Below are 72,089 nucleotides of genomic sequence, written 5' to 3' on the forward strand. Positions count from 1 at the left end.
CCGGCGTTCTCTTTTTGAGGGTGGGAATGGGAAAAGTGCCCGTTTGCAAGAGGCACGTGGCAGCAGTGCCATTAGAGGAGGAGGAGTATCCCCAACTCCTTCATTCTCCTTTCAGCCCACGAGCCCGCTGATGGACCTAGACGAGGTCCTCAGCACAGTGGAGGGGGGGGAGGAGGAGGAGGCGGTGGGCCTCCAGGATGTGGGGGCTGAGGAGGAGCAGCAGCAGGCCGAGGCTCTCTCCCCAGTCTCATCCCACACCCCTGTTTCTGTGGCAACACCAGAGAGCTCAGGCGGGCAATTGGTGGTGTCACCACAGAAACGAAAGACAAGCATCGTGTGGGACCACTTTGAGTTGGGAGCGGATCCCCGCTTTGCTGTCTGTCGCCACTGCAAACTCAGCCTAAGCAGGGGTTCATCGACAGGGCATTATGGAACCAGCAGCATGAAGATGCATCTTCATAGGCAGCACCAGGCGATCTTGCTGGGGAAAGAGGCGGGCAAGGCGACTGGTTCCAGGGGAAAGCCGAAGGCTGCTGCTGGCACTGCCACTCTAAGCTCTCCATCTCCCATCCCCACAAGGGTTAGGCAGGCAACCCTGCAGGACATGGGGTGGGGGAAGTATTGACCCACAAGATGGCGTTTTCCAATGCCCACCCAGGGTGCTACTGTGTTGGGGCATCTGCCGGGACTGACTCCTCCCCAATACTAGATCTATGACATGTCACTCTGCCTGCCCCTCTGCTAGCCTGTCCTCCTCGGTGACCGACTCGCTGGGATGGTTTGCGTTTGCAATGCGTGACTAACTGCAATGCTGGCTTAGAAACCAGCCATCACTTCCTTGTGCCCCCAGAAATGCCCGCAGCCTGCCTGCCTGCCTGCCCGCCTCCCCCGGGGTGCTGCTGTGGTGGGGCATCTGCCAGGACTGACTCCTCGCCTACTCTGCCTGCCTCTCTGCCCGCCTGGTGCCTGGTTTGCTCCCAATCGTCCTCCTCTGTGCCCCTCAAGGCGTAACTGCTGGCTTAGAAAGAAACAACCAGCCATCTTTGCCTCACTTTGCGCCCACTTATGGGTTGGTTTGCTATGCGTTAGTGCTCAAGCCATCCTTGCGGCACTACAATGCATGCTGCCTGCCTGCTTTCCATTGATGGTGCTATATAAATAAATAATAATAATAATAATAATTCTCCCCTTCCCGCCTTGCAGCGATGGTGTATGTGTCTTGCTTTGACTAAGGGGAGAAGTCCTTCCTGCGCTCACTTAGACTTTATCAAATTCAATAATCCCTTTTTCAAATGTGCCAGAAGATTTAGGGTTATCTCGTGGCATGTTGGGATTGCCTTGGAACTGGCCCCATTGAGCTGTCTGCAATTGCAACTTTAAATCCCTGACATACTGGAGTGTTCAAATTTCAAAAGTTCCCCTAACATCAGGGGATGATGGGATTGCCTTGAAACTTGGTGTCCATGGGGACACATGGGTAAGCTGTCATGGGACCAAAGGATAGGTTTCTAACGTGCAAATTGACGTAGTTGTAGAATGGGACTTGATTTGGGGTGAGTTAAAAAGTTTAAGCCGCGCCAAAAATCAGGGGATGATGGGATTTGCTTGCAACTTGGCGTGCATGTGGACACATGGATAAGCTCTCCTGGTGCCGAGTTTGAGGTTTCTAACATGCAAATTGACGGAGCTATCCCAAGGGGTGTGAATGGGGTGCCCGATTTTCATAAATTCCCCAAAAATCAGGGGATGATGGGATTGCCTTGAAACTTGGCGTGCATGTGGACACGTGGATAAGCTATCATGGTGCTGAGTTTGAGGTTTCTAACGTGCAAATTGACGTAGTTGTAGAATGGGACAATTTGGGGTGAGTTAAGCCATGCCAAAAATCAGGGGATGATGGGATTTGCTTGCAACTTGGCGTGCATGTGGACACATGGATAAGCTCTCCTGGTGCCGAGTTTGAGGTTTCTAACATGCAAATTGACGGAGCTATCCCAAGGGGTGTGAATGGGGTGCCCGATTTTCATAAATTCCCCAAAAATCAGGGGATGATGGGATTGCCTTGAAACTTGGCGTGCATGTGGACACGTGGATAAGCTATCATGGTGCTGAGTTTGAGGTTTCTAACGTGCAAATTGACGGAGCTATCTAAAGGGGTGTGAATTAGGGTTATGGGAGGTGCGTTAGAGGGTAGAGCCGCGCCAAAAATCAGGGGATGATGGGATTTGCTTGCAACTTGGCGTGCATGTGGACACATGGATAAGCTGCCCTGGTGCCGAGTTTGAGGTTTGTAACATGCAAATTGACGGAGCTATCCCAAGGGGTGTGAATGGGGTGCCCGATTTTCAAAAATTCGCCAAAAATCAGGGGATGATGGGATTGCCTTGAAACTTGGCGTGTGTGTGTATACGCCCATGAGGTGTCATGGTGCCAAACGTGAGGTTTCTAACTTCAACGGAAAAAAAGTTGTTTACTTTTTTAGCTTTCAATGCAAGCCTATGGGGGGGCAAAAACGGAGCTCCGGATCCGATCCGGAGCTCCGAGCGGAGCGGAGCGGAAGTGGGCGGAGCGGGGGCGGGGCGGAGCGACCCGCTCCGAAAAATGGCGGATCTGCAAGTGAAGCGGAGCGGGGGGTCCGTGCACACCCCTATTTTATACCACCAAATAATAGAAGACCTCACCAGGGTTTCTCAAAATAAAGCTTGAACTCCTAAGAACAAAGCACAATACAAAATCTACAAAAGATTAAGCAGGTACAGAATGAAACAAAACAAAACAAAATCAACAGCAATGTAAAGATTTAAAAATCATGAGCACAGCTTTAAAAGTACTGAAGCAAGAAACTGCTTGGGGAACAAAAAGGTGTTCACCCGAGCTGAAAAGACCGCAATGTAGGCACTAAGTGAGCATTTTGGGGAGGGCATTCCACAACTTGGGGGTCACCCCAAGGCCCTCTCATTAATACTGCACACTTTAGTACATGTTTATCACCTGTGGGACCATTAATAGAAAGAGGACTGCAAAAGCATTTCATTCTTACAGATTTTTATACAGTCAGCCTATTTACTAGGGACTGCCCCTGTTTTTTGGTACCTATTCCTGACAAAGCACTATTCCTGTTTTGGGTAAGCTCCATGGACTCTGGCTATGCTGACTGGGCCTGATGGGACTTGTAGTTCAAAACATTTTCAGGGCACCAGGTTGAAGAATACTGAGCTGAATGGTTCGGTAGAAGGTAGCTTCCTATGTACATGTGTTATATTTTGCAGAAATGCTGGAGATGTCTTTAAAAAGGTTCCTAAGTGTGCACACTGATGCATTATCATTCTCCAGTTTTCAAACTGTGATGTGGAAGCCTCCTCTGGATTGCTTTGCATGTGGCTCGTCTTTCTGAACTTTCTATAAACTTCTCAAGGCCTTTCAGAGAGTTTTCTGAGAATATAGGGAAGATCTCGAGTCCCAGTTCAAAAAGCTGTCTGCCATCACCATTTCCCCTTCTGTCCTCATATTTATTTAGTTAGTCAATACACTGATATCTTGCCTTTTCTCCAAGGAGCCTGAGGTAGTGTACATGATCCTCTCCTTTTCCATTCTATACACAAAACAACACTGTGAGCTTAGGCTGAGAATCAGCGACTGGCCCAAAGTTACCCAGTGAGCTTCATGTCGAAGGTGGGACTAGAACCCGGATCTCCTGAGTCCCAGTCCAACATTCTAACCACTACACCAGGCATGAGCAGTATTCAGATCTGTGGGATCTACTTTGAATTTTCCTAAAACACTGAGGTCCACTTTGAATTACAAAATACTGAGCTCAAGAACTTGTTTGAAGGGCCAATGCAAACAGAGTGCACATACCTTCCACACAAATTACCAGTTACCCCAAGCTTTCTCCATTTAAGCAATACAATTTAGAGGGGGTGGTGGTGGAAGGGGAGAACTGTCATTTTGTTGCTGCTATTTTCAAACAATTAGGAACCAGAAGTCATTGCTGATACTGCAAATCATCCAGAGATCCACATTCTGCCCATCCCTGCACTGGCTAAAACAAATCTGATAAAGGAGATGGAAAACCAGTAGAGAGGACGGTGTTCGTATCCCCTAGTTTCTGTAATTCCCAGATTTTCAGCTGTAATGGAGACTCCCAAGCATGCTGAGAGGCAGCCATTACTGCACAGAAGCCTGTAACTACAGCTTTCAGTTCTTTATGACTCAAACAATTGAGTCAAGAACAATCAGCAACTACAGTTCTCAGGGATCCTGGCAGCAGGGGAATGCCTTAAGACTACTGTGAACTTTTCTACACAAGGCTTTTCTTTGTTCACTCATGACTGCTCACTCACAGTAGATTGCAAGGCCTTTACATGAAGTCCTCCTCCTCCAAGACTTCTCCCATGCTTTGCAACCACTGTCACAGGGTGGTTTTTTTTACCTATTGAGGAAAGTCTGGTATGATTTAGAAATGATAGAATGAGACGCTTATGTAATTGTACAATTCTGCTATACCACAGCATCATCTAGTGGTTGTATAATGAAATCTGCTTCCCACCCAGCCAATAGTTTGGGCGGGAAAGCAGCCATTGTGGGAAGGGTGGGGCAGGAAGGAGACAGCTCACAAGGCAAGGAACGTGTGCCTCATGAAGCAGGGCAGGCCGCAGCTATAAAAGGCCTCCTTGCCCAACGCTCAGCCTCTTTTGATTTCGGATCCCATCCTCCCACCTCATTATTAGTATGGGATTAGCCAATCTCTCCCTTTGGGGGGAGGGCTAAGTAGGAATTTTTCCAGTCTGGTTTTTGCCTACTTCATACTGATGCCGTTGTTAAGGAGGGTGTATAATTAGGTTAATTTGTTGGCAGGGAATGTGTGGAAATTTACTGTATCAGTTAGGGATGGTGAGCACTCAGGCACCCATTTGGGTGATAGGCATATCCGAAGGACTTGCTCCTAGGGGGCTAAGCAGCCCATGTGTCAGGATATGGTGTGCCTTTGGAGACCATCCTGTCTTCACCTGCTCGCTGTCCCTTATGGCAGTGGGTGGGGGTGTCGTGGGGTGGTCTCCCCACACTTACTGAGTGTCATATAAGCAGGAAGTCGGAATTACCAACTCCTTACTTTGGAGAGTTGCTCGCCCTTTAACCCAGGCAAATGGCCTGAGATAAGGATTTAGTTCCCACACTTTCAGTTGCAGATCCAAGGAGGGATGGATTCAACATTATTTAAATAAAGAGGCCCTAGTTTACCCAAAGCTTTGGTGTCTGTGTCTTATTCCATGCATCTGCCTTCACCCACAAATGTAGAAAGGCGGAGAAAGAAAACCCCTGGAAAACAGCACATGTAAAGGAGCTGATCTTAATCCCACAAAGAATCAGATGCCTCAGTCACTGCAGCATACTGTGGTTTTTAAACCATGGTCTTCTGTAGGGTTATTGTAGGGTTGTTTCTCTCTCCAACATCCCCTGCTGCCCAGATTCAGAGGACATGATAAACCATGCCAACAGCATACCAGGGATTGAATATTCAAAATGGCCACTGGCACGTGCTGCAATCCACTGTGGCTTAAAGAAACCACAGGTGATCCTGCAAACTGGTCCAACATCAGTGCACTGCTCCCCTTCCCACTCCATCTAACAACCTATCCAGATGTAAAGGCTGTTAAATGAGTTTGAGTACATTGTGAGACTAAACATGCATTAAGGAAATGATTATGGTCATCTTATTAATGCATCCTGCTTCAGAGTAAGACAGGCTATTGCAGGGTAAATGAATGCAAAATACAGTAAAATGGGGTGGGTGGGAGCCTGCATCAATGTGTAATGGGTGATGCTCAAGCAATGATCCTTGCTAGGAGGATAAGGCAGTTGCAAAAGTGTCTCTATTTTTGTCTGTGAAATGTTGAAGAGGATGCATTTTGATGGCACTGTGACTCCAGCAAGCCGTTCAGCTATAGCATCCTGACAAGCGATGATGACAAGAGTGAAATTAATGTTTGCTGTACCTTCTGACAAAAGCAAAAATGCCATCCAGACTTCCAGTACAAGTCAGAAAACTACCTCTATTCAAATGCAATAGTTACTGGCGTTGTTTAAAAGAATTGCTTTACTAGAAATACAGATTCTTATTGTGGTTGGTTGAGTCCTAATTGCATCATTTAGTTGCTCTCTCTCTCTCTCCCTCTCTCCCTCTCTCTCTCTCTCTCCCTCTCTCATTACATTCATACTCCAATGCATTTTGCAATGCAATTTTCTGTTGCTTACGATACAAACGACATGCCAAATTTTAAAATATCATCATACATTTGCATCTAGCTGCAAACACTATAGCAAAAAAATATTGCAGTGTGGAACGTTCCTGCTCAATTTCCCAACCAGCCACTTATGCCCTTCTAGGTTACTTCATTCCATTCCCCTCCCTTTCCATTTTTCATCCCACCCACCCACACTTGGGGAGTTTTCTACAGATTTTTTATATGTCGGCAAACCTCAGGTGTTGTTTTGGCTACAGAAGTATTGGCACACAGAGAATGAGTTCAGTATTTGTATATAGCATAGGATAGGATATAAGTATTTGGAAAGAAACATGGACCAGGAAACATTCCTGCTCTCGTCTTTGCTTTGGAACTACAGTATGGCGCAATCTTTTCCACAAGATTTATCAGAATCTAGAAAAGTTCCACAGTCAACAACCATTTAGCATCTAGCCCCCATCCCCAATTGGGATGTCACGGGCACCCTACTGAGTCTGGGAGTCCGACATACTCCCCCACGTCTGCATCCCCAGGCCCAGTCAGGAGCGGGGGTGGATGGTGATGGGGTGAGTGTCCAATGAATTGGATGTGGGTGAGCTTGCCCTAATCCCCAATTTGGAATATATATTTTCCAAAATTAAACAGTTTTGCTTCAGCATGTATTCCTCATCATCTTGTACCTGACAATCCTGTCAAGGTGTTTCTCCAAAGATTACAATGAGGGGTAACAATGTGAAAGTACTGGCGTGCAACCAGGTGGTATACATCACCTCACTGCCCTTTTATACTTGTTCTATGAATCCGTGGCTTTTAGTTGGACAAAATAAAGTAAAGTTAGCAGCGCTGCTAACTTTCTTAATCCTACAGCATTCCTAAATATTTAATATGTAATAAAATAATCTTTTATTTACTCAGACAACTCTCATTTCTCAAAAAACACCCTCTGGATGTTCTGAGAATTGTGCCAGGGAAAGACCTACTATTTTTTAATAATTGGCCCATTGTGCTTTGTTAAAAAGAGTCTTGTTTCTGTAGTGAAGAGATTCTGGCTCAGCTAAATCCAACATAAGTTGCTTCTGAACCAGCACTTTTTTCTGGAATTGCCATACTTTGTTTATTCATGTTCAACAGAGAACTCCAGATAACATAATTGTCAGTTTGTTGTGTCCCTGTGTTGTTATCCTCCTGTATTTTTTCAGAACTGGTATGTAATGTGAGGTTTTGTAGTGCTCCTGTGCTTTTAATGAAACATTTCCTGTTTACAGATTCACGCCCTGAGCTCAGCTTATTATTTTTCTCTTGAATAGCCTCTTCTAATAGTCACCATGTCATTTCTATTACTGTTTTCCTTTCACTAGTATCCCCCCAAGCCATATAGTGAAATAGTTCTATTTCACAATTTAAGCATTATTGGGGGGGGGGGGGAGCCAATGAGATGAAAGGGTGTGTACATGGGGGGGGGTAGTTGTAACATATGCATGGTCATGTACATGTTTTGTGTTTGAACTGTAGTATTTCATCCAGGTAAGACAGAGTTAATGGAATGTCGGTGTGTGAGTGATAGATGGGAACCGTGTGTAAGTGAGGAGAACTCTAAGGGGGTTAAAAAGGAGGGGCTGGACAGTTGAACAGTCAGATAGATTTTAGGGATTCAGCCAAAAAATATCAAGGGATGGGTTTTGGGGGTTATGGGATTAGAAGGGGTAGGTAAGTTAGGACTAAGTATAAAATGAATAAATAATAAACTCCATATTCCTTCTTGTATATAATAAAAATGCCTTATTATTTATATAAATTCCATGTGTCAACTTGGTTTGCTAATGCTACCAAATAACAAAATCTGTGTCCTGTTACTACACTTATATCAGTTGAAGGAAACCAGTTCACCCATTGGGTGTCTCCTTGACACAAGGTAAAAGGGCTGAAGCTTTGGGATTCAGTGTGGACAACTGGCCAAAGCAGAGGCAGATGTTCTGGGGTTTTCAGTTTCCAGCATGTGGAAACTGGAAGGAGAATAACCCGGAGATAGGAATATCACAAAGTGTATCACTGAATGGTTCTCACTACCAAATAAAATTAAAAATCTCACTGTCCGCACAAACATTATCTCCCAAAGCAGCTCACCTCACATGAACAGGGAAACAGAACAGAGCTTGGCCCAACCATCAGGCTAAAGAGCCAAGAAACATAAAACAAGGACAAAGAAGGGGAACAATAGAGGAGAGAGATCAGTTTGGTGAGTTGTAAACAGACAATTACTGTATATCCATCTTGGTCTTTCCTTGTTGGTGGTCCTGCTTAGATAGAGATGCTTCAGGTGATCCAGCAACCCATGTGCTTCTGCCAGGTGTGCTTTCCTTGCTTCCATAGGTGTGCACACCCAGGGAATTTAAAAGTTTTTTTTAAGGTGAACATATATTGAATACTCACTCATAAAGGAGATATTTTTATTCATTTATTTATTAAACACTGTAGACACTGATGCCCTACTCTGCATTCAGCAAGCCTGACCTTGGGTGGGGGAATGAGGAGACGCTCCTCAAGCTGCGCCATTGGTGGGGCTTTGGGGTTACACTGGTCGGAGGAGGGAATCACGAGGTGATATTAGCCTTCAGGGGGGCCTCCTCTTGGCCTCTTTGAAGTGTGGCTCCTGGCAGACAGACTCCCAGCAGAGCAATTCCTTTTCACTCCTGCTGTTGGAAGCAATGGTGTACTGTCAGGATGACAGCAGCAGAGCAGCCAGAGGGCCATTTGTGAAATGGAGGTCAGTAAATAAAGAGATGACACACAGAACATTGGGTTTAAACAGGGCCACATTTTTATTAAAGATCTGCAAAGGGGGAACCTAAAGGGGCGTCCAGTCTAGCCTGGTTTTCAGACCTTTCTGAATAGGGTGAGCTATTCATGTCCCGTGGGTTGGCGCTGTTCAATTCGCCCTCCCATAGGCTGCCCCTTTTGGGGTAGGGAGACCTTCCGGGGTCACCCCTAACCAAGGCCACAAGGCTCAAGGTGGGTGAGAAAGGTTGGCCTCAGAGGTAACCCTTCTCTCCCAGCCCGGCCACAGGGCTCAATGCTGGGAGCCCTTAGGAATTACCAGTCACCGCAACAGTGCCTGTGAATGCTCACCATTACAAAATCCCTCTGGATGCCCGTTCCTTCCTGCCATGGGGGGAGGGGGTGACAAGCCACTTGATTAGTCGCTCACCCCCCCCCCCTTTTCACTTCTGCTGCTGGGAGCAATGGTGCTCTCTCAGAGGCAGTGATTGTTCAGCATGATGGTGGAGCAGCCAGAGGGCCATTCCTGCTGTGTATGGATCCCTATTCAATAACTCCCTCAATTCAGTGCTTATTGCTTGAGACATTAGGGTGTGCCCGTACACACCCCTTGTGCACGCCTATGCTTGCCTCCGTAGTCTGAGAGCAACTGGCACTTGGAACTGAATATTATTTCTGGCAGGGAAGGGGAAGCAGTGCTCCTTCTCTGGCTGATGGATGGAACTAGCCTGGTCTTCTCCTTGCCATAAATGTTTTTTTGTATGGAAAACGGTGGGTGCAACCTCCCAATTCTTTTCCCCTGACTGAAGCCAGAGTGAGTTTCCCTCCTGCTCTGCAGTCTTGGGGTATAAGATACATATGCTTCTTTTTGCCACTGCTCAAAGACATAATGTTCTTTGAAGAAAGATCGAAGGCCTCTAAGCTTTCTATGAATTAAGACAGTACAATGATACTTTAGCTCATGGGATAGCACAATACTTTCATACACAGTATGGTTCTTCAACTTTACACTGCATTTCCACTGTGCACTGATATTCTGCAATGTTTCAGAGCTCCTGAGGGCCACACACCACAAGAGAATTTATGAGGTAACAGTACACTAATTGGCACTACTTCTTTATTTCTAAATGGAGCCTTTAGGTATATTGGGAGAGCAATTTTATAAAGTTATTTTATTTGTTGTTCAATATCAAATGAATTCTGTAGGGAAGCAGTACTTTGCTTCCTGTATAACAAGGTTTTCTAATAATATCCCTTCATTTTAAGTGCTCTAAGTAAGGATAGAATTGCCTTTTGGGTGAATTTTTACACCTTAAAATTTACACCCCTTTTTAAAAAAAACACCTACCAACAGTAAATCCTTGCATGGTCATAGTGGCAAAACCACTTCTGTCCATGTATTATTGGCATGGTCAAAACCGTTAATGACTACATATTGTTGGCAGAAAAACAACTATTTGAGAAACACTAATATAAATAGTAATAATCATTATTATAGGTAAGAGCAACATAGGGTTGAAAGTTTTGAAGTCAATTGAGATGAATTGACAAAGAAAGAGAAAATAATATGAATGTACTATTGATTTCCACTCAAAATCTGTGAGTTCACATGTGCATCCATACACATTCCAAAACACAGCTTTTCTTTATTTTATTAACACTTTATTTTGAAGCTTTGCCTCTCAGTGTATTCTGGGGAAACTAAAATTTTGCCTAGCTAGCCAACAATCCCCAGTTGTTGTAATAACTGGCCATCACTTTTCATTTCCTGATATTATACTTTGGCTAATCCTTTTAGAAAAGTGTTTGGCTTTAGTGCCAGGATGGGCACATTTAATAACGGCAGGATTTTTACAAAAGGTGTCTGAGAGCTAGGTTAACCTCTTTTCTCTTTACTTCCAAGCTTATCAATATTTGTTTAGCTTTGTTGAAAGACTGTTGAGCCTCCCACTTCATACACTGGATTAGTATTTATATACTGCATTACTTAAAGTACAATCTAGTCATCCCATTGTGAGCACAGAACACAAAGTGCAGAAGATGTACACACCCTAAGTGTACCGCCAGCACTGACAACATAGAGTAGGCCACCCTGAGGGGGTATGCAGCTTTGTGCATACACTCAAAGGCACCCCAACACCGAACAATAGAAAAAGTAATAGAAAAAGGGTGAGTTGATGTAGTAATTTTTCAACAGGGAAAACTTCACATGTAGTGAAGAGCAGCTACTTACACTAAAAGTCCCAAATATACAGAATGGGATTATTTAGGGAAGTGCAGTTGTGAGTGAAGGAGGAAAGAAATGAAGACATGACACAACTGTATGGATTGAAAATTGGGCCACATTTTTTTTAATTTGATCTACAAGGCAGAACCTTGGGTGAATATTCCACTATGCTGGCACTAGCCGGTCAATGTATTGGGTGAAACATTATTTGCCTGCTGGATGTCGATTGTAGAATTGGTACTCCTCAGGATTTCCCCATTTGGGGAAAGGGGGGACATACCCTTCCCCAGTGATGAAACACCAGATGCGTAAGGTGACCCTACAGGCAATTCTTATTCCCCACCTTGGGTTTGCAAAACCCTCAGCTGGAGGCCTCAGGCATCACCTGTCACCACCGATGCCTCAGAATGATCACTATCCCTATCCAGACAAACATAGCCCACCCATACCTAGAGGAATGTGACCAAATGAAGCAAAATAAAACCCAACAAATCAACCTACATTTTTTGAAGTAGGCAAAAAGACACACAGCCAAGCCAATTGGACTGTGTGCCAACAAAATCCCGCTCAGCCCTCAAAAGAGTGACCAGCATTTCTGGATATAAATCCAAAACATTTTACTTGATGAAGAGTAAAAATGCTGCTTGGAACTTGGCCTTCTGAACAGCTGCCACAAGCAGCTGTAATGTGTAGAGCAGATTTCCATAGAGCAGTTTTCAGAAAGATACATTGCCACAGATGAAACACTACAGGGTGACCTTATGGAAAGGAGGACAGGGCTCCTTTATCTTTAACAGTTGTACTGAAAAGGGAATTTCAACAGGTGTCATTTGTATGTGTGCAGCACCTGCTGAAATTCCCTCTACATCACAACAGTTAAAATTGCAGGAGCCCTGCCTTTTTAACCAGATACAAAAGAGGGCAGGGCTCCTGCAGCTTTAACTGTTGTGATCACAAGGGAATTTCACCAGGTCCTGCATGCATACAAATGACACCTGCTGAAATTCCCTTTCTTATACAACTGTTAAAGATACAGGAGCCCTGTCCTCCTTTTCATGTGGTCACCGTAAATTGTTGTCTAGCAACCAGGTAGAACCAATTAAGTTCCCTTTTAAGTTCCCAATTAAGTTCCTTAAAGTAGCTTTGTTTTTACTTGTATAAAAGGCTAGTATATTCTGTAAGTTCTGTTGCAGTAGCAGTAGTAGCAGCAGCAGCAGCAGTAGTAGTAGTAGCGGCGGCGGCGGCGGTTTTGTTCCATTTAGAGGCTTGGTCAGATTTGTTCTGCTGTTTTATATGTCTGACTGCTTAGCCAGGGGGAATATCTGTTTATGACTCAGTGAAGTTTACTATGCCCTTCAGTTTCTGGATTCAGCCTTCTTTATTCAGCCACTCCTGCTAACAGTTTTATGGCCAAAAATAGGTGGAATGTACTGTTCTTTTGCTGTATGTTTCCCCACATGGGTTGCTTGTTTGAAGAGTTTTTTTTCCTTTTATTGTTACTTTTATAAACTACCTCAACTGGTGGATCAGGTGGGATCAAACATTTTAACTAAATAAAATGCCTAAATATATGATTTCCTGATTAAATTGCTATAACAAGCTCTTCCTGGTGCAAAATGCAGGAGACAGTTTGCTCACTGTTACAGGGATGTGTAGAGTTTGTAAAATCCATTCTCTATGAGTTTCAGGGATTGTCAGGTGCATTTCATTCCATTGCCTGCTCATTAACAGAAATGGATTTTTTCCAAATTCCCAGATTTGTGCAAATACACAAATTCGCATTTGCACAAATCGACACTTGCAAAAATGCACAAATCCCCCTTTGCACATTTTCATGTTTTAGACTGTAAGGGAAATGCACATTTTCAGCTGGTGTTTTGTTTTTTTAAAAAAATGTATTTGTGTAAAATTTGTATTTGTGTAAAATTGCAGAAATTTTTTAAAAATGGCTTGGCAAGTCCACAGAATCCATATGACTGAGGAAAAGCTGGTCTGCTGCAGAATCTGCAGGTTGGATTCATAGAAATCCAAACTCATTTGATTCTATTGTGTTTTCCTCGGACATCCATACTCTGGTATATGCTTTAGAACATATTATGTCAACTCTATTGCCATTCCAATTGTTTCCTGACTCAATTCAAGCTGCTGGTACTTACCTATAAAGCCCTGAAGAACATAGGGCCAGGATATCTGAAAAACGGCTCCTTCCCACATGAACCAACCTATAAGCTGAGATCATTTTTAGAGGCCTTATTATACAACTGATGCTCAGTGGGTGAGTTCGTGAAACTTTTTTTTTTCCTATAGCAACACTCCTGTTATGGTACTCCATCCCAAAGGAGAGAAGCCTTAGCCCCATCCGTGATGGCTTCAGGTAGGCAATGAAAATATACCAATTCCCCATAGCTTTAAATGGTTTTTAATACAGGACTGTAGGTTTGAATACTCCTTCTTTTGATTTTAAGGCTTTATTTTCAAAATAATAATAATAATAATAATAATAATAATAATACCAACAACAATATTTTGTTTCAGGTTTTTTTTTTAATTCTTCTTTCATGTAAACCACATTGAGGGCCATTCTTATGGCTGAAAAATGATATGAAATGTCTTTATAAAAACAAACAAACAAACAAATAATATTAATAACCTAGTTTTAACGAAGTTTTGCCAATTATTTTATCAATACGCAATGTTACTTTCTGGATATTCGGAGGCAATGAACACACCAATGCATGAAGAAAAGAAATTTATTTAGCTAAAATGGGCTAATAAATCAAGAAAAAGCAAGGCACTGCAGAATAATGGCAGTCAATAAGAAATTACGATACAAGATTAATACACTTACACCCCTCTAGCTACTGGGTGTCCGTTCTAGCAGTGAACATACTGGGAAAATCAGCCTGGGTACTACACAGCACTTGTGATTAGTCTGTGGAGAGATTCTCCATTTCCAACCTACCTCAGACTTCTATATGCACCGAGTGGGCTCTTTCTTCCCCCTTCCCATACTTCATCTCAAAGGGAAAATGGTCAGTGGCAGCATCTGACTGCTATCACCTCTCTCTCCCTTGGCAAGGAGCCCAGGGAAATAGGCTGGCCTTCAGATCATGCCAGAAGGCCTTATGTACGAGCCTTGAGCACAGCATCAACATTTGTACACCACCCACAGAGTTTTGGCTATGTAAATCATCATCATCATCATCATCATCATCATCATCAGCCTTGGGAACCAGCATGGCTACTCTCAATCAGTTCATCCAATAGGCATTTGGGCACTCTAGACATGAGCAAGAGAACCGTTGCACCACTGACTCCTCAATATAAAATAGCCCTCTGTAATTCCAGTACAAATGATAAGAAATTTTCTACGGTGCTTTCAGGATTGTTCTCCTGCAACCTAAAGATCTTTTGCTTCACGTTAGAGAAGTTGAGATCCTTGGCAAGCAGCCTAGTAGGTGCCTTTGGAATAAATAAATAAAAATTCAGCTTTTGAGGCCCTTTATGGAAAGACAGATGATAGAATATTCCTTTGCCTGAAAAGAACAATTTGAGTCATCTCAATTGCACTGAAATCTTTAACACGTGACAGTGTGTTATAATCAAGACAATGGTGTTTGAATTTTTTTATTCTGAAGTTAAATGATTCTGTGATGGTAAATGTGTCATAACAAAGGCAGTCTTCCAGGAGTGTTGCACCAAAAAGAAAGAAACTTTTTAATTGCATTCTGTTTGCATAAACTGTTACTTTCTACTGCTGGCACAAGTGAAAGAAAATGATCTTTCCACACACCAGCCCTCCCACAAAAATAGAGCATGAATTGACATGGAAACTGATCCATTGCTTTGGGTAAGGTCCAGTTTGGGATGGTGGGGGGGATTTGTTCAGTTTGCATTTTAATGTGAACTCAACTGATTTTGCATTTTCAAACCAATACACTGACACTCGGTTGTCCTTTGCACTTCTCCCAGTTTTGCAATAGAGTTCTCCAATCCAAAAAAATCATACAAAAACACATATATTAGATGAAAGTGCACACAAAAATGTATATATTAGGGTAAATAACATTCTAAAATGCTTTATATCAGGAAAATTCATCATTATTACCACAACTTAGTCTGGGTCCAACCTATTCATGATTGCTGGCTCTATACTTACAGAAGACAAACTGGACTTCAGTTGTTCACAACTTTATTAAGGATTTGCAGTAGGGTTAACTTAACCTCCAAATAGCCCCATCACTGCATTTGGTACAAGCCATACTTTCAAACTATCCAGAGCAACGGAAATGCTTATTCATGTCACCTCACTTCCCCACTTTGGGCAGATTTCACTGATCCAACCATAGTTATGCCTTTGAATATGCCCCTAGTCATAACTGACATGCACCAGAAAGAAGAAAAGAAAAAGAGGAATTCAATACAAAAGGAGGAAGTGACACAAATATGAAAAACAATAGAAGTAGAATATTGAAATCTGAGAAATGTGGCCTATGATTAGAGAGAGAAAAGATAGACGGTGCTTTGAAACATAAGACAGACATATATAACATATTCAGATATTCATCATCAGGATATGTATCCAAGCAGGAGATGGGGAAACTACAATAATGTTATAGTTATTTATCTTTTGGCAGGAGATGTACAATAATTCTTTTTATACAATGTGTTGCACAGCATTTTCCTTCACAGTGTAGTATATTTTAAATGCATATTTCTCCCTTCAGATCAGCTAGTCTGTTCTTCATAAAAAAATATCTCTGAAGATTGCCTTTATTTAATTCCCCAAAGACTAGAGGAACACTTCCTGGAGGAGGGCAGGATGACTTGAGCTCAAAGCCAGAACTCATCCCTTTAAGCACGTATGCTATTGTTATTCCAACACCACTAGTGTCACAGAAATGTCTAGGTATAAAAGGGTGGAGATAGATATACTGCCCAAAGGCATTCATTTTCCAGGGCAAGAATATGTGTGTTGAACCACTTCCACATTCCACTTGTTTGTACCCTAGTATATCAAACCTACCAAAGACATGCATCCGAAGGGATAAGTGAGCAGTGATGTGAGCCTTCCTTAAAATGGTTTCATTGGGGGGTTGACACAATACATTGCTTTCTCTTGAGCATGACCTGGAGAAGTTCCTGCCTTCCTCAGAAGTAAACATGAAAGTTCTAATGTGAATAGGGACATATACCAGGGGGGATAACTGGAGAACAGTAAAAGTATGGAGGAGTGGCATAGGATAGAAGATGGGCGGGGGGGGGCACTGAAGAAGGGTTCCCATCTAGAGCTGAATAACAAGAAAAAGAATTGCCTCCTCCCATATCTGACAACTACCCATAAGCAGTCAGCCTGAAGAAAAACTTTGGAAGAGCAGGTGCCAATTTGAGGTGGGCAAAGCTGTCAGTTTCACTTTCTGCCACATTCCAATTTTTTTAAAAAAATCAAGTGCTTTGTATCCTAAATATGAAGAACTTTGTGAATTTGGGTAAATACTTACATAAAAAATGAATTGAAGCAAAATTGGCACCAGCCACATTCAATAGATACAGCAACTCTCTGCATGGAGACAACCATGAGCTATCTGCCTGCCATATGGGTATTAAAGATAAGAAGCCTGTCAGAAAAAAAGAGGTGGTAAACCCAATTAAGTGCTAACATGGTTGAAAACACAAGGATTCAAACCCAGACTTTTAAGAGCTAAGTGCTCAAAGCCCTGTGTCTGGAAGGATGGATCTGTCCGTTTTGGTTTCTCCCGCTGTTGACTCTTTTAAATCTCAAGGTGTTTTGTTCTGAATATGGAGAATTTTGCAAATATTGATAAGTTCTTATCAAAAGCAATTTAAAATGACACTCTCACCCATTCCTAGTAGTGCTGTGCACAAATGGCCTCTCAGAATTTTCCACCATATTTGTTGGCGGAGAAATGGTGTGAACAATTTCACCAAATTTCCCCAGGGGGAAGAGAAATTCTCCAACAGTTTCCCGCAGGTAGGGCTCGCCACAACTTCTTTCTTTTTTCCTAAGGCTTCTGGATTTGTTGCCCTGGCACTGTCTCTCCATTGCTCTGCAGTCTCCCAAGGTACCTGAACTTTCTGATCTGAAAAAATCATATGAGATGAATTATCTCATAATATCTTTCCCTGGGCTTTGACTGAAGTGGCTACAGGTTCTGGAGAGAATATTCTACCATGAAAGACAGAACGATCACACACACTTCTTGGCCACCTTGTATGTAAAGGAAGCGCAAGAACCCTGAAGCCATCCCTGAGAATTTCTCTGAAATTTTCTTCATTGAATTTCTTTTCAAAAGCAATTTCTTTCTATCAAATTGAATGAGATTTGTAAGAAAACACATGTAGGAGAAAGTTTTGGCACAACCCTAATCTCTGGTGCCAGTTTCCAAGAACCTATCCTTCTTTGATCCCCATATTTTGGGATGACCCCGGGTTCTAGTATTACGGGAGAAAAATGTCTCCCTATCCACATTCTCCACACCATGGATAATTCAGTACACCTCTATCATGTCTCCCCTTACTTCCCTGGAAGTAAGTCCCAGTGAGTGGTATTTACTTCCTAGTAAACATGAATAACATCTACTGTAGGAGACCATACTGTACTTTGCAGCCAGATTTTCTGAATCTATTCCTCTAGTTTACGTCAAGTCAATTCAGTACTTAATTTCCCAAGTAAGTTGGTGCAAAGACCATCCAAGGGCCAGACTGGAGGAGCAGTGATGGATGCATGTCTCCATATAAAGCTGTTCACATATAAAAATAAGGACGGCTTTTCTTACTCTAATGGTAAAAGTAATGTGCTAGAATGAGGAGCTGAACCCCCCTCTCTTTGCTTTATTTACTCCCTTTCTTTTGCTCTGGACACTCATCTACATTCCTGGCTCACTTCTGTTGAGCTGCAAAGGAAGGAAAGTGGTTGTAGCAACTGCCTATGTAGACAAAAGACACAGGAGATGGGAGGGTTCGCTGTCCTATTTTCTGTTAGAATTTAAGTAAAATATTTCCCCCCATCCTCTCCCCTTCTTTATATTGGGCAGAGACATGAACAATGGGTATCATCCTATCTACTTTGCCCCAATTGTTGAAGTGTAAATGTGTGTCTGTGTCTGTGTGTGTAACTGTGTTTGTTGAAGTGTAAGTGTGTGTGTGTGTCTGTGTGTGTAACTGTGTAAGTGTGAATGTGAATGTTTGTGCCTGCATAAGCATATATGCACCTTTGAAGTGAAGGAAAAGGAGAATCTGTAAGTAGTTTGGAGGAGAAGGTTGAGGCATCCAGGCATCTGGTAAAACCCCTTGATTTGGGACTGCACTAGTGTTTTCTTGGATTTGAATAGCTTTCCCAGGTCAATTTAATAATAACTTTTTGTGGGGCATTCTGCAAAGTTTTTTTAAAAATCTTTAGTGGACTCTTATACTGCTTTCATACCGCTTTCATAATGCTATATCCTGCTTTGGTATAGATCTGGCCTTAAAATGGAAATTAAGCTGCAAAATAACATATTTCAGTATATGAGATTTTACTTCTATCAGTGCCAGGTTAAATATCCCTTCAAGTGTATTTAAACCATATCCATCCAGTTAACATCCCCACCCACCATATATATATACAAATACACTCACACCGGATTTCTTTTCTGGCTACTTCCTAAGTTTGGTGATTAATGGCTCTGTGTAACTTACAAGCAATTCATTAACTGCAATTAAATTGGTAAAAGGGGCATTCTGGGTTCAAAATCCTGTACTTTTTGAACCCACTTACACTTACACTTACACTCACACACACGAGATACAGAGGTAAAGGTAAGCAAGTACGGTACTATCACAAGAGGGATCCATACCAAATAAATGTTATTATGGGAAAGTGGCAATTAGGATTCCCTTAATTATCTGTCATTTTGTATTTATCGTGGTAATGTTTGTTTTACAATGCTTTATTAAATCTGGCTTGATGACAAACAGTCTGTTGGCAGTGTCTCCTGCTGTGCAACATATGGTGTTACACCTAATGAATATTAATACTCTGAAGTACAAATGGTCTTTAGGGACCATCTCTGATGGCTGGGAAACTCCTGCAAATTGTTGTTATTGTACAGGAAGGTTAGCTCAGTTGCTTCTCATCAGTCTAGTTAACAACTGCTGGTAATTTTTTGCCTACCAATTTTGATTGTGTGATTCTCTAGTGTAGATTAATCAATCATCCATCAATCAATCAATGGAGAAGGCAGGTCCATTGTCTCACAGTTCAGTACTGGTGTGCAAAACCAGAAATAGGCACTAGTTCAGTGCTACATCCTGTGCTTTGCATGGAGAAGATCCCAGGCAGAATCCAAGCATCCGCAAATTGGGCTGGGAAATCTAAAGAGCCAAAGCACTTCAGTGTAGACCATTCTAGTCAAGATCAGTGTAGGCCATATGGGTTAAGATCACATTTGCCCAACCAAGATCCTATCCCCAAAATGGGTTCAGCACTTTGGATACCTCCTTTAGAGTTCTGCTGATTCTGACTGAAATCCAGAATAGAATCACAGGCTCACTGAAATTGGAGCCACCAGCCTCCACTGGTCAAGACTGACCAATGATCAGACCTGATATAAGAAAGCTTCCTATGTTCCTAAGTATAGAAAACCAGGTACCCCCACCTACATGGGAGATGTAACCTGATTCTACTGTGCCTCACAGCTGATTATGACGCATGACATACTCCCCTCTCCACAGCAAGCATGGGATTTCATGCCATAAAACCCACGTTTTTGCAAACTCATTTTATGATGGATTTCCCCATTGCCATGACTTCAGTGCAATCCGGGAGTCTGTGTGACCCTAGCTAGCTTTGTCATGGGCTGGAGGGAGCAGCTCTGATTGGCTGAAAGGAAAGCTGCATCTTGTTGTCTTCAATTGCACTTTACCAAGTATTGGAGTGGGGAGAGGAATCAGGAGAATTCCTTTGCCTGTTGTTTTAAATCTTGACTCATCTGAACCAGCGTAGCTGTGCCTAAGTTTAATGAGTTTAAAAGTTGATTGCCCCCAAGTGACCCTTGCTTACACTGATATAGGGTGGAAATGCGGAGAGGAGTGGGCTAAGCATATCTACTCAGAAGTAACTCCTGTGCTCACTTCACTGAGCACAGGAGCAGGGGCAAGGAGCAAGCCTCTGCTCATTCGCTGCCTGCACCAACTCAGTTGATGACATTTTGTTCTACTTACAGGACTCCACTCAACAAACCCTGAACTAATACATTTTAAACTGGAGCCACCAGCCTTCCCTGCTCCCATCCAAACATGAAGAAAGCATAGCATGGAAGCATAATTCTGCAAATGTCTTCCTTAGCTCAGAGTAAGTCAAGGAGTTAAAACAAGGAGAGAAAAATTGCTTGCCCTTACAAATATGGTATTGCCTACTAAATTCTGTTTATTAAGTGGTTTCCACTTCTTTATTAGCATCCTATGATAGAGATATACAAATTAGCAAAACTAGAACAGATTGAGACTATCCAATTCCACCTCAACATATGTTCCACCATGTCTCCATATCAGATTGCGAGCTTCATTTCCCCCCCCACACAAAAATTCATCCATATTTTCATATGCATTCTTGACACATGCACTGTTTCCCCCTATTGACTACAGTGTGTTTCTGCCTATGTTTCAAATGTAAGCATTTTTCAAATGTGTACATTTTGTGGTAGTTATGCACATCCCATTGCAAGTTTGGAAATGTATAGACTTCTGACTGCAGATTTTATTCCATTCCACGTTCAGTTTTGGGGAGGTGCAAACTGGGTAAATTCTGGTCAAAAATGAATTTCTCACTCATCCCTGGTTTGGAATTTGGGGGAATTCAAATGGCTGCTGCCAAAAAAGATGGCCACCTCTTTTGCCACTTCCTGGGGGCTGCCATCGCAGTGGACAGCATCTAAATATATACAGAACAACATAGAGAGACGTTTCTTCCAACTAGCCCTTCTCCCTGGTACCTGTACATATAGCACAAACATCTGAAAGGAGGACACTGCTTGCATACAGGCTTCCATGTGATCCGGAAACTTGCACATTCAGGGTTTCAGATTGTGTGGAAGCCTTCATGTGCATAGCTGAATGTGTGAAGGCTGCCTCTTTGCAAATGTTTTCACTGCGTATATGGACACTAGGGGGCAGGATTACTTGCAGCATGCAATGTTGAAGCAGGACTAGTCGGCACCCACCCCTCCCCACCTCCTATCTATCTTTCTATCTATCTATAAATGAGCCACTTCAAAAATAAAGTAGATTTTAAGCTTGGCCTAGAGGGCAAGCTATCTATAACTTATTATCCTTTTCACAGGTCAGGCATTCTTCCCTATGGGCTTTAGTAATTCTTTTCCTATTTGTATATCAAAGAAGTTGCCTTATTTTCCAGGAATTGTTATTACCCAGACAGCCAGTGCTGATTTATTGAATGAATTCAACTAACAAACTGCTGTAAGAGTAGCTTATGCTCCTCCCCCCCCCATTTTTTTTAACTCCAGTGGCAAGTCTAGCATATTTTTTTGCTGTAGGCAAGACCTCGTATAATGTCTGGTTTCTCCTTTCATTCACTCACACATATACAGATATACACACCTGGTTTCCTAAATAGCCATAATCCACAGTAAACATCTGAGGAACTAATTAAATGACAAATTAGAGAGGTTATTCACTCCATAAGAGATAGCAAATAGTGCAATATCTATTTAAATCACAGGACCAGTGGGAAATACAAATGAAAAGGTATAACGCAAGAGAATTTCCCTTTCAGTAAGTATTTGTGGTTCTTCATTTGAAAGTTATTGCCTGCAAGCCACTGTATGTATGGGGTGATTTAATGATCTAAGGAGTACAAGGGAAAAGAAATGAAATTTGTTTGAGTGCAGAAGCTATTGTCTCTCATCATTTGAGGCTATGAATTCTTGGCAAAGCCTTGAGACCTGAGCATGAAAGTTGTACTGCCAAGATTCTTTGTTCCTTAGTACTGTATTGCACCTCTGCCATTTGGCAGATGCTTTCCCCTAATGAGTGCATGTTATGATGAAGCTAGAAGCAAAATTAGCCAGAGCTCCTTTTTCTTCTTCCCCCATTTGTATTGGTATCTAGTATTTACAGAGACACGGCAATGTCCCTGTAGTTAAGGTCGGAGAGTGGAAAAAGCATTCTACCATTATAAAGGGGTAATTGGGGGGTGGTCATTCTAACATTCATAAAATAAAAAATGTTTCACCAAACTTCCTGAAATTAACTTGTACCAGAAAGAAATGTTGGTTTTACATACCCTGAAAATTTCAAGAAGATTGGTGAAATATTGAGGGAAGGAGGGCAGTTTAAAGTACAAAAGAAAAAAAAACCTTCACTGAATCAAAATGGTTCTGATAACTTCCATTGGCGATTTTTTTATCCATGAAATTTGAAGTATTGAACCCCTCACTCAGTAATCCAGTGGTGGTGTCTTCTTCTTCCTTCCTTCTAGTTGGTGGAATAGCTTTTCTTTTTTTAAAAAAAAAATATCTTTCAGTTCATTTTTAATTAATATTTATTCATCCTATTAGAGTGATACAGAGGCCTTCTTCAGCCATAGTGTGACACATGCTCGGTAGCATCGCTCTCCCCCTCCCTCCTGCCTCAGATCGATTAGAATGTTGAAAATAAAATGGCTGCCTAGCACAGACATTTCCTTAATGGAATCATCAATGTTTTCTTAGAAGTAAATTCCATTGAGTCTAATGGTTTTACTCCTGAGTAAATGTGTAGGGGATTGTAGCCTTTTTAAAACTGCCTAGAACCTTGGAAGGGGGAGAGTGAGAGAAGCTACTAAGAATTTTCTCTTCTTTCCAGCACAATAATCCTACAATTAACAACTTGCTTATTTTGTGTGTGTGTCATGCTCCTGCTAGAGGAATCCTCCTCAGAGGAGAAAGAAGAGCCCCCAGAAAGCAGGGAGACACATCAAGTACTGACACCAGACCAAGAAGAGCCTGGGCCTTTAGAGGGGATGGCTGCAGGGCCTTTGGGGGAGATGGCTCCAGGTCCTTCCCTGACAAGAGGAGGGGTCTCTTGAGTAGAGGCTGAGCAACCCCCCTGACCCTCAGGAGTGCCCTCGTCTCAAGTGACAAGCCAACAGGCCTCCTGAAAGAAGGAGTGCTCAGTTGCAAAAATGGTCTCCTTGGGAGAAAGTAATTCCTTGTGTGTAGGGCTCTAGCTAGAGAGCTCTGATGGACAGCAGCTGAGACTGGTGGGGCTCAGCAGCCTTTGTGAATAAAAGCCAGCAGTAAGAGCTTGCTGGTGGCTGGAAATAACATCTCTCCAGCTTCTTTTGGTTCCTGACTTGGCCTTGGTACTAAACTTCTGGGCTACAACTTTGGACCCCTGCTTGATCCTGCTACTGGATTGTGTATGTAATGGGCTGCCTAACTGTGTTTGACCCTTTGCCTGTTTGACTACTTCTGCATTTACCTGAACTTAAAGCCTGTCTGCTGGAACATTGGTCAGGCTATACTTAGCCTGATGGTCAGCTGTATAACCAAGAATGCTACAGCCAGGGCAGGACTCTGTGTGTGTGTGTTCTTTTAGTCTTCATTTTATAATTGCTGTTGCTTGTTAAAGCTTCCTCTTCCACCTGCCTACAATTTTTTTTTAAAAAAAATCCATGTATTTGATTTTTAAAGAATTTTTATTCCTTGAGTCTGACTTCATATTGTGATGCAGCCACTTAGGGAGCCTCAGAGCTGATCAGAAGGGAGGGGTGCAGGAGAAGAGCCCCATTGCTCTGGGAAAGTGGGTGGGAAGGAGGGATATTTTGAGGAAAGTTTTCCCTGCTTTTGCTGACCCAACTCTGGCAATCCAGTCTGACTGAAAATCACAATATGGATATATACTGCTTGGGCTCTTATTAGCTATGATGGGTTTTAAAGTTGATAACTGGGGAGGAAGGTATGTGTTTGTGTGTGTAGGGAGGGGTTTGGGGCTGGGGAGTCTTTTCATGAATGCAAAACATTACCATACTTTAAAAAAAAAACCTTTAAAAGTTGGGAAAGCACTTGTGCCCCAAACACTGCTCTTCTATCTTGCCATGCCTAGGACATGTAGGTTTGTCAAGATATAGGAGGTAGCCACTTGTTTTTTGACTGCCTGGAGTTGGTTGTAGTTGAGTAAGATCCCCTGCTCCAGTGCTGAAAGCAAAGGGAAAGCTAATCTGCCCTCTGCATCAGTTCCATGTGCACTTATCAAAATGAAGCTGGTACATAGTACCCCCACTACTGTTCAGCTACCCCCTTATGACAAGGCAGCCATGGAATCCCTGCTCACGCTGAGAAATTTCTCAAATTTGTCACTCCTTCCCACAATTTCTTCAGCTTCAATTTCTTTTTTGCCTTTCCCCACAACAAATGGTCAAAAATAAATAGACTGAAAAATGTGGCACAGTGCTATTTTGAGTGCCTGACGCAGAGTATGGGGCTGGACAAGCAAGATACTAAAGCCCCTCGCTCTAGCTTCCGCTAAGGGACTCTTTTGTTAACAACTTGAATCATGCATCAAAATCTCATTTCTACGAAGGGTGATATGGCAGTGGTCCCATCACAGCTAGGTACAGTGAACATCAGTGAGCAGATTTGTTGAGCTGGAAAGTGTTAACTGAACTACTTGCTGCATGTTTAGTGAAAGGAAGAACTGCTTGGTTTTCCCCCCGCCATCGAGTGTGCTAATTGAACCACCCTTAAACCAGCACTACAGTGAGAAAGACTCTGTGCAAACCCTGACACTTGAACAGAGTGCACTTCATACCTTTGCTAGTGGCTGTAAAATGAGACCCTCTTGATTATGTAAAAAACCCAAAAACCTTCTGTCCTCCATGTGCATAAGTCTTTAGAATTTGTTCTCTTGCACAATAAATTAGAGTTGTGCATATTATTTCAAAGCTTGATGGGGAAATTCATTTCATGCTAATCCCAGTTCAAGGGGGAGTGATACAAATAGAGATATCTTGAGCTGCTGTCGTTACAGTATGATTCAGCGCCTGGGAAATGATACTGTTACTATTTGGTACAGTTACATAGCTTGTCACCAGCCACCATAACTCCTGATGAGATAGTCTATTAAAAGAATTAGAAAAGAGTGATACAAATTCATACTTGGGCTTATTGACGCAACGGGGATTCACTTGGTAAAAATGTTTTCTGTAATGCCATACTGAAGGGTAGTCTTGCATTGTCCTCATGTTGGCTCCTTCAAAGTGTTGTAAGCGGTCTTGTGCAATTTGCTGGGCTCCAACAAAGCAGAACTGAAGGCTGTGCACTGCCAATGCTAATATCACATCCTAGCACTCACACTAGAATTCACCTGCCTACCTGTAGACCAGAGCTACATAGGATCATGTAGTTGTTTAATAAGTAATGCACCAATAAATTAGATCAATTAAATAGATATAGAATTGTACTGCTGGAAATGGCCATTTAGAGCTTGATACTTTGGGCTGTTTTCCTGAAAGACTTGGACAAAATGAGCAAAAGGGTTTCTGAATTATTTTATATTGGCTAAAGAATGGAATATGATTGCTTTACTGCTGAAGCTAAGGAGATCCAGTAAACTACCCGGATGGGAAATCACATTGAACCCACACAGAAGCTTCTCTGAACTCTTCAGAAGAAGATCTGGGAGGGTATGAATGTACTAATAAATCCATTTTCTCTTTTTAAAGAGCATTAACTTATTTTTATATATCATGTTGCCTATCCCCAGATGAGAACCTATCTTGGGGAGTGGATTTCAGACTTTAAACTGACTTTCTGCTGGGAACTTCTGCATAAACCCCATTGAGGTTAAATGGGATGTGTAAAAGAATACAGCATGGTTGTGTGCCCCAAATAGGTTCTTGTATCATAGCACAGCTACAGATCTGGATTCATACCAACACCATTGTTTTGCTTAAAAATCAGTGATTATCATCTACAGTGGTCCAATAACACCGGAGACCAGATTCCCCCCCAACTCTTAGCAGAGTGCAAGGGGGATGATCTATGTTGGCTGTTGAACTACAAGCAGCTAAAACATAAATTGTTATTACTGTGCTTAGGGGATTGGCCAGCTTGATTATTCTTTCATCTAAATAATTCCAGTGGCTTTAGCGATAACAGTAGAAATATCCTTAAACAAACCAGAACAGTCAAAATTGTATTAGCACTGATGACTTGTTTACAGGTTTCTGCCTATCCACACATAGCTGAAATATAAGTAATTCAATAGACTGAACTAATTCAATATCTATATTAGCCTGGATTCTCTGCAATAACAAATAATGAAACAAGATGTAAAAAACCAAAAAAACTGGTGGAGGGTTAGGCTGCTGCATTAATCATTGCGTCCAGAAGCCATGAAGCACACCACAACTGACGAAAGTGTTATATTATATTGTTGTTTCTAGGACAAAAATACTACCAGATGTATTTATATTAGCAATACTTTAGACTGCCTCAAAATAACAGAATTGAAAATACAACCCTAAATTTGACATAGAACCCATAGTCTGGGTTCGCACCATGGGCAGCCACAGCGTGGCTTAATTTTTGCAAACAAGCACACCCATGGTGGGATGTTCATACCCATGGTGGGTTGTCATGTCATCTGAACCAGGGACAGCAATTTTATCATGGGTTGCCAAGATTGGTTACAAAGCTGCTTGGCAAAAGTGCAAAAAGGTGTATGCTGTTCTGTATGATTTTTCACACACTTGTGAAAGACCGGGGGAGAAATAATATTAAGAGAAAAGACCAATTTAGAAGCACCTAAAATTGGGGTGGGAAAGGCACCAGAAAAGGTATTCAATGATTGATGGACTGAATCATATACACTAGATGCTGGAGAACATGGACAGGAACATGATGTTGCTCCTATGTCCTGCTTGTGGGTTCCTCGTGAACAGCTGGTCGGCCACTCTGTGAACAGAGTGCTGGACTAGATGGACCCTTGGTCTGACCTAGCTTGGCTCTTCTTATGCGCATATGAATATGGTTTCGAACATCACCAAGTGAATGTCAAATGAAGAATTTAGGTAAAAGTGGTAAATGCTGAGGACACATGATGGAGCCACCTTGCTGAAGCTAATCTGGTCTGAATCTGATCAGTGCCTGGATGGGAGACCACCTGGGAATCCCATATATGCCACCTTAATATACCGATTAGATTAGATTATTCTGGTTCTTTCTGCAATGGGGCCATGTTAAAATGGTAGAAGACTGAAATCCCACACCTATGGTTTTATCATTGGTTAGAGTTATTATTCTGTGTGCCACTGTAAACCTTCCTTCTTTAGCATGAAACCGTTTCAAGCGAGAGAAAGTCAAACTCCACAATCTTGGGCTGGATCTACACTACTGCTTTAAAGTGCTTTAAAGCACTTTATAACAGTTTTGAACATGGCATATGGAGTGTATCCTGGGCCCCAACAGTTGTCAAAACTGTTATAAAGCGCTTTATAGCAGTAGTGTAGATCCTGCTATGTTTTGTACACCATTTGAGCTTGAATGCCAGTTCTTATATGAGCCCCTTTCACAAAGGGGCTCAACACTGAATACGTGAGGGAGAAGTGGAGCTGTGGTGGCCCACCACATATTAACAATGGCACACCCTTTAGGCCATTTCTCTGTAGTTCTCCCTCCAATCCAGAAGATGAAATGTTTGGGTTTGGTGCAGTTTATGACTGAAAGGAGCTTTACAGCTAGTAAGTAGCATAGACTGGTTAGCGTGTTTTTATTTTGTCTGAATTGGCTTTCCAACTGTCTGTGGTTTCCCATCCCCTTTCTCTCACTTGTATACCTCAAAGATTTGTGCTGCTAGTTGCATTGGGATCAGTGCTGAATCTAGTCAGCATCGTCAAGTGGTTGTTTGGTTTGAGCTTAAGCTGCTGGAGGAAGCCAATTTGGTCTCTGCTCCTTGAGCCCAGGAGGCCATAAATCTGGAAAGTTCCTTTGACTACCAAGCACAGCCCCATGAGGTGGTGGCACTGTACTATGATGTGGTTCGAAGGAATCACATTGCCCCCTGCTTTCCTTTACAAGGAAATCCCCCAAAATGCACCAAAAATGCCTGGAGTAGTTCGACCCGCTGACACAAAATGTGTCGTACAAACTGCAGAATTCTGTCAAGCCAAAACAGAACTTGATTTCCAGAGATGGAATTGCTAGTAAGGCCTGAATGTCTCTATATTACGAATGGGGAACCTTTGGCCCATCAGCCAGATATAGCTCTGGGGTTGCCCATCTGGCCTGCCAGCCGCCACCCCCTCCCTCAGCAAGAAAAAACTGTTATCTCCTATCAGCAGCTGATCAGAGATAAGAGCTTTTCCCCGCAGGGGAGAGTGAGTGAATCCTGCTTACTTCTGAGGCTTGTTCTGCAAAGGCTTGTCCTATTTACTTGTGAATGGTCAAGCTGCTCATGCTTACCTCTGCAGATGCTTGGTATTTGTTTGTTATTTGAAAATGCTGCAGAATTAGGGTGACCATATGAAAAGGAGGACATGGCTCCTGTAGTTTTAACTGTTGTGATGAAGAGGGAATTTCACCAGGTGCTGCACACATACAAATGACACCTGCTGAAATTCCTTCTTCATCACAACTGTTAAAGATTCAGGAGCCCTATCTTCCTTTTCATACGGTCACTCTAGCTCAATGATTTAATCCTGCTTACTTGTGAGTAGACATGCAGAGCCTTGATATTTGGGATGCTATTTACAAGTGCTGCTGAATGATTCAGTCCTGTTTACTTTTAGGTAGACTGAAGCCTTGAACTGCTTACTTGGGAGTAGGCTTAAAGTCAGTAATAATGACATTTTGCACCACCCACTCTGCGTTTGTCTCTGCCCACAGATGGAATGGAGCCCCCAAGACCTTTCCAAACATTGGAATTCAGCCCTCAAGCTGAAAAGGGGTTCCCTTTCCCTGGGTCCACTCAGCCTTCCATCCTCCCGAGGTCGGTAAAATGAGTACCCAGTTAGCTGGGGGAAAGGGAATAACGGCCAGGGAAGGCAACGGCAAACCACCCCGCTATAAGGCCTGCCAAGAAAACGACAGCGAAAGCTGGTGTCCCTCCAAGAGTCAGTAATGACTCAGTGCTTGCACGAGAGGTTCCTTTCCTTTCCTTCCCTGTTTTATGTAGATAGATGAACAGTAATACAGATGTGCAGTTAATCTGAGTTAAAGGCATTAAATATCTGTACATTTGACTGTCAGCTGAAGCATGGGAAGTCAATGTATTTATGATGGTTTTGTTTTCCCCAGTATTTTTTGGCACATTGTCACTTTTTCCAATATGCTTTTTCAAAACAATTTACAATATTGGCAGTACCCTTCTGCATAAAAATCTTTGTAATTTCACAGTACATTGGTTTCTGCTTTGTTATCTAAATCATAATTAGAAAATAGCAATTATCAGACAAGGTGGGCCATTGTGCACCAAATGCAGATCTGAAGTAATATTCATTTTAAATTCTTAGTGCCCAGTGAAATGTTTACATGCTCAGGTTGCAGCACCCAAGTGTTACCCAAAATTTGGGAATATGAGGTTGTCCGATGTTGAATGGGAATGGATTTAACACCTAGCTCAGATGCCTTTAAAGGTGAATGAGAATGAGGACACATATAGGAAGGCCTTTGCCACAAATACTGTGATTTGTCTGAGATCATATTTAAAGGCAGAATGGGTTTTATCCAATGGTGGCTTTGTGCTAGTGAAATGCACTTGGTTTTCACTGGTACTTTTCTTTGTACTGTAGCCCCCAACACTCTTTAAAAATTGCTCCTGAAGTTTGGAAAGCCCTCCAGAACAGTACTGGGGTCGGCATGGGGTTTGTCATAGAAGGCTGCAGGCGGTAGAAGGATCAGAGAATTTGGTGGCTCAACTTACACAAACAGAAGTGCTTCTGCTAGTGCATACAACCTAATAACCCAGCCTTGGATACAACCTAATAACCCAGCTTTGAACTTTATACACACAGCTCTCTCTCCACTGTTTCATCCTGCTCTGCAATTCTTCTGTAGGAAAAAACTAGATCAGCCTCCCATCCATGCTCCCCAGCGACTGATGCTGGAGAACATGATTTCACTATGAAAGTGTTCATGAACTTAAATCTCTCCAGCTGAAATCAGTAGAGCTTTGAAGTGCTTAAATTTGGGTGGGTTTTGGCCAGAGCTGTCTACTGCTTATGCTAGCTGGATGGCTGGTAAATTAGCATTCTAGTTCCTAATGTGACAGGAAAGACACTTGTCATCTGCCATCTTGTGATGAAAGAATGCACTCCATTATCCAGTTCAGAGAATTTGAAAAGTGCCCAGTACAGAATGGATGGAACCCAGTGGGGACAGTGCATCCTTTTATATGAAAAGCATTTTCTCTCATAGATCTCATAAAATCATAGAATAGCAGAGTTGGAAGGGGCCTACAAGGCCATCAAGTCCAACCCCCTGCTCAATGCAGGAATCCACCCTAAAGCATCCCTGACAAATGGTAGTCCAGCTGCCTCTTGAATGCCTGTAGTGTGGGAGAGCCCACAACCTCCCTAGGTAACTGATTCCATTGTCGTACTGCTCTAACAGTCAGGAAGTTTTTCCTGAAGTCCAGCTGGAATCTGGCTTCCTTTAACTTGAGCCCGTTATTCCGTGTCCTGCACACTGGGAGGATCGAGAAGAGATCCTGGCCCTCCTCTATGTGACAACCTTTTAAGTATTTGAAGAGTGCTATCATGTCTCCCCTCAATCTTCTCTTCTCCAGGCTAAACATGCCCAGTTCTTTCAGTCTCTCTTCATAGGGCTTTGTTTCCAGACCCCTGATCATCCTGGTTGCCCTCCTCTGAATATGCTCCAGCTTGTCTGCGTCCTCCTTGAATTGTGGAGCCCAGAACTGGACACAATACTCTAGATGAGGCCTAACCAGGGCTGAATAGAGAGGAACCAGTACCTCACGTGATTTGGAAGCTATACTTCTATTAATGCAGCCCAAAATAGCATTGGCCTTTCTTGCAGCCATATCACACTGTTGGCTCATATTCAGCTTGCGATCTACAACAATTCCAAGATCCTTCTCATTTGTAGTATTGCTGAGCCAAGTATCCCCCATCTTGTAACTGTGCCTTTGGTTTCTATTTCCTAAATGTAGAACTTGGCATTTATCCCTATTAAATTTCATTCTGTTGTTTTCAGCCCAGCACTCCAGCCTATCAAGATCACTTTGAAGTTTGTTTCTGTCTTCCAGGGTATTAGCTATCCCACCCAATTTTGTGTCATCTGCAAATTTGATAAGCGTTCCCTGCACCTCCTCGTCCAAATCATTAACAAAAATGTTGAAGAGCACTGGGCCCAGGACTGAGCCCTGCGGTACCCCACTTATTGCCTCTCCCCAGTTTGAGAAGGTTCCATTGATAAGTACTCTTTGAGTCCGATTCTGTAGCCAACTGTGAATCCACCTAATAGTTGTTCCATCTAGCCCACTTTTAGCTAGTTTGTTAATCAGAATGTCATGTGGTACTTTGTCAAAAGCTTTGCTGAAGTCAAGATATATGACATCCACAGCATTCCCACGGTCCACAAGGGAGGTTACCTTATCAAAAAATGAGATCAAATTAGTCTGACAGGACTTGTTCTTGACAAATCCATGTTGGCTTCTAGTGATCACCGCACTGATTTCAAGGTGTTTACAGATTGACTTCTTTATAATCTGCTCCAGAATTTTCCCAGGGATAGATGTAAGACTGACTGGTCTGTAGTTCCCGGGTTCCTCCTTTTTGCCCTTTTTGAAGATAGGGACAACGTTAGCCCTCCTCCAGTTGTCCGGCACCTCACCCGTCATCCATGATTTTGCAAAGATAATAGACAAAGGTTCTGAGAGTTCTTCCGCTATCTCTTTCATTACTCTAGGATGCAGTTCATCGGGCCCTGGAGATTTGAACTCATTCAAGGAAATTAGGTGTTCTTTGACCATTTGTTTATCAATCTCAAACTGTAATCCTGCCCCCTCAACATCTGCTTCCCTTTTTCCAGGGGGGTCATAGACCTGCTTTTGGGAGAAGACTGAGGCAAAGTAGGAATTGAGCACTTCAGCCTTTTCTTTGTCATCTGTTATCAATTTGCCATCCTCATTAAGCAGTTGAACCACCATTTCTTTCCTCTGTCTTTTACTACTCACATATCTGAAGAAAGCCTTTTTATTGCTTTTAGCATCCCTCGCTAATCTCAGTTCATTCTGAGCTTTAGCCTTCCTGACACCATTTCGGCACTTCTGCACCACCTGTCTGTATTCTTCTTTTGTAGCCTGGCCTTCCTTCCACTTCCTATATGTATCCCTTTTTGTTTCCAGGTCATCTCTAAGCTTTTTGTGGAGCCACATTGGTTTCCTCTGTTGTCTTCTATCTTTTCTCCTTGTTGGAATTGTTTGTAACTATGCCTTTAAAATTTCCTTTTTAAACACTCCCACCCATCCTGTACTCCTTTTCTCATTAGGCTCACTTGCCACGGGACCTTACTTATCATAGTTCTTAGTTTATTAAAATCAGCTTTCCTAAAATCCAGAGTACGTGTATGGCTACACTCAACTTTTGTCTCCTTCATAATCAAGAATTCAAGTATGACGTGGTCACTTTCTCCCAGAGTTCCTGTAACTGCCACTAATCTCCCTGATTAGGAACACAAAAGCATATGAAAGAAGATGTATCCAGGGGTGCCCAGGCTGTGTCAATGAACAGATGATCATTGTCATCAGCTCTGACAGTCCTGTTGGGAAGGGGACGAGTCTGGTAGGACCTTTGTAAAGCCTTCTCCTGTTCCTCATTTCTGCATTAAGTTCCACAGCCTCTGTCGGAAAACTCGGAGATAATTACCCATCGCACGGACCCAATTTGGCAAGGGCCCAGCAGCGCTGTACTGTACTCAGTTTAATGGTTAATCCAGGCCATGCATTGCCTGTCTTAAACCAAACCACACTGAGTCATGTATTTATGTAAGAGTCTCAGATTCTGTTTCTTTAAAAAGGTAGGTGGTTTTTTTTTAGCCCTCATGGTTAATGTGAAAAGCTCGAAAATAAGCCCCGTGTATGGCTTAACAATGGTTAAAACTGGGACTTCAGCTACCCAACATTTACTATGTTGAACTGTCATAATTTGCAATCTATTCTGCAGGATTTGGGAGTTCATAGACATTTAACTCAAAATGCATTTTGTACTTCTAGCCTCAGGGCAGCCCATTTTTAATTATATGATGAACATATGTTTATCATTACCTTGGAATGGGTCAGCTTTCATAGAAAGATTAACTTGGGTGAACTTAATCTGGAAACTTTCAGGTGCAGAATGTCTGATATTTATATCACAAAGGCTTTTCCAATATGATATAAAACAGTGACAATTTTAACTCCTGTGAACAATGATGAACGTGCCCCCAAAGATTCACATTTAATCTCCATAGATGAAGGAGCCCATATGGCTTGCAGTGAAGAGCAGGGCTTTTTTTTTAAGCATCTCACAAGAGAGGCTGCAAGAAACTGAAATTGCTGAATAACCAGAATAAATGTTTCATTGTAAGACCTGGACGACATTGATTGGAAATGCCCAAATGTCATCCAAATCATTAAGATAAGAAGACATTTGTCTGAATGAGCATGCTGGATACATAGATTTGCACGGACATGGTGTCACATGGGGGGGGGGGATCAGCAGCAAATTTGGATATGCAAAAATATATCAGCTAACAGAATGTGATAATGGTGGGTCCACTAACAAAATGATCTTACTTGTTTCAAAGTAGAAAAGCATTTCAATACATACAACCCTAATGTGAAATGATGCTGGTAAACTTACTTAGGTGCTCTGGAAGGCCATTAGGTCAAAGTGGCAACAATCCTTCTGCTAGCAAAATATGTAAAAGTGATTATTGGCAGATTATTTGTCTGCATCAGGCATGCCCCTTCTATATTTTAAAGAAATGAATCAAGGACACAGTTCCACTGAACATATACAGAGGGCTTTGTCTGCTCAGAAGGGAACCAACTTTGGTTTTGGATAAGAACTTGTCAAAGGCTGTCACGTGCAGTTCGTATTAATAAGTAGGGGTGTGCACGGACCCCCCACTCCGCTTCACTTTAAGATCCGCCATTTTCGGATCGGCCCGCTCCGCCCCCACTCCGCCTGTGCCCACTCCGCTCGGAGCTCCGGATCCGGATCGGAGCTCCGGTCCCCCCCCATAGGGGGGGTTACCGGGCCCTGCCGCCATCGCCGCCCATGCGGCGATGGCGGCAGAGCCCGGTGAGGAGGGGGGCCTTACCTGCCTCCGTCCGTGGTCTGTCACCGTCTTCAATTGAGCCCGTGGTTCCACCAGGAAGTCTGGGCCACAAGTGCGGCCCAGACTTCCTGCTGGAACCACGGGCTCAATTGGAGACGCTGACGGACCACGGACGGAGGCAGGTAAGGCAGATGAGGGCGGGGGGGTTTACCGGGCCCTGCCGCCATCGCCGCCCATGCGGCGACGGCGGCAGAGCCCGGTAAGGGACCAAGGGGGAGGGGGCCTTACCTGCCTCCACCCGCGGTCCGTCGCCGTCCTCAATTGAGCCCACGGTTCCACCAGGAAGTCTGGGCCGCAACGGAGACAGGTAAGGGAGAGGAGGGCGGGGGGCGACAGCGGCAGGGCCCGGTAAACCCCACTTACCTTTCCGGCGGAGCTCCGGATCGAGGCGAAGGATCCGCCTTCACCTCGATCCTCTTCGCCACGCTCTGCCGGCCCCCCGATCCTCTTCGCCTCCGCCTTAAGGGCAGGCGAAGCCCCCCACTCCGCTACTGCTTCTCCGGTCCGATTAGAAGCGGAGCACATCCCTATTAATAAGTACTTTTAGACAAAGAGCTCAGCATAGCTTTCATACATACTTTAGAAGTAGAATCTTTCTGAAATGTCTTCAGGCATGCTAAAGACTGCAAAAATTAATCAAGGCTAATATTGTTTTTAAAAGACTATAAAGATATTTAAGCCTGGGGCAATCTTGCTGTGGATTTGGAACATTTTGAGGTCATTTGCAACACATGACATTATGGTCCATCCACAGTCACCAAGGAGATTTTCTCTGGAAAAGCCACATTTATGCAGAGTGCAAACCATCCCAAAATAAGGTGGATTAAAGTGCAATGTGACTAGTGAATAGTCTGCTTTTTTCAGCTAAGTGTGTTGCTGATGGACCATAGCCAAATTCTGAGAAAAGCAGAGAGAAGCTGAAAGTGATTCTCAATGTGCTGCCATGAAGATTGCTCACCCCATCTCCTGTTCTAGTGACCTGTCTAGATTACCTGAATATTAGAAAATGAAGGGTGTAATTGATGCATGTTTAGACAGAAAAAGTCCTACAACATCTAGCATCCCATCCAGCCATGCAGGCTGGGAAATGTTGAGAGTTGTGGGACTTTTTTCTGTTTAAACATGCATAGGATTGTGTCCTAAAAGTGTCTGGCCATTGACCAGAGTAAAGAACAGATCTTTCTTTGCATCGTCATCCACAATTGTAAATAGTTCACTTTCTTTCCTTGTTTGCTCCAGACTTGGTACCCCTAGCTATAACTGGCTATAATTTATTCATCATTTAAAGGATTTCTAAGCTGTCTTTTTGCAACACCCACCTAGCCACAAAAGAATCAAACAGCAATAAAAACAAGAAAAAAAGTCAAAATCAACCAATCATATAACACCACATAGGCAAAGCACCTGACAAAGTCCTGACCCAGTTATAGGCCAAGGTTAATTCATTAATTAATCTTTAGATGGAACATGCCTTAAGATGCACTACAAGCTGTTCACTGAGATAAAAGAAGCTGTATCTTCACAGCTGCACCAAGATAATCCTTTCATTCTGTGATATATTTCTTTCACTGCTCTGTCCCAGAGCATGTGTCAGTTCTATGGTGTATTCCTGTCCCCCCACATCTTAAAGAGATTCTCACATTACCTATATAGCCTCTAAGGGCCTCATCCCCTGTCTGTAACCTGTGGACTGCCAGGCTGGTCCCATTACACAGCTAGCACATAAAATGCAATGGATTTTCCCATAACAGCTTAGTGTTCAGTAAAGTCCAAAATGCAGTTATCCTCCAACATGTACTACTCTGAAATGCAGCCTCCCCACCCCTGCTCACCTTTCTGATCATGAGAAATGATCAAGAATGCACAAGAGTGCACCTGGTGTTGACAATGACATTCCAGCCAGACCACGAGAAATGCAGCATAAAAGTTCCATTTCAGTTATTATTTTTATTACTTTATTTTTTTTTACTGAAAGGAACTGAAATTATTTTCAAAGGGGGAGCTGTTAGAGGGAACAGCATTTAATCATTGATCTAGTTCTGCTTAGGCTGCAATCCTGCAAGCCTAGACTCATTTCCCTGGAAGCAGACATGTTGACTATTTGGGGCAGATTGTGCATCTGGATGAACATCCTGTGGAAAGTAATACAGTGCAGATGGATAATATCCACATTACAATGGACATCTCCCTACACATTTTGTGCCAACTAATCATGCAATACCATGAAGAACTAACGCTGTAAGAGGGCAAAAATCATGCCACACTGCTGGCAGACAATGACCCTTCCAGCCCAGGCCGGGAGCATATATTGTGGATGGATTATATCTTTTCCCACTCCAGAACTGCATTATATATTTTCCCATCCCAGTTTTTGGCAAGATGATACATAATGTGCAAAAGAGCAGGGCTGTTCACACCACTTCCCCAATGCAGCAATTTCTTCAGCAAAAATAACACCTTAAGAAAATTCAGCATAGTGAATTTTCTGATAGTTGTTTTATGTGGTTAATTAACCCAACACTGAATTATTATTATTATTCTCCTTCCCACTAGCAAACCTGGCTACTTAAGTGCAACTGCAGCCTTTAGCTAGAAAACAATAGACCCTTTTACCGAGGGTATGTGTTTTAGAATGCCTAAACTTTTTATTTTGAAGAAAACTTCTGAAACCCAAACAGAATGTGCTCTTGACCTGGATTGGACCTTTCCTGCTGAAAGTCTCTTAAATAAGGCTGCTTTTAGACCCAGATGTGCTGTTTACTGCAAATGGGTACAGGTCCCTGATCCTGATTGGGAACGCATTTCCGATCAGGGCCCTGGCACCAGTGGAGGCTGGTGGCTCTGATTTTCATGGGGCTATATACCATTCCAGGTTTCAATCAGAATCTGTCAGAATGCCAAAAGAGTTATCCAAGGTGCTAAACCTATTTTAGGGATAGGCTTCAGCACCTCTGAGAGCTTTTTATAATTCTGGCTGGTTCTGACTGAAACCCACCAAAATTGGAGCCACCAGCCTGACATTGGTGGACACTGCTTTTTCTCCAAAACAAAAGTGACAAGCTTAAGCACCCATGGAATGAAAAGTCTGTGTGACATAATGGCTCCATTCAGAAGACACCTTAAACCATGGATTTAACTACAGTGGTTAAGCCAGAAAGCCAGGCTGTGTTCAGAAGACACCTTAAACCATGGCTTTAGCCACAGTGAATAACGCAAAAAGCCTTATTCACCATGGTTAAAGCCATGGTTTAAGGTGTCTTCTGAATTGGGCTAATATGTAGATGGGAGGGAGTTGTGCCACTTCTGTCTCGGGAACTCAGCCGCAGGTCATGTGTTTTTCCCCAGCCAGAGGAAGTAGTGAACCGGCAGGCAAATAAGTGGAGTGGGAACAGGACTGATATAATCACTGCTCAATTCACTGGGATGCTAGAGACAAAGGGTTCTATACATTATTACAACATTGCTGACAGCTATGGATGGGGAAAATTTTTCGTTTGGTCTGCGTTTTTAAGAAAACCAAGCTAATTCACACTTCCCAGACTAATACACAGACCAGGATTCAGTTATTAGGGTTGTGCTCCACTCTGTTTTGGGTCATAGAAGCGGTAGCGGAGTGGCCCAATTCGCCTCTGTTAAAGGCGATCTGCTCACTCGAGGAGCTCCACCTGCCATTTTGGATTTTTTCCCATAGGATTGCATTGGGTGAAGAAACGCCTATAACTTCATTTTTAAAGCTACATCCCTGAAAATTACTGTGCTTAGAGATTGATGATTGGGGGTCATTTGTTTCAATTTTCAGAATTTTTCATTGTGTGGTTTGCTTGCAATTAATTTTTATTGAATGGGTAAAGCGGGAGGGGGGAACCTGCTTTTTTCCAGCGTTGATAGACAGGTTCATCTCCCAATGGTGATAACTGATCAGCCCATGTGAAGCACCCTCCAATCCCAATGTTGGAAGGGGAGAATAAGCAAAACAGGATACTTAGTAATTTTTCTTTCTTGGTCTTTTGTAGGACTTTTGTCACTTTTTGAGTGCATTGGTGACACAGTAGCCCCAGCAAACTCTCTCACACAGAACCTAAAATAATATACAAAGTAAAATAACAGATAGGCAACACAGCACTGCAAGGTACCCACCATAACCTTGGTGAACAACTGAATAGATGTGGTGCAAGTGGATGATGTGCTGTACGGCATGTGGACGTGCCCAGAGCCCACTGCCCTTGAGGGCCATCAGAACCCTCCAAAGGGGAACCAGTGGAAGGAAGCCAATGATTTGCATGAGTTGATGTGTGATGTTGCTTCTCAAAGGCAGGTACCTAAACAGGGCAAGCCGAATGATTGGTGGCACAGTCCACTGTCCCACTGGGCACATCCACTTTCCCCTTATGGGTAATAAAGTCAGACAGTGTTTTTGTTCTAATTCTTCTTGTTGTTTTGATTATTAGTATTTTTATTGTTATTACAGTTATTGGCTGGGCATACCCTGGAATGTGTGAACTGTGACAGACGGGTGGGTGGGTTGGTGGGTGTGGGTGCATCTTGAAAAACCAGCACGTTATAGCACTTTGAAACAAGTGGATGGCATGAAAGAGGAAATTTAAGTTTTTAGAAGTATTGCGACCCAAGCGTGGCAATGCAAGGTCTGACTTTATTCCATGAACAGCTATGTGCTTTATGCTCACCCACTTTAATAATTTTCTATCTTGAAGTTCGCTGTGTTCTTTTTTGACATGGTTACCTGAGAGGAAGATTCTGATTTAGGTTTAACTTTAAAAATTCACCAAAAATCAGGGCATGATCAGATTTCTTCAAAATGGGCATGAATAAGGATCTATGTGAAAGCTCTCATGGTGCCCATTTTGATGTTTCTAAGTTGAAAACTAAACAAGTTATAGGTGTTTGACATTTTCAATGCAAGTCTATGGGGGGGGGGACGACACAGAGCTCCAATCCAGATCCGGAGCCCCGCCACAGAGCGGACTGAACTGGAGGCGGATCACCCCAAAGCAGAGTGGTCCTGATCCAAAAGTTGTGGATTGGGATCCAGAGCGGATCGGGGGGTCCGTGCACAGCCCTGTCAGTTATCCTCCAAATTGTGCAGTTCTCTAGATATTACGATGCATTTCTTGCCTCCCAAATACATACAAAAATTTATGTGTTGAGGAAAATGTATACCAAAAATGTTTATTTGGTAGGGGTGTGCACGGACCCCCTGCTCCGCCCCGTGGGCCGATCCGAAAATTTCGGATTGGCCCGCTCCGCTCCGCCCATACTCCTCCTCTTCACCGCGGAGCTCCGGCTCCGAATCGGAGCTCCGCAGTGGAGGGGAGTGGCACCAGGTAAGGCTGGGAGAGGAGGGCGGGAGATTTACCGGGCCCTGCCGCCTTCGCCAGCAGGGGGGGCCTTACCTGCCTCCGTCTGCGGTCCGTCGGCGTCTTCAATTGAGCCCGCAGTTCAACCAGGAAGTCTGGGCCGCAAGTGGCCCAGACTTCCTGGTTGAACCACAGGCTCAATTGAAGACGCCGACGGACCGCGGACAGAGGCAGGTAAGGGAGAGGAGGGCAGGGTGGGTTACTGGGCCCTGCCGCTGTCACCGCATGGGCGACAGCGACAGTGGCAGGGCCCGGTAAACCCCACTTACCTTTCCGGCGGAGCTCTGGATCAAGGCGAAGGATCCACCTTCACCTCGATCCTCTTCGCCACGCTCCGCCGGCCCCCCAATCCTCTTCGCCTCCGCCTTAAGGGCAGGCGAAGCCCCCCCGCTCCACTTCTAATTCGCCGGTCCGATTAGAAGCGGAGCACATCCCTAATATTTGGGGTGGCCTCCCCGCCCGCAATCCATATAAAATGTCTACTTTAGAGGAAAGTGCTTACAAAAATGCATATTTATGGGGTATACAATTCAAATGGAAATTCATACATTTTACAATCATAGATGACAGGACAGAATGGATAGAACAAAACTGTCACGGACCAAAAATGGACCCATCTACCCATTCCTACACATAGATCTATTTGAATGTCTTCAGCTTGTGACGTGCAAAGCCCGAAATGGCTTGGGACCTCGGTACTTGAGGGAGCACCTCTCCCTATATATGCCTGCCCAAGATATGATATTTGTTGGAGAAGCCCTCCTCTGCGTGCCACCAACATGAGTTACTATAGCGGGACATGGGAGAGGGCTTTCTCTGTTTTGGCACCCCGCTTGTAGAATACCCTCCCCTTGGAAGCCCGACTGGCGCTGACACTGGCTTCATTTCAGCAGCAAGTTAAAACATGGCTTTTTATTTTGATTTTGTTCTGACTTTATACTGTTAGTTTTACCCTACCCTGTGCCTGTTTACCCTACCCTGTGCCTGTTTACCCTACCCTGTGCCTGTTTGCATTCTCTTCCCCTCCTTATTGTTTTATTATGGTTTTATTAGAATGTAAGCCTATGCGGCAGGGTCTTGCTATTTACTGTTTTACTCTGTACAGCACCATGTACATTGATGGTGCTATATAAATAAATAAATAATAATAATAATAATAATAATAATAATAATAATTTATCAAAGCCTTCAAGGGCTAAATTCCCCATGGTTATGCATAGTTTTAATTGTTTTTAATTTTTTTTTTCTTTCAAAAAATTTCTACTGGTTTTAATTTGTTAATGATTTAATACATTTTTATCTGTGTAAATTATTTATGTTTATGTTGTTCTGGTTTTATCTGTACGCTGCAGTGATAATAGGGTGGGATACAAATGTTTTAATAAACAAATAAATATTTTTTTTCCAGGGAGCAGGTGGAGGTAGGCAGAATGAGCAAAATTCGTATTCACTCCAATAATACATAGAGAAATCTGGTCCTAAAGTCCCAAGTGCACCGAAATTGAATGAACAGATGTAAAGCTGACCCTGTTTATGCAGCACTTGAAAAGGGTGGCACTTAAGATGGTAAACGGTGTTGAAAAATCTTGTCTCTGTGCCAGTTCTATCAAACAGGGAAAAGAATGTGGAAGCGGCGATGTGCATTTTAAATTGAGTGTGCTGGGCCTGATCTTATGTACATTTGCAAGCATTAGAGGTTGCAATATGGAGCTGATTGCACTATGACGAAGGAGAAATTAAGCTGTATTATGTGTTTTGATTGGCCTTTCATCAAGCTGGTGCAGCATCGCAACGGCTTCTAAACTGATTTGGTTTGCAGGGTAACGAGACTAAAGCTAGAGAAAGCTGATGCTATCTACCTTTCGTAGCAAACACAGCGTCTTTCTAGGCCTCTGGGACTTTCGGTTGCCTGAGATGGCATTCAGGAAACTTTCAAAGGCACCAACAATCCATGCGCTTCTCAACAGAATCTTCTTTACACATCTCTGAAATCTGGGACGTGCTGCCTTTAACTGTACTGAATGCATTTTCATTCCCAAGACTGAGAAAGTGTCAGCGTTAAGTATTCCTGAGTGAATTCACAAACACTGACACTTCATTATTTTCACTGCAAAATAATTAGCTGTCCTGAACAAATTTCTGTAGACACCTTCTCTATTTATATGACTTCCCAGGTTCCTGTACATGCTGGGGTTGCTTTTTGTTACAAGTTGAGTGTAACAGACACACTATCACTCTCTTCTAAGGACAAGCTTCCTCATAACATGTGTATATTGTTGCTTTCCATGCAAATGTTGCCCTTGTGTTTGCCCTTCAAAGTTAGTGGCCAGGCCACCCCTACCAAAGCATCCCCTTCCTGTCATTAGTGGAAGGACTCAGGGATGGTGGTCTGAATCAGGCAGATACATGTCACCTTTCACTTCTCGCTGCTGCCATCTCTTTTCCCTTCAATGCCTTGTTTTGAGGTGCCCTTCCTCAGAGCGAGGCACTGTGGGTGAGATGGGCACAGACTCAGAGTGAGGCATTTGGGCCTGGTGGGCATTGTCACAACAGGAATGCAGCTAGTACAGCTTTCCAGAGAGCCCACCCAATTCCTCACTCTGAGGGCCCCTCCGAGCAAAGTGTCAGGAAGATGTTCCACAGACAGCAGCACTAGCTGCAGCCCTCCGGAGTGCCAGCTGTGCTGATCCTTTCTTTGAGGACACCTTAGAGTGATGCATCAGGCTGGCCTTCCTGGAGAACTGTGCCAGCCACTTTTTCTGGAACACTAAGGCCACAGCTAGACCTAAGGTTTATCTTGGGATCATCCAGGGTTCGCCCCTGCCTGAGCACTGGATCCTCTGTGAGTCACCTAGATGAACAGGTTTGACCCCTGGACGATCCAGGGATAAACCTTAGGTCTAGCTATGGCCTTACACACCCTAATGCCTTGCTCTGCAGAGTCCTCAGAGCAAGGCATGAGCCTAGGTGGCAGAAGAAGCAGGCAATAACAGTTTGACAGGAGGCCCTCCTACTAGTGGGGGTAACACACAAACGGCTACCCTTCTCAGACTCACCTAAGGTAGGGGGTTTACCATGATGATAATTGCAGAGTTGAAGAACTTCCATAACTCCTCTACTTGTGAATCAGAATTCTAGAAATAAAGGAAAAAGGAGTCAGTATACCCATATATCAAACTCATAAGGCGACATACGTAAGTTATTGTCAAAAAAATATATGAAAGAGTAACTCTTGAGCAAGAAGTGTAGCTTTTGAGCAAACTGAACATGCTGTGTTACTGCACTATGGATTTCTTTCTGATGTTCTCAGAATTATATCTTAGCTTGTTTTCTTCTCCTCCTCCTCCTCCTCCTCTAGCTTTGTTCTTTATACTACCTTGAGTCTGCTTTGGGCAAAGAAAGGTGGGATAGAAAGAGCTAAATAAATAAATAAAGCCTCAAATGTGGACATGGTTGTCCATCTCCTCCGTGAGAAATCCCCCTATGTCCCCACTATCCCTTCTGCTCAACCTGTATATGAGGCTTTTGGGTGGGACTGGATGCAACAGGCAAACCAATTCAAGTTGAACCCAGATAAGTCATAAGTAATGATTAAAGGTGCATGAGAAATTAGCTCCATTGGGTTTTTGTTGACGGATTTACCTAATTTCACCAATGTAAGTTCTTTTATTATTATTATTTATTATGTTTATATACCGCCTCATAGCCCAACCTCTCTGGGCAGTTCACAAAAGTTATTTGGGAGGAAATGTGCACATCCTAAAATGTGCATACAAATTCATACATCTTGACTCTGGGTGGTTTGTTAACCACTCCAGCTACCCACCCTCACCAGTGTCACAAGAAGCATCACCCAGTGAGGACAATTAGGGAAATGGAGCGGCATACAACCAGCATGACCAGGGGTGACTTATTAACCAAACTCATGTTGTGTGAACCTAGTCAATATAATACAATATTTATATTATAGTATATAACATCTCTAAGTGGTTTATATATAAGACTTGATTTGGTTTACCTTGCATCAGCTGGTTACTCAAGTTTGCAGTCTTGTAGTACTCTTAAATACATTGTGGAATGCAGCCAAAGGATGGGTTTTCATCTGTTCCATACAGTGATATCCATCTTATGATGGCATGATAGCCATTCATGCCTTCATAACATTAACACTATGGTAAATTGCCAACACAAAGCAATGCTGAAAGACAATGCAGGCATTTCAGGGAGTGCAGAAAATATTAGTTCAGCTCTTGACAAGAGACTTGCATTTGGATTGGCTTCCTGTTTCTTTCTGTACACTACTGAAGCTGTTCCTCCCATCAGCATAAAGCAGATTCTTGATTGAATGGGTACTACATACCGTGTTTGCTATTAGTAAGGCCTGTTCTCCAATATGTATTTGTTTTCATCAAAAAAGATGGGCAATCCATTGTTCTCAAATAGAAGGGAATGAATTGCAGAGGAAAATGTGAGACACAAAAGAGAGCAAGAAAAGAAATTAACTGATCAGAGTGGAATGAAAAAAAGAAAAGAATGAATAACTCTCTACTAGTTTTAAGATGAGGGTTTTTCACATTGAGTAATGATGAATGTAACTCTAAAGTATTGGAAAAATCATAAATTAAAAATACAGCTAATAAGACATGTACATTTTTTTCCCTTTGGCCTTTCTTCTATGGAGATTAGCTTTTGTAAGACTTAGGGGAATAAGTTGTTCAAACCCCTGACCACTATTTAAAAATATGAAATTTGATCTCATCCTTGGAATATTGCTTTTCACATCCCAGGGTGAGCATAGTTAATGGTCAAGGAAGCTCAACAAAAAAACACACAGTAAACCTGGAGTCTTCTGGGAAACTAGACATTTCTCTCAATGGTGTTATAAAGTTATAATGGAAATCATGATATGAAATGGTTTCAGGGACTAAAACCATTCTACCGGTCTGTCTGCCTAGAATTTCACAGACTGGCCTGTTATAATACCATTGTAAGGTAACAGTTAAAGTTATTTTAAATTTAACTTTGGGATTGGGCATGCCCCATACATACTGTACTAACAATTCTTTTTCTGGCTCTGCAATGAGCAGTGTTTGGGCATATATGCTAATATTAAATGCTTAAAAAGAAGCAAATATTCTTTAGGCAAGTGTTAAAAGGTTCTGTCAGGCCTTGGCTGTGCTGTGAGGCAGGCTGATGTAACTCGCAAGCAATACTTGGTGTGACTCACAAAAGCTCAAAAGGGCCTGGGACAGATGACATGCTTGAGTACAGACCAGTCATGTTATAGAGTGGCCATGTGCCCTCTTTTATAGAGAACAGTCTATTTATTTATTTTTGCATTTATATCCTGCCTTTTTTTTCCTCCAAGAAACCCAAGGTGGCATAAATAATCCTGCTCCTCTCCATTTTATCCTCACAACAACAACCCTGTGAGGTAGGTTGGGCTGTGAGTCTGTGACTGGCCCAAAGTCACCCTGTGGGGACTAGAACCTGGATCTCCCAACTCCCAGTCCAACACTTTTAGCCACTACACCACACTGGCTCCTCTTCTGTTAGAGGTGCTGTCAGAGGATCACCCTCTATTTGAAAGGTTGCCCTGACCAATTCATGTTTAAAGATTGTGAACCCTAAGAACTGTTGCCCATCAACAGTCAGCCCTCGACATCTGGCTGAGCAGGCAAGCACACGGGTCACAATTTTCTGCACTATGGTGGGTTGTACTGTATTTCTATTTAAATTATAATGACTGTTTCTAAATGTGCATCTATACATACCAATTAACATATGCAAATTTTGTGCAAATCACTGTCCACTTTTTTGTGTAGTGTTTCCTTTTTCTTTTCTTTTTTTGACGATTCATATGTGGCCATCCTACTTCCAAAGTAGGCAGTCCAAGAGTTGGAGTCAATGATAGGGTGGCCATGTGTCCTACATTACAGCATAGAATCCTCTATTGAAAGGTTGTAAGAGGACACTCTTCTATTTGGAGGGGTGTCAAGTCCAAGTGTGGTTTAAAGATAAAGAACCATAAGAAGGGAGAAAATCAGGGGCCTTGAAGTTGTTCATCAATGGTTAGGACCTGGACAGCAGACCGAGCAGGTCACCTGGTCAGAGTCTCCCCATCCACCCCCCACAATGAGATGTATTATATTTCTCATTAAATTAAATCAGTGATTTCTAAATTTGAATCTCTAAATAAAAATTACCACATGCAAATTTTATGCAAATGTGTGTTCCTCGTTTATCCTTTTTTTTGTTGATGTGTTCTTTCTCTTTTGTTGATGTGTAAGCGGCCACCTTAGGTGAGAGAGTCTATGTGTGCTGACTTAGTGAGATGAGTTGCTCAGAATAAGGAGCTGACTCAGATGGAAGGGCTTTATGAAGTCTGGTGGGGTGCAGCTGAAAGAGTTAAGGCTATCGAATCAGCTGACTGTATTTGATTGTCCTCAAAACTAGGGATGTGCTCCGCTTCTAATCGGACTGGAGAAGCAGGAGCGGAGCGGGGGGCTTCGCCTGCCCTTAAGGCGGAGGCGAAGAGGATTGGGGGGCCGGCGGAGCGTGGCGAAGAGGATCGAGGTGAAGGCGGATCCTTCGCCTCGATCCGGAGCTCCGCCGGAAAGGTAAGTGGGGTTTACCGGGCCCTGCTGCTGTCGCTGTCGCCCATGCGGCAACGGCGGCAGGGCCCGGTAACCCCCCTCCCCGCCCTCCTCTCCCTTACCTGCCTCCGTCCGTGGTCCGTCGGCGTCTTCAATTGAGCCCGCGGTTTCACCAGGAAGCCTGGGCCGCTTGCGGCCCAGACTTCCTGGTGGAACCGCGGGCTCAATTGAAGACGCCGACGGACCGCGGACGGAGGCATGTAAGGTCCCCCTCTCCCTTGGTCCTTTACTGGGCTCTGCCGCTGGGACTGCCTTGAGTCTTGGCGTGCGTATGTATCCCTGGACAAGCTATCATGGTGGCGAGTTTGAGGTTTCTAAAGTGCAAATTAACGGAGCTATGGAAAGGGGTGTGAATGGGGTGCCCGGTTTTCATAAATTCCCCCAAAATCAGGGGATGATGGGACTGCCTTGAGTCTCGGCGTGCGTTTGCACCCCTGGATAAGCTTTCATGGTGGCGGGTTTGAGATTTTTAACGTGCAAATTGATGGAGCTATGGAAAGGGGTGTGAATGGGGTGCCTGATTTTCATAAATTCCCCAAAAATCAGGATATGATGGGACTGCCTTGAGTCTTGGCGTGCTTGTGTACCCCTGGATAAGCTTTCAAGGTGGTGAATTTGAGATTTTTGACGTGCAAATTGACGGAGCTATGGAAAGGGGTGTGAATGAGGTGCCCGGTTTTCATAAATTCCCCCAAAATCAGGGGATGATGGGACTGCCTTGAGTGTTGGTGTACATATGTATCCCTGGACAAGCTATCATGGTGGTGAGTTTGAGATTTTTAACGTGCAAATTGACAGAGCTATGGAAAGGGGTGTGAATGGGGTGCCCGATTTTCATAAATTCCCCCAAAATCAGGGGATGATGGGACTGCCTTGAGTCTTGGCATGCGTGTGTATACCTCCATGAGGTGTCATGGTGCCAAACTTGAGGTTTCTAACTTTAACAGAAAAAAAGTTGTATACTTTTTTAGCTTAATGCAAGCCTATGGGGGGGGGGAAACGGAGCTCCGATCCGGATCCGGAGCTCCGAGCGGAGCGGAGTGGACATAGGCGGAGCGGGGGCGGGGCGGAGCGGCCTGATCCGCAAATCACGAATCTGGAAGTGAAGCGGAGCGGGGGGTCCGTGCACACCCCTACTCAAAACCCATTATTAAAGTAGACTAAATAAGCAAAACCAAATGGATTTGAATATTAATAGTGTATACTTCAGTACAGTTCTGCAGATCCTTTACTTGTTCCCGATGAAGTGGTCAGAGAGAATGGTCCCTGGTTTCACAGGCTTCTACAGGCTGAAGAATGTTAAGGTTTAACAAAAACAAAATTACTGATTTTGTGAATGTAGCAGCCTCTCTGATATGAGACAAGATGAAAGGGACACATTTCTTTGCTCACTATTCTTATTTCTTGCACACCACCCTATGGGTTTAAAATTACTTAAAAAGACTTCAGCTGCAAAGACATCCTGACTATTTACAGAGGCATCTGCACTCCGTTATGTTGCATCGCACAAGTATTTGGACATCATCTCTATGTCTTATGGCAAACACGAAGTCTCTTGACAGCATGCAAAAAAGATGCTAAAGCCTATGATTAATGATCGTAATTCTCTTCCAATTTTAGGTACGTTCCCCAAGTGAGAAAAGGTGAAAGCAGCATCCTCCATCACCAAGTTAAATGATTGGCCGGAAGCTACTGCCTTGTCCACCAAAGTCCACTTCCTCCCTCGTGAGGATATGTCAGAAACATTGTTATAAATAAGACCATGGAAAAATGACATTAGATGAATTATGTAAGGGGCTAACTAGGTGTGTTATGTGTAAATGTGCCAATTAAAGCCCAGACACTGGGTGGTTTCGGTTTGCTTGTTTTTCTTTTCTTTTCTTTCTTTTCTTTTTGGTGTGTGTGGGTTTTGTTTTTTTTTTTAGAAAAGTAGCTTTAGGAGTGGAGTTGTGAGTGGAGTTGAAAAGGCTCTTGGGAAACATTTGGAGTGGCAAACTGATAGGCAGAGAAAGGGTTAAGCCAGCCTCTATTTCTCTGTTTTCCATTTCCAAAGCTGCTTTTCTTAAAACAAAACAAAATGAGAAAACCACAAGTTGTCCTACACCACAAAAAGGCTAAGGGGACACCCCAGTATCACAGCTCTGATATAAGCATTTGCATGCAACACATGCAAGATGTTTTGGCCTACAATTCCCATTAGCTCTAGCCAGCATAGCAAATGTTATAGGCCAAAGCATCTGGAGGACTACGTGTTGTCCACCCCAGGTGTAACATGTAGCTAGCCCACATGTGGGGTTACAATGGGCATACTTTATATGTTTATGAATGCTACATGCATTACCTTTTAAAAATGGTGACATTGTGTGTCAAAAGTGGGACTCTTCACTTATTCTGTGCTGAAGAGTTATAACCAGAAAAACAACCCATATTGTTCTACTCTAACCAGTGCATATATCACACCGAAGAATTAGACTCATTTCATGAACACAATTAAGCATTTCAGAGCAGAAGAACGCCGGGCAGGCTACAGATATAAGTAACTAATTAGATGACACTCAAATCTTAAACATTTTGGCTGATATATCTGTCAGCAACACTTGTGTAACTGTGGTTTATTGTGCTGCGTTACTATGTCTGCAATAAGTCTCATTGTTAGCAGTTATCTGCTGATAAAGCAAGCTTTAACATCAGGCAATGGATACATAAAATTGTGAGATCACACTGTTTCTGAGAGTGTTTGCTAACCTACTTTGTAGGCAGATGTTCTAGAAAATGTGTACTTGCACATGACTAGTTCGGAAACATTTGATGTGATATCATTACATGGTGATTCCCTACCCTCAGTGGAACAAGGTGGATGAACATTTGACATGGTGACATCATGACACATGTTGCCCTAGGTCTTGTGGTATTTAAAATTTGGTTTCTTGGCCTAAAATTCAGGATCATATCCTTTGGAGGGATGTGCTTAAAGGCAACAACAAACAAGTAAGGGGCATAATTCTATCAAGTCTATCAAGGCACAGAATTGTACATGGCCTTGAACAAGGGATGTATGAGAAATCCATTTCAGTCCATTTTTATCAGGATTTACTCAGATCTCACTTTCCGAACTGAACATGGACTCAAAATCCATATATTGCAAGCTGACTCATTGGACAGCCGAAATAAATGGGTTTGACATGATAATGTGTACTTTTGAATAAATACACACAAACATGCTTCAATTAATGGGAGAAGTATGTGTACATTTCAAAGATGTGCACAATTGATACTTTTCCCCCTGCTATGGGCCCATTCCAGATCAGGAATTTGTATTACAAACTAGTGATCCAGGAAACAAATGGGCCACTATTTTGCAATAAAATTTGCAAGCATGGAAGTCATGATCTGGACTGGGCCCATAATGGAGGGAAATACCTTAAGCCTTCCTACTCACCACACTAGGGTTCTCATCCAGATCAGGTTCCCTGTGCCTAATATCAATATCTTGAAAGAAACATCGTGTGTGTGTGTGTGTGTGTGTGTGTGTGTGTGTGTGTGTGTTTGTGTTTGTGTTTGTGTTTGTGTTTGTGTTTGTGTTCGTGTTCCTCCAGGAAAAGGAAACTACAGTTCCAAAGCTTCCTGGTGACAATGGATGCCTTAGGGCTGAGGCTGCTGTTACAACATCTCTTTGACACACTTTCCACTCAAGGATAATTCTGCAAGGCACCACATCTGTTATAAGCAAGACCCAACCTTGATTTTCAGTTTAGGCTCAGCATAATGGCCTGAGATGAAGGCAAGAGTGCCATAATGCGTGCCATAACGAATCATAGTCCATAGCAATGGGGAAAGGTATTCCTGGAGAGTATTTTAGCCTTGTAAATCAAGGAGTATCCTATAAAGATTTGCTTTGGGGCTAAGAGGAGATGGAGAATACTATATTAGGTGGACTGGCTATGCAACTGTCTGCGAGTTCCAGCAATGTGGTGCCCATCATGCTCTATCCCACATGGCACATCCTTACCAAACAAATGAGATTTTAAACTCCCCAGCATGCACCCCAACACACATGCATACATACACAGACTATGGTTACTCTGAACCTCCTCATGCTCTAGACTTATTCAGTACTTGGTTATAGTCTGCTGTAGATACACATACTTTGCAAGGCCATGGCATGTGGGGGAAAGTCTCCTGGGGATTGGGTGCCAGCACCAATACCCTCCATCTGTTTTCAGGCCTGTGGAGCATCCATCTTCCAAACTCCACATTCTATTAGCAGAAGCCACGATGAAGCAAATTATGCTGTATATTTATATTCATTTTCACTTTTCCAGACTGATTTTGCCAAAAGATAAATCATGGTAATGTCTTTCCAATTAGGTATAAGGACTTCTCCGTAACTGTTTTCTGCTTCTATTTAAAATGACCAACCTGAACATCTGGTATTTTGTTGTTGTTGTTTATTGAACACTCAAGGCTCCAACTCAGATATGTATCTTTTATTACACACCAAGCAAGCCACTGCTTAGAATATTCATTAATGTGCATTAAAAGCCATAGCTTTAACAACACAGCCAGCACATTGAGAGAAATCAATGGAGCAATGCTCCTGGTGCTCCTACAGCATGATCCTCAGGAAGTGCACAATGGTGCCAAGCAACTTCGTTGCCAGTATCGGCTCAACAATTTCTACATATTAAATGACATTGCTTAGTATGTCCCAAAGTGGGGAAGGTACAATGGCTTTTGAAGGCTGTATGGGTGTTTATGTGTATGCAGGTGGTCTCCCCTCTGTATTTATGATGTCATGTACTTATAAACTGTTATGAAGTCTTGTGCTGTATTTCCAGGATGGAATGGATTATGAAGAAGCTTTACATATCCAAAGAGCTTTACTTTTGTTGCTGCAGAAAAAGAAAAAGGGAGGGGTACTAAGAGAATTAAATTAAGACTAGAAGACAAAATGCCAAGTGTAGTATTTCATCTACATACAGAACCTTTTCAGCCTATTGGTAGCCTCCCCTTCATGCCGGCTCCTGAAGATCCGGACTTCACCCCAGGAAGCGTGGGGGGGGGGGGAGTGAAGCACAAGGAACTAACACTAGAAGGGGGGGGGGAAACCCACCCATTCCTTATCTATAGAGAAATGTGTTGTGCCTGCATACGCACGCATTTCTGAATCCCAGCTGATGTCCCAAAATATGCTTGTGTGGATGAGAAAAAAATAACCCACTATATCTATGTAGAGATGCCTCGTAACCTTTACTTTTCCTGGATATTTAAAGAACTTAAAACAGTCCCATTATACTGGTGCTAATACAGCATGACCAACTTGTGCTACATAGTATTACTGTCACAGCAATGAGGGTAATGTTAAGGCACATCAATAAAATGGGCATTTCACCCTGTTAAATGATGATCAGAGTGCGTGGGTCATTCTAGACTTTATTAAGTTTGAGCAATCTATCTGAAAATTTTAAGTTCCAGGCAGAAGTGTTGATTGTAGATATCTGAACATTTCAGGATGATTGGTGAAATTTCGAGGGAGAAAGAGCAGTTTGAAGGCAGAAAGCAAAAACAAACAGACCTCTCCTATCAAAAACAACTTTGAAGAAAATGTTGGGACCCATTTTAATTTTAATCAGAAACAATTAAGAATACATATTCTTATGTTGGAATTGCTGTAAAACTATTTTTCCAAGTTCTGGTTTATTTAGTCTTTAAAAGAAGCTTCTTCTTCTTTTACATGTGATGACAGGCAATGTGACTAACCATAAGCATGTGCATACTCATTAGTGCTCTATCTCACTCTCTCTCCCTCCCCCATAATAGATGGTTTAGAATGCTGAGGTGGGGGACCCCGCTATTTACCTCATATTAACTGTAGTGAGATGGAAAAAGAAGATACTGTTTGGCAAGGAAGGGCTCTGAACTGGAAAGAAGGGGGAAGGGTGGGTATTTCTGGTAGGATAGTAGTGCATGAGGAGGACTTAGGGCATGCCTACACAAGCCATTTATCCTGGGATCAACCCTGTGCATCCAAATGACACACATGAGATCCCAGGAGCAGGCAGGGATGATCCCTCCATTTTCCTTAGATAATCCTTAGGTGTAGAAAGGGCCTTATTTCCCAACAGATTCAATGCCATCATGGCAGCTATGGTTAAGGTGGTCAGTAAAACGAGTGTTCTATCCTTATAAGAGGTGATGAGGTAGATTATTCTAACCTACAGAGAAAAAGGAAAGGAACCTCTCATGCAAGCACTGAGATTACTGACTCTTGGAGGGATGCCAGCTTTCGCTGATGTTTTCTTGGCAGGCCTTATAGCGGGGTGGTTTGCCATTGCCTTCCCCGGCCATTATTACCTTTCCCCCAGCTAACTGGGTACTCATTTTACCGACCTCGGGAGGATGGAAGGCTGAGTCGACCCAAGCTGGCTGCCTGAAACCAGCTTCCACTGGGATCGAACTCAGGCTGTGGGGAGAGTTTCAGCTGCAGAAACTGCTGCTTTACCGCTCTGCACCACATGAGCCAGATAATCATGTGGTGCAGATAATCTACCCAAAATTTATAGGTGCCAGAAAGAACTGTTGTTTTACGTATCCAGAAAATTTGGGGAAGATTGGTAAAGGTTTGAGGGAGAAAGAGCAGTTTAAAACACAAAGCCAAAGAATGCTCCCTCTGTCAAGAGTGACTCATAGATCGTTTCTACACCTGCACTTTCCCCCAGGATCTTCCCAGGATCATCCCTGTGCATTCAAATGACACACAGGGGATTCCGGGAGCAGGCAGGGATGATCCCTCCATTTTCCTGTGATAATCCTTAGGTGTAGAAAGGGCCATAGACTCTCAGCCTAGCCTAATACATGGGATTGTTGTTAGGATAGTGTTGTGAGGATAAAGGTGGCACATGCCATAGAACCATGCAGATAACCAGAGTTTCATAATTCCAGTACAACAATCATTTAAGCAGTCTTTAATCACAGATACAAGTGGCAAAATAGTTTCTTTTCTTTCTTTTTTTCAAGCCATGAATGAGTTATGATACCACATATACAGACACATCAGTGATGGCATCATAGAATCATAGAGTTTGAAGGACCTTGAGGGTCATCTCATCCAGACCCCTGCTCAATGTTGACATTGCAATTCAGGGTTCAGCTACAGCATCTCTGAAAAATGGCAATACAGCTTCTGGAGAGCCCACCACTTTCCAAGATAGTCCTCACAAAACAGCCCTCACTGTAAGGAAGTTTCAGCAAAAATCAGCTTCCCTGCAACTTTCATCCATTGGTTCCAGTCCTGCCCTCTGGAGCAAGCCCTCTGTTCCTTCTTCTGCATGAAAGCCTTGCAGAGATTTGGAGACCACTATTATGTCTCCCCCCCTAATCTTCTCTTCTCCAGGCTAAACATGCTAATAATGCTCTTTCAACCATTCCTCAGAGGACTGGTTTCCAGATCCCTCACCAACCTGATCACTCTGCTCTGGACGTGTTCCAGTTTGTCAATGCTCTTCTTAAGTGCATTTATTTTTTGTGAACCACCCAGAGAGCTCCAGCTATTGGGCGGTATAGAAATGTAATAAATAAATAAATAAAGTGTGGTGCCCAGAATTGAATGCAGTATTCCCCAAATGTGGTCTAACTAATGAAAAATAGAGTTGAAATTAGGGGTGTGCACGGACCCCCCGCTCCGCTTCACTTGCAGATCCGCCATTTTCCGGATCGGGCCGCTCCGCCCCGCCCCCGCTCCGCCCACTTCCGCTCCGCTCCGCCCGGAGCTCCGGATCCGGATCCGGAGCTCCGTTTCCCCCCCCCCTTAGGCTTGCATTGAAAGCTAAAAAATTATACAACTTTTTTTCTGTTCAAGTTAGAAACCTCATGTTTGGCACCATGACACCTCATGGGGATATACACACGCACGCCAAGTTTCAAAGCAATTCCATCATCCCCTGATTTTTGGCGAATTTTTGAAAATCGGGCACCCCACACACAACATCCCTGCGAGGTGGGCAGGGGAGGAGGGAGGGAAGGCAGGCAGGCATGCAGCTGGCATTTCTGGGGGCATAAGGAAGTGAGCCAAGGATAAGCCAGTAATGCATATAAAATGGAATAAATCAATCAATAAACAAAGGAGGGGTGGAATTAAAAGCAGCAGTGTTGCTCAATAAACAGCAAGAAGAATTTTTTTAAAAAGGCTATATCTGTCTTTTACCAGCAATAGGGGGACGTGCCCGGGGGAGGGGGAAGTAGCTGCCAGTTCAAGACAGCCACCAACAGCTCTGAGAAGAAGTAAAACGCTCACTTCAACTCATAACAGGCATTGCTCCACCACTGAAAAGTGACCATTCACTTCAACTCATGATAGGCATTGCTCCACCGTTTTACTCTCTTTGGAAGGCTCTAATGGCCTTCCAGTGCAGGAGAGAGTGGGGGCACGTCAACGATGAGATGCCCTAGGGGAGCTCATCCCCTTGCACCACATCTATTCAGTTGTTCACCAAGGTTAGGGTGGGGAGCAGTGCTGTGTTTCTATCTCTTATTCTTGGCTTAGTATATGATTTCAGGTTGTGTTTGTGCATTTGGTGGGGCTACTGTGTTAAAAAACACGGGGAAAAGCCCGTTCAGATGAAGAAAGAGAAGTTTCCCAGAATCCCAAGTTACCCGTTTTGCCTATGCCCTCCTCCAACTTTGGGATCATCATGACTGGGAGCTGACTCTGCCCCTCAGCCCTTTGAAAAAGGTATTTTTCCCGCCGATTTTTTAAAAACTTCTAGCGCGCGACCCGTACGATGCAGAAAGTTGAGAGTAGTCTCAAAATGACCCCCATCCATGACTCTCTGTGCACAAGAATTTTCAGAATGATAGCTTAAACCCCCCCCCAGTTATCCCCGATTCTTTCCCTCAATGCAATCCTATGGGCGAAAAGCCGAAAACGCCGTTTGAGCCGCGCGGTTGACCCGATTTTCACAAAAATATAGCACGCGACCCAGACAACGCAGAGAGGTGAGAGTGGTCTCAAAATGACCCCCATCCACGACTCTCTGAGCACAAGAATTTCTAGAACGATAGCTTCAAAAACAACCTAGTTATGCGCGATTATTTGCCGCAATGCAATCCTATGGCGAAATGTTTTCAAGATGGCGACCGGAGCGCTCCGCCTGAACTAGGAGCTCCGAAAAATGGCCGCTTCTCTTCGCCTTGCTTCTAGGGGGTCTGCGGTCCGCTCCTACTCCGCCTCTGGGTAAGGCGGAGCAGGCCAATCCGCTACTGCTTCTACGCTCCTAATCGGAGCGGATCACACCCCTAGTTGAAATACTACTTCTCATGACATGGACATTATGCCTTCATTAATGCAGACAAAGTTTGCATGTGCTTTTTAAGAACAAGTTGCCATCAGTGGTCTGCCATGCTCCATCACTGCATCCTTTTAAGAAGGCCTTGAAAGTATATTATTTTACCACGGCCTTCTCTTGATATGATTGCTGTTTTGCTGTTATTGCCATTGATGGGGGATTTTTGTTGTTGTTGCTGCTGTTATTGGCTCTTTTGTAGTTTTATTGCTATTTTACTGTTTTAATGATTTTATTGCTTTTTAATATTTTAACTGTTTTATTGCTGTAAGCCACCTTGGGAGGAAATGATTTTCATAAATAAAATAAAATAAAATAAAATTGTGATTTTCATGCATCTCCTGCTTGTATTAGCTCCTACAAGCATGTTGTTCTTTCTCTACCATACATTTGTTGAACTATATTTCTAGGTACAACTACACACACACACACACACACAGAGAGAGAGAGAGAGAGAAAGAGAGAGAGAAAGAGAAAGAAGCATACACACATATAAACAAAGAACACATTCACGTAGACACAATTTTGACTGACTTAGGTCTCAATAAAGCCAAACTCACTTCTGTCACCTTGTAGGTTTTATGCCAATGAGAAGAACTGGCAAGAAAGAAGGATTTATTCATCTTCTTCTGTCATCTGCAGAGAAGTAACTTGAAAACAGTATTCAGAAGAAATTAGAATAGATTTCATTGACAACTGGGCAAACTTTAGATGTACCTTAACCATATCCATAAATAACCAATCAGGCTAAATTGATGTAAATCCAAGTATTGCACTTAAATGGGACAGAATTCCAACAGCCTTTCCAGATGTGCCATTCTTGCTCATTTGTTTGTAGGAGATCCAGATGTCTTTCCTCAAAACAGTGCTTCTGCTCTGAGGATGTTTCATTTTTTCCACCACTCCAACTGGAATATTCTTTTGTAAGTAGGACAATGCAGTGCATCTCATAGCTAGAGCATACATTGCAATTGAGGATTCTATGAGGAATGTAACTTGGCCCCTCTTGGATAGTGCTCATGAGTGTGACATCATCAATAACTGAGGGGGATCCTCTCCTAGTGTATATACCATTTTGTGATCCTTTTAATCTATTTTACTTCTTTGGAGTCTGAGCAGTTGTTGTACCTTTAATTTGTGGAAATATTCATTGAGCACAATGTGAGTATGGAAAATATGGGAAATAAACCAAAATAACACATATCAACAATAACAATAGACATATAATATGTCTTTGAGAGAGAAAATACAAAGAACTGGATTTTTTATTCTTCTAAACTTTAAATTCTATTACACTTTACCTGAATATGAAATAATGGAATGATAATTTCTAGGGATGTTCAAAGCAGGTATTCTCTGCCCTAAAATTCAGTGTGGAGCTTTATTGAGTCAATTCTCTGCCCTGATTTCTGGAGCAGGTCCCTGTCTCCACTCCGTCGAATTACCCGTCAAAGAACTGTTCCGTTTTTGGGTAACCCTACATTATCGTCAATGGGAATTAACAGAAATGCTTACAGCTCCCTCAGTTTTAAAGATAAATGCATGTGAATTGGCACTGTGACAGCTTTTAAAGAGGGTTTTAGGCATACCAAGCTTGGAACAGATCCCTATATGCAGTGATTTATAGGGAATTTTTAAAGTCTGAACTCAAATGTCCTCTCAGGATCCTCTCATGGCTTGATCTGTATGGTGAGGGAGAGGGAAGCAAAGCAGCAGGAAGCGCTTAACACAATAATAAAAAAGTAAAGATAAATTAATAAATACCACAACAGCAGCACACAGCTTCCCCATCCTCAGAGAGGACAGGAGGTTTGCAAGACAAGGATGAGGAGGCACCCCCAACACACACTGTCAGTTGGACACATTGGAGTGAGTTGAGTTAAGATAACAATGGCTTGGAGGAGGAGGACGAGGAGGAGGACAAGGACCCCCGCCCCTACACTGGAAGCCCAGCCAGACAAAAGAAGTGTTAGTTTAACTGAAATAAAGAACCTGCCTGACTCAGATGTACAAGCTTACTCACTCACGATGCCAGCCCAACAGCACTTTCACACTGTGGATGACTTCTATGAGTCCGAGAAGAAATGCACAACAACCAGCCCTGCACTCCCCCTCTCCCCCACATGGCCAGAAACAGCAGTCAGTGTTTCCCACGCCTCATGGAATCTTATCAAAGTGAGCTTTATTAATTGTGTACTGCTTGTGCACTGCACAACCCTAAAACACACAAATATACAAGTAAAAGAAGATTTTTTTAACGGGGGAAGTAAATCAAACAATCACACAGAGAGCGGGCAGGCTTGAAGGATTTCAATTGAAATGGCTTCTTTCTGTTTTTTAAGTTAAAGAACAGACACACACACACGCAGCTGCCTTGAATGGACTTAAAATAATATTTGAAGGATCAATTCAAAGAAAAGCCTTTTTAAAAGGATTTCTTAAGGGTTTTGGACATGCACACAGTGAGAGCAAAACACCTCAAAGAAAGCCAAATGAAACTACAGCTCTCGCTCGCTCACTCTCCGAAATAAATTCAATTTGCAACAAATGCTAACAAACGGTATCTTTGCATTTATCTCTCTCCTCTCTCTCTCTCTGACTAAAATGAATGCCAAGAGGGCTGAGAACCCCAATAAGCATGGGGAAATGACTGACATTCTTCTCCCAAACACTGCGATTGGAGAACATGGTAACGGACAGTGCTGTGGCAATTCCTACTTGGTTAACCACAGTCAGAATCAATTATCAAAACCTCCCCACCCCATCACCCCATATTCCTTATTGAGAAGTTTTAAATTAGACACATCACACACGCACACTAAATGGTCAAATAATTTCAGAGACGTTATAAGCTCCGATTGGGCATGTCTCTGCTCTGAAATTATTCTATGGGTTTAGAAGCAGCCAATCTCCATTCTGGGAGATCAAAAGCTCCACAGATGTTTGCGGTTATCAGATCTTTCCAGTGCAGAAGGCACACCCCTAATAATTTCTAGTTCAGAGGCAAGAGATGCTTCTTGGTTCTCTAAGGCTACCCCAACCCATGTAGGTGTTTCAGCCAAAAGGAGAGAGATTTATAGGTTGCTATCTGCAGTTCACATTTAGAACCACTTCATTGCACCCTGAAGAATCTACTACCCAACCTGGAAAATGAAAGCTTTGGGGGAGATTTCTTTGCCCTTGCATCCTTCAGTTTGAAATGACTATTCACCAGCAGCACTTGAACACTGGAAGAAACTCACCCCTAGGAGCCAAATCTTGTCACTCATTTTTAACCAAGGTTTATTCAGCCAACACAAATACAGATTGAAGAATATCAACTGCCAGCAATGTCCTTCCTTTGTTTATATAGGCCAAACAAACTGGTAACAGAATGGTCCGTGGGCTATATGAGTTCCCTGAAAATGTAACGTTACATAGCGTTCAAGAGTTGCTGACAGCCACGGGTCTCTGCAGAAGTTCCTGTAAGCAATGATTCACTCCAAAAATGCAATACCAGGAGCAACTCATCTCATCTTTCTGTTTTCTCCAGTCATCTTCTTTCTTAAACCCTCAATCACGTTTAAACCTATATATGTTGACTTACTGTCAACTGTGGCTACGTAATTATTGGCACAAACTGTCTAACAATGCTCCCCACCCCCAACAAACCTTTAATATGGCAATCTTCCTAGGAGTGGATGAAGACATGGCTCTTCGCACCATCCCCTACTGTTAGTTAATATATGCTGACCCGTTAGCCATTTTTTCCATGACCATGGAATGTGTACCTTGGGAGAGCAAATTCCAGGAGGGAGTATGCTGAAGAACGCTTCTTGATCGCACTCGTTTCTTCATCCACTGATTTATAAGCTACTGATTTACAAGCTGTGAATGAATAGGAGCCTTCAACAACAGGAAGCTCTGCCATTGAGAAACCTGATACCTTCAGATGGAGCCAGGAGACGAGCCTCAGTGCCTACAGGAAAATTCACTCCAGGAACCCTAGTAATCAGAGCTGTTATCCAGAAGGAAATGTCTTCAGTGCACTTACATGGTTCTTAATCAGCTACTGACAGAGTGCCTTTGATCAATGGGTTTTCAAAATGAGGTTAACTGCAGTTTACAATATGTCTACATACATTTCACAGTCAATCCCAAATGTACACATTCAGAGAAATCATTCAGTCATGGATCTTTCTACTAGTCCCCACTTGATTCCCTGATATCTTGGAAAGCTGGCTGAAAGAGAAGAGATAGATATTCATTCACATATGTTGGAGTACTCCCAATGGCTGTAATGGTACTGCTCTTGACAAATGGATTCAAGCTTCAGAAATTAGTAACGCAGCTCTACCATTCTGTTCAAGAGAAGGAAGATTTTTAACACTGCTGGAAGTAAATGAATATGACCTATGTTCATTTTCATATGGGTTCTATGAAGATACATATACATCTACACTAGAGTTATCCAATTATCTTTACCTGAATACATATATTGTTCATATTAAGAAATTACTGATGCTTGGACATGAAAAATTGCAGATATTTTCAATAGCTGTTGAGACCATGAGTAGAAATTAATGGCTTGAATCCAGACGTTAATTGAACTTAGGTGATTTCAGTGGCCATGTTAGACATGACTGTCAACTGAACTTCTGACTCATGGATTTCAGGAACAAAGTGCAACTATTTTAATTACTATTTTTTTGTAAACCACCCAGAGAGCTTTGGCTATGGGGCGGTATCTAAATGAAATAAATAAATAAATAAATAAAAATCCAATTCAAGTAGTATTGTAAAAACAATTCTGTATTATGTGATGCCTTAGAGATGATTTGCAAAAGGGTAGATTGCAGCTTAGATGCCAGTCTTCAGATAAGGCAGTCCAACATTGTTACAAATTTTATATTGACTTACTATACATCAACAACAAAAATAATTATGGAAGAAGAGGAAGATATTATCTATTTGATTTTAATAGTATCTTGCTAATAACAAAGAGATTTAATGTGATATCCTAAACAGACCCCAATTTTCCTACTCCTTTATGCCAGCCTGGCAGTTTTTCAGAAGAGGTAACTTTCCAGTACTTTAGCCAAGCAAGAAGTTGGATCTGGAAACTGAAAGATTCATGTTTTAGGGCAAAGGTGACCAACTGGCGGCCCTCTAGATACTTTGACCTGTAAATTTCAAAACAACAACAACAAAACTCAAGTACTTCCTGTTTCATTTAAGAAGGAATTTGTGAATTTTGGTAAATTCTCACTACACAATGAATCAAATGAAATTCTCACTCATCCTACCTGGAGATACCCTGCTAGGTTCTAAAAGCTCTAATTCTCAAGCAAGTTTAAATCCTGCTTTAACCACAATTACTCTCACATCCAATGGATTGTCAAGCTATTTCTGAATTTCTTGTTTGCCTTTTCACTTATTAATCCTGTGCTCCTTTGACTATATCACCTTCTTCACCTCCATTTCCTGGGACAATCCCCACCTGTAATATACTGTGTCTTTTGTCTCTAAGATCATTCATGCCAGGCCAACAGGAGATGTATGTCTTCTGCAATCAAGCTCAAGGAAGGAAACTTACAGCAGGGGCTATATTGTGCAAAGAAAGAATTAATGCCCAAGCACCCTCTCTTCAAATAGGACACGAGGGTCTCAGAAATTACTTCTGCTCACAAATCCAATAATACCACTTACAATTGGGTTCAGAGCTGATCCTCGAATATATAAGTTGCCTCTGCCCCACAGCCCTTGAATCCTTGTGGGATTTAGAAGTATTGCCTGTAACTAATTATTGAATAGAGAATTAATGCAGCAAGTCATAAGGATTATTTATGAAATACCTACATTCCATATCCATCAACTTTTGTGATTAATGGATTCATGCTGGCCAGAGAAAGAGAGTACTGGGAATCCATGTTTGGTGTGGAAAAGGATTGAAATGGAGAAATCCCGACTATATTCCTTTGGCCTTTATTGTAAAAACATTGCTAAAGTGATATTTTCCCCCTCTGCACTGCAGGCCCCGGTCTTCGTCAGCAATGTAGACCTACAAATGAGCATTGTGGAGGAATGTGTTTATAGTCAATGGGACCGCAATTATGCTTGCAGCCTAAGTGAAGAACATTCTTGAGAACTTGGTAAAAGGTGCTAGTATAAATCACAACATGATACCAGGGTTAGGTGGGCGAGATTGGAACTACTATAATAACTTGAGGGCCTGTTTCCATTTTCAAGAGAAAAAAGACACACACAGAGAGACAGACAGATAATCTGGAAGAAGCAAAAGAAAAGACACTATCATTTAAAAAGCTGAAAAGAAATGCCCATTAACAACAACACTGAAAACATCTTTGAGATTCCAGGTTAAGAAAACATTGTTCAACTGAATAAATACATCTTAATTAGACAACCAAGCCACCCTTCTCACCTGGTAGTAGCTTGGTACAGCAGGCGTTCTGGAACAGTAGGTGATCTAACATGGTGCATGCAGAGAAATGTTTAACACATATGGCACATGCATCGAAGAAATGTAACATAAAAGGTCACCCACTGTTTTGTGGGTTCCTTAATAGAGTACCTACTCACCACAGGGTAGACTAAATAGACAGTAGCAATTTAAATGTTCAGTTTCGTTTAAGACTTTACTTTGAAAAACAAAATAAAATAAAATCACTTAGATGAACTGTGTCTTTCATTCCCCTACTTTCTAAACTTAGGCAGAGGATGTAATCCATGCACATTTACTTTACAGTAATTCTATTGAACTCAGTGGTGGAACTCTGTTTGGAGTAAATATGCATTGGATTATGTTGTAGGAATGCAGTGGCTGTGTTCACACATAATGCTCCATCATAGCTTAGTGTTATGCACACAAGACATGCCATGTGTCTCCCCTCTCCTCCAGTACAGTCATTCGCTTCTGTTTTCAACTAACCATGGTTTTTCATTAGGGCCAAACTGAACATACTGTAGTTAGTCCAAACTATTTATTTATTTATTTATTTATTTATTTATTTATTTATTTATTACATTTCTATACTGCCCAATAGCTGGAGTTCTCTGGGCGGTTCACAAAAATTAAAAACATTCAAAGTATAAAACAACAGTATAAAACCATAATATAAAATACAATATAAAAGCTCAACCAGATAAAACAGCAGCAATGCAAAATTACAAATTTAAAACACCGAGTTAAAATTTATTTATAGACTGTTAAAATGCTGGGAGAATAAAAAGGTCTTCACCTGGCGTCTAAAAGCATATAACGTAGGTGCCAAGGAAACCTCCTTAGGGAGCTCATTCCACAGCCGGGATGCCACAGCCAGAGAAGGCCCTCCTGATACCCACCTGTCTCACTTCCTTTGGCAACAAAGCCAACTTCAAGCTGTGATTAATGATCCTGGCTTGTTCACGGAAACAACAGTTCCTTCAGTTACTTGAAAATAGAAGCAGATGCTTCCAATCTCCTACTCACAGAGATTACTTCTACTCTACACAGCCCTTAAGGTAGCGTTGTATTATCCAACAATGGCCTTTTACATGGGCAAGCCCTGCAGCGTCCGCCATTTTTTTTGTTGTTTAAAGGGGCCGCGGGTGGCCCGAAGACTTCGTCAAGGTAAGGGGTGTTTTTGTAAAACCCGGGGGGGGGAGGATGGGAGGGGGGGAGGATGGGAGGGGGGGAGGGAAGGGGGGCGGGTGACAGAGGGAGCACCGCTCGCCGCCACCGCCTCTCACAAGCAGGCGAGCGGCGCTTGCCTGCTTGCAAGCGGCGGCAGCGGCGAGCGGCGATCCCTCTGTCACCCGTCCCCCCCTTGCCACCCACCCATCCTTCGCCCTCCCCTCTCTTTCCCCCCTGCCCCCGGGCCGATGGGCACAGCACTCATACGAGCACTGTGCCAGGCCGGTCCGTGGCTTTCCGCGGCTCCTCGTGAGCGAGGAGCCGCGAAAAGCCACGGAAGTCGCCAGACGTTCCCCAGACATTCGCCTGAGGCCGGAGCTGGGGAAAAAGCGTGCCATAAGCGCATTCGCTTATGACGCATTGAAGGAGGCCTCAGCGCGGCCTGCCTCCGGATTCCCCTGTGCGTCATCTGGACGCACAGCAGGGAAACCGGGTGAGAAGGCGTGCTAAGGCCTCGTCTAGTAAGGCCCTAAGCCTTACTAGGAGATACCTTAAGAGCCAGATAGGTTATAAGCCTTCTGTGTTTCCTACAGGTTACCTATATGGATCCTTCCCTGTGTTAAAGTATAATTGCGTTATCTATCACCTACTCAGTCTATTGCTCACTATGTGTTAAATCTACATGTCACAGAAACAACCATGTGAAAGCTGGAGAAATTCAGAATATGCTCTACAATGTTCAAAAGAAACAATTAAAGCTGGAATTTGGATCCCGACTGAGACATGAAGGCATTTAGTGACATTCAGGAAGTGATTGAATCATGCATTTGGAAGGGATCAGATCTGAACCCCTGCCCAAAGGTAGAATCATCCATCATCTAATTCAGCAAAGCAGCTTGATTCACAGCACAGTTAACATGATGCATGTCAGGCACCCATTCGAAACCTTTATGAGTGCTCAAATGTGCACATGGACGTCCCAGCCAGCATGGGCTTCCCAGTCCTTTGAAAGGCAGGGAGCAGATCTGTGTTTGTACCTTTCTAAGTAAAGCCTATTTATGAATTCTAGGAACCTTGTTGGTGAGGCTCACAATGAACAGAGCAAACGAAAGAAATGAATGGAAGCAAAACCATCTAGAAAGAAAATCTTTATTCAGTCAGCTGACGGAGCAGTTGAGGCCTGAACTCATTAGCTAGGAATGATTAATACGGATGGGAGCAAATGGTTGGGCAATCCCATAGGAAAAGGTGAAGCAATTACAAATATAATAAATAAGATTAATTTTCACCAACAGTGGGGAGTTTGTTTGGTTAGGTTACGACCGCAAGTCTCTACTGGCAAGACATGAATGTCCACATTAATAGTGAAGACGAGCATCTCTCGGTATCTGCGAGCCACAGTACGGCAGACTTCAAAGATGACTACATTGTCGTCTCTGCACGTGTTTACATGTAATTTAAAAAGCAAACCATAAATAAACAAAGGGGACAACTGTGCAAGCACCGGGACAAGTCGAACCTTGTATGCTGACTCTGAGATTGAAAGCAGATGTCCAATTCTGTAATTAGGCATGATTCAAGCTGCCTGTAGTGCATAAAAGCAGTTGTTTGGGAATCGATGGGAGGGGCCAATCTAACATAAACATTATTTGTCTTTTTTGCTGCACATGGCAAGAGATTAAAGCAAACGCTAACACATTAATCACGGGAAAAATAGTCTTCAGGGAAGCACTTACATATGTACCTCTGGTATCTTTCAAAAGTGAAATGTTTAGAAATCAAGGGGTTTGTGCTTATTATTCAGGCATAGTAGTACCTGAATGGTTAAGGTGCAACCCCGTGTATGGGGGGGGGGGAGGGTCATATGGTTTGAATATGGTTGTGAATGCAATGTGGTATGTTGTTTGGGGTTTCATGTTGTTTGTTGTAGCAATTTTCAATTTAATTTTGCATGAGTGGGTGGGGGGTGCCTCCCAATATTGCCATGCAATACTAAACTAAGCTGTTTCAATACTGAAACAACTGGGCATGTTTAGCCTGGAGAAGAGAAGACTGAGGGGAGACATGATAGCACTCTTCAAATACTTGAAACATTGTCACACAGAGGAGGGCCAGGATCTCTTCTTGATCCTCCCAGAGTGCAGGACACGGAATAACAGGCTCAAGTTACAGGAAGTCAGATTCCAGCTGGACATCAGGAAAAACTTCCTGACTGTTAAAGCAGTACAACAATGGAACCAGTTACCTAGGGAGGTTGTGGGCTCTCCCACACTAGAAGCATTCAAGAGGCAGCTGGACAACCATCTGTCAAGTATGCTGTAGGGTGGATTCCTGCATTGAGCAGGGGGTTGGACTCGATGGCCTTTTAGGCCCCTTCCAACTCTACTATTCTATGATTCTATTCATATCTATGCAAAAAGTAAGTCCCACTGAAGTCAATGTGTCTTGCTTCTGAGTAGACATGTATAGGATTGCATTGTCAATGAATTATTTTCAGGTATTGAAGATACACAGCTATTTCTTGTAGACATGCCATATGCTGATTTATTTTATGAGCTTTCTGGGTGATCTATGAGTTTGAGGGGAATTTATAATTTTTTTTATTATTTTTTTAAAAAATCTTTGTTCTGTTTTTTTGCTGGAACCGAAGGTAATTATAAATTTCTACCCTCCAGCTTTTCACAGATGAAAAACAGGATATGCTTGGGAAACTTCAGTTCTCATATCAATTATCATTCTCCAGTGTCTCCACCACTTATATATAATTGAAAGTGTTTTACCACCTGCTATTTGGCATGGTGGTTTACCCTGCAATAACCTGCCATGATCTCGCCTCTTCCCCCCACCCTCTTTGCGAGGTTTCTTGGTGCAGGGAAAGAACGGTTTTTCCGGCAATGCACTCGACCCTCAACATGTATTTTTATCAGATCATACTCAATCCGATGTTCTAAGAGCATGTGTTAAAGGGGCGGTATTGCTGATGAAAGGGAGGGGGCATGCCTTTTCTCCAGCACGTCATGTCGATCACTGTGGAGGGCGAAGTGTCCATCTGTGACCAACCAATATACCATAAATGGCTTCCCTTACAGAGGAGATCTGGGGGGGGGGGGTGGAACACAGTGATTTGCCAGTGCGCAGGAGAGGTCTAAAGATGAATGAAACTTTCAAATGCTATGTAAATGGAGGGGGATAATACGAGGGCAAACCTGGGCAAAAGTTTAGGTGCGATGGTTCCCATAGCCACAACAAAAGACTTGGGGAGTGCCTATAGCCCATGGGTTGTGAGTTGTGCATTCCTGTGCTCAGGGAAATCTTTCCTACCATGGCCCTAGCTCTCTTCTGCTGGAGGACGGGCTGTTATCTGTCCAGTAGGGCTGGACTGAACTAGCACTTTCTAAGAGCACATGACAGCCAAGAATGGGTAACATTTCAACCATTAATGCAGGTACTGGGGTTTTCATGTACAGTAGTCAAGAAGAGCAAATAGAGGTGAGATTACAACTTTTCCAGAAACTGAGTGTGGTTGAGTTACAATGGCAGGCATGAATAATTGGAATGCTGGGGCCTTGGCTGTTGACCTCTCAACAGCTTTTGATACCATCAGCCATGGTGTACTTCTGGATAGGTTATCTGGGCTGGGAGTTGGAGGCACTGTGTTGCAGTGGTTTCACTCCTACTTGGATGATCAATTCTAGAAGCTGGTGCTACAAAATTATTACTCTGTGCCATGGCATCTAGACCTTGGGGTTCCACAGGGCTCTTTTTCTCCCCTATGCTGTTGAACATCTACATGAAACCGCTGGGAGAGGTTATCTGGAGATGTGGGTTGAGGTATCATTTATATGCAGATGACACCCAGCTCTACCTCTCCTTTTCATCAAACCCAGGTGAGGCAATGGCTATTCCAAATCAGTGGCCTGGGCACAGTAATGGACTGGATGAGAGCCAACAAACTGAGACTCAATCCAGACAAGATGGAGGTACTGTTAACAGGTGGTTCGTCTGTCTGGTGAGATGATGTTGAATCTGTTCTGGAGGGGGTTGCACTCCCCCCTAAAGGCACAGGTGAACTCAGTGGCAAGGAGCACCTTCTATCAGCTTAGGCTGATACACCAACTGTGCCCTTATCTGGTCAGGGATAGCCTAGCTACAGTAATCCATGCTCTAATGACCTCTCATCTGGATTACTGCAATGCATTATATGTGGGGCTACCTTTGAAAACAGTCTGGAAACTTCAGCTGGTACAAAAGAGGGCAGCCAGACTGTTAGCAGGGACTGACCAATGAGACCACATTACGCCAGTCCTTTCTCAGCTTCACTGGCTGCCAGTTCAAGTCTGGTCCCAATTCAAAGTACTAGTATTAACATTCAAAGCCTTAAATGGTTTAGGATTAGGTTATCTGAAGGAACTGCTTCTCCCATATGTGCCTGCCTGCACCCTAAGATCACCCTCATGGGTCCTTGTCTGTGAGCCCCTGCCAAAGTTGGTGAGGCAGGTGGCTACCAGGAGAAGGGCTTTCTCTGGGGTGGCACCCCGGCTGTGGAATAAGCTCCTTAGAGAGGTTCACCTAGCACCTACGTTATACTCTTTTGGATGCCAGGTGAAGACTTTCTTATTCTTTCAGTATTTTAACAGTTTACCATAGTTTTTAACCTTGCTGTTTTAAATGTGTATTTTAAATCTGTATCTCTCTACTGCTTCTCGGTTTTACCCTGGTTGTGCTTTTCTATAGTATTTTTATTGTGCTTTTATACTGTTGGTTGCTTTATACTGTTCTTTGTTTTATACTTTGATTTGTGTCTGATGGTTTTAACTTTTGTGAACAACCCAGAGAGCTTCGGCTATTGGGCAGTATAGAAATGCAATAAATAAATTATATATATCAAGAACTATTTGATGGGGTGAGGATCATTGTGGGAGCTGCTGTCCCTACCCTTCATGGATTGATATGCTTCATATGCAGAGAGCCTACCTGTGTACAAGCCATACAGGCACTCTGCTTGACCTGTTAATTGTATGTACAAAGCCTGCAGCTTGATACATACAGGCTCTGTGTCCATGGAGCTTGTCTCTATCTGGAAGGTGACAGTGAGGTCAGCAGTAATCACCTGGAATGCTACCCACTCCATATCCTGGTTTTACCCAAATGCCATAGGAACCTATCTTATGCCAGAGCAGAGTATTTATGTGGCATAGTAATGTCAGACTGGCAGAGGCTGTCCAGGGTCACCCGTAGAGGTCTTTCACATTCTCTGCTTCTGCCTGCCTGAGAAAGGCAAGTTCATCTCACCAGGCGTGCTCTGGAATGGTGTGCCACAGATCTTTCTGTTCGTTTTAGTCCATATGCAATGCGTAGCTCGAGCCACCAAGTAAAATGAAGCTACCTAAACAACGTCCTCGGATGTTCTAACTTTCTTAACTTTAACAACTAGTTAATTATGGCACACTTCTGTCCATAAATCCTTTTAAAAAGCCCATTTGCTGTCTATCAATTCATAGAGTTCAATTAATAAAGAAAATATTCATGTTTTGTCTATTCCGCAGTAACTAATCATCATATACATTATTATCCAACCCTTCCTGAATAGGAATAATCAGTACAAAGATTTAAGGAAACAGGAGGTAGAGACCAGAAGATTAGTGTGCTAGAGACATAGGTGATTATCCTAAGCAACTCTCTAATTATTTATAACCTTGATTCACGTATATAGTAAATATATCTCTTTTCCCTGTGCTTGTCGACACCTATAGTAATTACTCACTGAAAGGTAACTCTCTAAGGCACCATTTCTATCTTCCTTAATTGCTCAAGTACCAGCTTACACTTGATCAGCATTGATGAGCAGTGACATTGCCCTGTCAGCCAAGTAATTTGTTGGCAGCAAATGCCATTGACAGTTTAGTCCCCATCTTTCAAGATTCCTCATGCAAATAAGACACCATAATTAGCACTGACCTTTGCCTAATGTTGGTTGCCAATCACTCATGCACCATCCTCAGGGGGTGTCTTCCTTTAACTAGTTATAACAATTGAGAAAATGAATGGCAGAAGCAGGAGCAAAATAAAGGAAAGAAAAGCCAATTGATTCTGTAAGCCCAAGGTGCTTGTGGTGGCTGCTTTTTTCCTCTGCACTATGGAGGCGCCTGCCTATGACTCATTCATCAGGATGAAAGGCTTCATAGTATAGTAGAGTTGGAAGGGGGCTACAAGGCCATCGAGTCCAACCCCCTGCTCAATGCAGGAATCCACCTTAAAGCATCCCTGACAGATGGCTGTCCAGCTGCCTCTAGAATGCCTCTAGTGTAGGAGATCCCACTACCTCCCTAGGTAATTGGTTCCATTGCCATACTGCTCTAAAAGTCAGGAAGTTTTTTCTGAGGTCCAGCTTGAATGTGGCTTGTGCACGTCACCATCAAGCGACCTGGAGGGGCTTGGCCATGGCATGCAAAATGTGCAGTTGATGCTCCTGATGACTAAGACAGGGAATCATATGGTCATGAAAAGTAAAACATGAGCATAAATGCATACAACATAAGTATTTCATTTATTTATTTATTTATTTATTTATTACATTTCTATACCGCCCAATAGCCGGAGCTCTCTGGGCGGTTCACAAAAATTAAAACATTCAAAGCATAAAACAACAGTATAAAACCATAATATAAAATACAATATAAAAGCTCAACCAGATAAAAACAGCAGCAATGCAAAATTACAAATTTAAAACCATGTTATTTAAAATTTATAGATTGTTAAAATGTTGGGAGAATAAAAAGGTCTTCACCTGGCGTCTAAAAGCATATAATGTAGGTGCCAAGCGAACCTCCTTAGGGAGCTAAGTACAGTGACCAGAAATAACTAGTGATTAAACAATTAGTCTGATGCATGTAAATCATGATAGGAAGTGGTGAGCTTCCTGTGGAGTTCAAGAAAGTAAAGAAAAGTTGGCGAAGGAACACCTAGTATGTATATGGTGACACAAAGGAGACATACCCCTTCCTCTTCCTCCTCTTCCGGGTACACTTTGGGTCTGCAGGAGATTGGGAAGAGGAGAAGGAATTATCTATGAGGTTTGCAGTTATATTGCTTGCAGGGATCATGGATAGCTCTATCAACAAACATGTAGACAGGGCTGATCCAGTGGACATTTTTTTACTTGGACTTCCAAAATGCTTTTGATAAAGTCCCTCACCAAAGACTCCTGAACAAACTTAGCAGTCATGGAATAAGAGGAGAGGTCCTCTTATGGATCTGTAACTAGTTAAAGAACAGAAAGCAGAGAGTAGGAATAAACGGTCAATTCTTCCGACAGAGGGAAATAAATAGTAGGGTCACACAGGGATCGGTATTGGGACCAATTCTTTTCAACTTGTTCATAAATGATCTGAAATTAGGAGAGAGCAGTGAAGTGGCCAAGTTTGCCAATGACACCAAATTATCTAAGGTTGTTAAAACACAAAGGGATTGTGAAGAGCTCCAAAGGGATCTCTCCATGCTGGGAAAGTGGGCATCCAAATGGCAGATGCAGTTCAATGTAAACAAGTGTAAAGTGATGCACATTTGGGGGGGGGGAACAAACTTCAAGCATAACCTGATGGGATCTGAGCTGGCAGTGACTGAACAAGAAAGAGATTTTGGGGTTGTGGTGGTCAGCTCAATGAAAATGTCAAACCAGGCCCTTGCTAGACCAGAGTTTATATCATACTGCCTTTATACAAATTTATGGTGTGGCCACAGTTAGAATACAGTGTACACTTCTGGTCACCACACCTAAAAAAAGAGCTGGGGAACAAAAGTGCAGAAAAGGGCAAGTAAAATGATTAAGGGGGTGGAGCATCTCCCCTATGAGGGAAGGTTACAACAACTGATATTGTTTAGCTTTGAAAAAAAGAGACTGGGGGAGACGTGATAGAGGTGTACAAAATTATGCATGGTGTGGAGAATGTGGATAGGGAGACACTTTTCTCCTTCTCTCAAAATATTAGAACCCAGGGTCATCCCATAAAGCTGATTGGTGGGAGATCCAGGACGAATAAAAGGAAGTACTTCTTCACATAGAGCATAGTTAAATTATGGAACTCACTACCACAAGATGTGGTGATGGCCATCAATTGGATGGCTTTAAAAGAGGGTTGGATAAATTCCTGGAGGAGAAGGCCATTAATGGCTACTAGCTCTGATAGTTATGTGCTACCTCTAGTATCCAAGTCAGTAAGCTTGTGTGCACCAGTTGCTGGGGAACATGGGTGGGAGGGTGATGTTGCATCGTCTCCTGCTTTGTTGGCCCTTGGTTGACAGCTGGTTGGCCACTGTGTAAACAGAGTGCTTGACTAGGTGGACCCTTGGTCTGATACAGCATCAGGGCACTTCTTATGTTCTTAACATTAGGCAACAGTCAGCATGAAACATGGCATGGAAGAAAGCTGCAAGAGAGGGAAAGGAAAGGAACTGCATCTTGTAGCCCTTGCATATATGAAGATTCTGGCTTAGGTTTAGCAAGTAAGAGATTCGTC

The sequence above is a fragment of the Elgaria multicarinata genome, chromosome 5 (assembly GCF_023053635.1).
Source record: "Elgaria multicarinata webbii isolate HBS135686 ecotype San Diego chromosome 5, rElgMul1.1.pri, whole genome shotgun sequence".
NCBI classification, from domain to species: Eukaryota; Metazoa; Chordata; class Lepidosauria; order Squamata; family Anguidae; genus Elgaria; species Elgaria multicarinata.